Source organism: Ixodes scapularis, unplaced genomic scaffold (genome assembly GCF_016920785.2).
Source record: "Ixodes scapularis isolate PalLabHiFi unplaced genomic scaffold, ASM1692078v2 ptg000178l_1__unscaffolded, whole genome shotgun sequence".
In the NCBI taxonomy this organism is placed as follows: domain Eukaryota; kingdom Metazoa; phylum Arthropoda; class Arachnida; order Ixodida; family Ixodidae; genus Ixodes; species Ixodes scapularis.
In genome coordinates this window covers 631,706-703,794 of record NW_024609927.1, presented here as the reverse complement: position 1 = coordinate 703,794, position 72,089 = coordinate 631,706, and the positions used below count along the sequence as shown (strand labels likewise).

The window sequence follows — 72,089 nt, the reverse complement described above, 5'->3', positions numbered from 1 at the left end:
GGCCTACAACGTGTATGGTGTCTGGCAACCTGGGACGTCACCGAACAGCTATTCGGACGCATGGCTACTTAAGCTAGTCAGTCAGCGAGGCCAGTTGGGGCACGGCATCGCATTGGAAACAACGATGTCAATCCTCTCCTCCGTCGTTCAGGTGTTGCTGACAGCTGCATACGCAACAACGTCGCCCGGTCATCTTCAGGGACACTTCTTCGACTGGGATGGTATTTGAATCGTCCCAGCGAGTGACTCGACAACTATCCCGGTGGCACCAACGATCAAGTCACCACGCTTGGCCTACAACGTGTATGGTGCCCCGGCAACCTGGGACGTCACCGAACAGCTATTTGGACGCACGGCTACTTAAGCTAGTCAGTCAGCGAGGCCAGTTGGGGCAAGGCATCCGATTAGAAACAACGATGTCAATCCTCTTCTCCGTCGTTCAGGTGTTGCTGACAGCTGCATACGCAACAACGTCGCCCGGTCATCTTCGGGGACACTTCTTCGACTGGGATGGTATTTGAATCGTCCCAGCGAGTGACTGGACAACTATCCCGGTGGCACCAACGGTCAAGTCACCACGCTTGGCCTACAACGTGTATGGTGTCTGGCAACCTGGGACGTCACCGAACAGCTATTCGGACGCATGGCTACTTAAGCTAGTCAGTCAGCGAAACCAGTTGGGGCACGGCATCGCATTGGAAACCACGATGTCAATCCTCTTCTCCGTCGTTCAGGTGTTGCTGACAGCTGCATACGCAACAACGTCGCCCGGTCATCTTCAGGGACACTTCTTCGACTGGGATGGTATTTGAATCGTCCCAGCGAGTGACTCGACAACTATCCCGGTGGCACCAACGATCAAGTCACCACGCTTGGCCTACAACGTGTATGGTGTCTGGCAACCTGGGACGTCACCGAACAGCTATTCGGACGCATGGCTACTTAAGCTAGTCAGTCAGCAAGGGCAGTTGGGGCGCGGAATCGCATTGGAAACAACGATGTCAATCCTCTTCTCCGTCGTTCAGGTGTTGCTGACAGCTGCATACGCAACAACGTCGCCCGGTCATCTTCGCGGACACTTCTTCGACTGCGATGGCCTTCGGATCGTCCCAGCGAGAGACTCGACAACTATCCCGGTGGCACCAACGATCAAGTCACCACACTTGGCCTACAACGTGTATGGTGTCCAGAAACCTGGGACGTCACCGAACAGCTATTCGGAAGCATGGCTACTTAAGCTAGTCAGTCAGCGAGGCCAGTTGGGGCACGGCATCGCATTGGAAACAACGATGTCAATCCTCTTCTCCGTCGTTCAGGTGTTGCTGACAGCTGCATACGCAACAACGTCGCAAGGTCATCTTCACGGACACTTCTTCGACTGCGATGGTATTTGAATCGGACCAGCGAGTGATTCGACAACTATCCCGGTGGCACCAACGATCAAGTCACCACGCTTGGCCTACAACGTGTATGGTGTCCGGCAACCTGGGACGTCACCGAACAGCTATTCGGACGCATGGCTACTTAAGCTAGTCAGACAGCGAGGCCAGTTGGGGCACGGCATCGCATTGGAAACAACGATGTCAATCCTCTTCTCCGTCGTTCAGGTGTTGCTGACAGCTGCATACGCAACAACGTCGCCCGGTCTTCTTCAGGGACACTTCTTCGACTGCGATGGTATTTGAATCGTCCCAGCGAGTGACTCGACAACTATCCCGGTGGCACCAACGATCAAGTCACCACGCTTGGCCTACAACGTGTATGGTGTCTGGCAACCTGGGACGTCACCGAACAGCTATTCGGACGCATGGCTACTTAAGCTAGTCAGTCAGCGAGGCCAGTTGGGGCACGGCATCGCATTGGAAACAACGATGTTAATCCTCTTCTCCGTCGTTCAGGTGTTGCTGACAGCTGCATACGCAACAACGTCGACCGGTCATCTTCACGGACACTTCTTCGACTGCGATGGTATTTGAATCGTCCCAGCGAGTGACTCGACAACTATCCCGGTGGCACCAACGATCAAGTCACCACGCTTGGCCTACAACGTGTATGGTGTCCGGCAACCTGGGACGTCACCGAACAGCTATTCGGACGCATGGCTACTTAAGCTAGTCAGTCAGGGAGGCCAGTTGGGGCACGGCATCGCATTGGAAACAACGATGTCAATCCTCTTCTCCGTCGTTCAGGTGTTGCTGACAGCTGCATACGCAACAACGTCGCCCGGTCATCTTCACGGACACCTCTTCGACTGCGATGGTATTTGAATCGTCCCAGCGAGTGACTCGACAACTATCCCGGTGGGACCAACGATCAAGTCACCACGCTTGGCCTACAACGTGCATGGTGTCCGGCAACCTGGGACGTCGCCGAACAGCTATTCGGACGCATGGCTACTTAAGCTAGTCAGTCAGCGAGGCCAGTTGGGGCACGGCATCGCATTGGAAACAACGATGTCAATCCTTTTCTGCGTCGTTCAGGTGTTGCTGACAGCTGCATACGCAACAACGTCGCCCGGTCATCTTCACGGACACTTCTTCGACTGCGATGGTATTTGAATCGTCCCAGCGAGTGACTCGACAACTATCCCGGTGGCACCAACGATCAAGTCACCACGCTTGGCCTACAACGTGTATTGTGTCCGGCAACCTGGGACGTCACCGAACAGCTATTCGGACGCATGGCTACTTAAGCTAGTCAGTCAGCGAGGCCAGTTAGGGCACGGCATCGCATTGGAAACAACGATGTCAATCCTCTTCTCCGTCGTTCAGGTGTTGCTGACAGCTGCATACGCAACAACGTCGCCCGGTCATCTTCACGGACACTTCTTCGACTGCGATGGTATTTGAATCGGACCAGCGAGTGATTCGACAACTATCCCGGTGGCACCAACGATCAAGTCACCACGCTTGGCCTACAACGTGTATGGTGTCCGGCAACCTGGGACGTCACCGAACAGCTATTCGGACGCATGGCTACTTAAGCTAGTCACTCAGCGAGGCCAGTTGGGGCACGGCATCGCATTGGAAACAACGATGTCAATCCTCTTCTCCGTCGTTCAGGTGTTGCTGACAGCTGCATACGCAACAACGTCGCCCGGTCATCTTCAGGGACACTTCTTCGACTGCGATGGTATTTGAATCGTCCCAGCGAGTGACTCGACAACTATCCCGGTGGCACCAACGATCAAGTCACCACGCTTGGCCTACAACGTGTATGGTGTCTGGCAACCTGGGACGTCACCGAACAGCTATTCGGACGCATGGCTACTTAAGCTAGTCAGTCAGCGAGGCCAGTTGGGGCACGGCATCGCATTGGAAACAACGATGTTAATCCTCTTCTCCGTCGTTCAGGTGTTGCTGACAGCTGCATACGCAACAACGTCGACCGGTCATCTTCACGGACACTTCTTCGACTGCGATGGTATTTGAATCGTCCCAGCGAGTGACTCGACAACTATCCCGGTGGCACCAACGATCAAGTCACCACGCTTGGCCTACAACGTGTATTGTGTCCGGCAACCTGGGACGTCACCGAACAGCTATTCGGACGCATGGCTACTTAAGCTAGTCAGTCAGGGAGGCCAGTTGGGGCACGGCATCGCATTGGAAACAACGATGTCAATCCTCTTCTCCGTCGTTCAGGTGTTGCTGACAGCTGCATACGCAACAACGTCGCCCGGTCATCTTCACGGACACCTCTTCGACTGCGATGGTATTTGAATCGTCCCAGCGAGTGACTCGACAACTATCCCGGTGGCACCAACGATCAAGTCACCACGCTTGGCCTACAACGTGTATGGTGTCCGGCAACCTGGGACGTCGAAGAACAGCTATTCGGACGCATGGCTACTTAAGCTAGTCAGTCAGCGAGGCCAGTTGGGGCACGGCATCGCATTGGAAACAACGATGTCAATCCTTTTCTGCGTCGTTCAGGTGTTGCTGACAGCTGCATACGCAACAACGTCGCCCGGTCATCTTCACGGACACTTCTTCGACTGCGATGGTATTTGAATCGTCCCAGCGAGTGACTCGACAACTATCCCGGTGGCACCAACGATCAAGTCACCACGCTTGGCCTACAACGTGTATTGTGTCCGGCAACCTGGGACGTCACCGAACAGCTATTCGGACGCATGGCTACTTAAGCTAGTCAGTCAGCGAGGCCAGTTAGGGCACGGCATCGCATTGGAAACAACGATGTCAATCGTCTTCTCCGTCGTTCAGGTGTTGCTGACAGCTGCATACGCAACAACGTCGCCCGGTCATCTTCACGGACACTTCTTCGACTGCGATGGTATTTGAATCGGACCAGCGAGTGATTCGACAACTATCCCGGTGGCACCAACGATCAAGTCACCACGCTTGGCCTACAACGTGTATGGTGTCCGGCAACCTGGGACGTCACCGAACAGCTATTCGGACGCATGGCTACTTAAGCTAGTCACTCAGCGAGGCCAGTTGGGGCACGGCATCGCATTGGAAACAACGATGTCAATCCTCTTCTCCGTCGTTCAGGTGTTGCTGACAGCTGCATACGCAACAACGTCGCCCGGTCATCTTCAGGGACACTTCTTCGACTGCGATGGTATTTGAATCGTCCCAGCGAGTGACTCGACAACTATCCCGGTGGCACCAACGATCAAGTCACCACGCTTGGCCTACAACGTGTATGGTGTCTGGCAACCTGGGACGTCACCGAACAGCTATTCGGACGCATGGCTACTTAAGCTAGTCAGTCAGCGAGGCCAGTTGGGGCACGGCATCGCATTGGAAACAACGATGTTAATCCTCTTCTCCGTCGTTCAGGTGTTGCTGACAGCTGCATACGCAACAACGTCGACCGGTCATCTTCACGGACACTTCTTCGACTGCGATGGTATTTGAATCGTCCCAGCGAGTGACTCGACAACTATCCCGGTGGCACCAACGATCAAGTCACCACGCTTGGCCTACAACGTGTATGGTGTCCGGCAACCTGGGACGTCACCGAACAGCTATTCGGACGCATGGCTACTTAAGCTAGTCAGTCAGGGAGGCCAGTTGGGGCACGGCATCGCATTGGAAACAACGATGTCAATCCTCTTCTCCGTCGTTCAGGTGTTGCTGACAGCTGCATACGCAACAACGTCGCCCGGTCATCTTCACGGACACCTCTTCGACTGCGATGGTATTTGAATCGTCCCAGCGAGTGACTCGACAACTATCCCGGTGGCACCAACGATCAAGTCACCACGCTTGGCCTACAACGTGTATGGTGTCCGGCAACCTGGGACGTCGAAGAACAGCTATTCGGACGCATGGCTACTTAAGCTAGTCAGTCAGCGAGGCCAGTTGGGGCACGGCATCGCATTGGAAACAACGATGTCAATCCTTTTCTGCGTCGTTCAGGTGTTGCTGACAGCTGCATACGCAACAACGTCGCCCGGTCATCTTCACGGACACTTCTTCGACTGCGATGGTATTTGAATCGTCCCAGCGAGTGACTCGACAACTAACCCGGTGGCACCAACGATCAAGTCACCACGCTTGGCCTACAACGTGTATGGTGTCTGGCAACCTGGGACGTCACCGAACAGCTATTCGGACGCATGGCTACTTAAGCTAGTCAGTCAGCGAGGCCAGTTGGGGCACGGCATCGCATTGGAAACAACGATGTCAATCCTTTTCTCCGTCGTTCAGGTGTTGCTGACAGCTGCATACGCAACAACGTCGCCCGGTCATCTTCACGGACACTTCTTCGACTGCGATGGCATTTGAATCGTCCCAGCGAGTGACTTGACAGCTAACCCGGTGGCACCAACGATGAAGTCACCCCGCTTGGCCTACAACGTATATGGTGTCTGGCAACCTGGGACGTCACCGAACAGCTATTCGGACGCATGGCTACTTAAGCTAGTCAGTCAGCGAGGCCAGTTGGGGCACGGCATCGCATTGGAAACAACAATGTCAATCCTTTTCTGCGCCGTTCTGGTGTTGCTGGCAGCTGCATACGCAACAACGTCGCCCGGTCATCTTCAGGGACACTTCGACTGCGATGGTATTTGAATCGTCCCAGCGAGTGACTCGACAACTATCCCGGTGGCACCAACGATCAAGTCACCACGCTTGGCCTACAACGTGTATGGTGTCTGGCAACCTGGGACGTCACCGAACAGCTATTCGGACGCATGGCTACTTAAGCTAGTCAGTCAGCAAGGCCAATTGGGGCACGGCATCGCATTGGAAACAACGATGTCAATCCTCTTCTCCGTCGTTCAGGTGTTGCTGACAGCTGTATACGCAACAACGTCGCCCGGTCATCTTCAGGGACACTTCTTCGACTGGGATGGTATTTGAATCGTCCCAGCGAGTGACTCGACAACTATCCCGGTGGCACCAACGATCAAGTCACCACGCTTGGCCTACAACGTGTATGGTGTCTGGCAACCTGGGACGTCACCGAACAGCTATTCGGACGCATGGCTACTTAAGCTAGTCAGTCAGCAAGGGCAGTTGGGGCGCGGAATCGCATTGGAAACAACGATGTCAATCCTCTTCTCCGTCGTTCAGGTGTTGCTGACAGCTGCATACGCAACAACGTCGCCCGGTCATCTTCGCGGACACTTCTTCGACTGCGATGGCCTTCGGATCGTCCCAGCGAGTGACTCGACAACTATCCCGGTGGCACCAACGATCAAGTCACCAAGCTTGGCCTACAACGTGTATGGTGTCTGGCAACCTGGGACGTCACCGGACAGCTATTTGGACGCATGGCTACTTAAGCTAGTCAATCAGCGAGGCCAGTTGGGGCACGGCATCGCATTGGAAACAACGATGTCAATCCTTTTCTGCGTCGTTCATGTGTTGCTGACAGCTGCATACGCAACAACGTCGCCCGGTCATCTTCACGGACACTTCTTCGACTGCGATGGTATTTGAATCGTCCCAGCGAGTGACTCGACAACTAACCCGGTGGCACCAACGATCAAGTCACCACGCTTGGCCTACAACGTGTATGGTGTCTGCTAACCTGGGACGTCACCGAACAGCTATTTGGACGCATGGCTACTTAAGCTAGTCAGTCAGCAAGGACAGTTGGGGCACGGAATCGCATTGGAAACAACGATGCAAATCCTCTTCTCCGTCGTTCAGGTGTTACTGTCAGCTGCATACGCAACAACGTCACCCGGTCATCTTCACGAACACTTCTTCGACTGCGATGGCCTTCGGATCGTCCCAGCGAGTGACTCGACAACTATCCCGGTGGCACCAACGATCAAGTCACCAAGCTTGGCCTACAACGTGTATGGTGTCTGGCAACCTGGGACGTCACCGAACAGCTATTTGGACGCATGGCTACTTAAGGTAGTCAGTCAGCAAGGACAGTTGGGGCGCGGAATCGCATTGGAAACAACGATGTCAATCCTCTTCTCCGTCGCTCAGGTGTTACTGACAGCTGCATACGCAACAACGTCGCCGGTCATCTTTACGGACACTTCTTCGACTGGGATGGCCTTCGGATCGTCCCAGCGAGTGACTCGACACCTAACCCGGTGGCACCAACGATCAAGTCACCACGGTTGGCCTACAACGTGTATGGTGTCTGGCAACCTGGGACGTCACCGAACAGCTATTTGGACGCATGGCTACTAAAGCTAGTCAGTCAGCAAGGACAGTTGGGGCGCGGAATCGCATTGGAAACAACGATGTCAATCCTCTTCTCCGTCGCTCAGGTGTTACTGACAGCTGCATACGCAACAACGTCACCGGTCATCTTCGCGGACACTTCTTCGACTGCGATGGCCTTCGGATCGTCCCAGCGAGAGACTCGACAACTATCCCGGTGGCACCAACGATCAAGTCACCACACTTGGCCTACAACGTGTATGGTGTCCAGAAACCTGGGACGTCACCGAACAGCTATTCGGAAGCATGGCTACTTAAGCTAGTCAGTCAGCGAGGCCAGTTGGGGCACGGCATCGCATTGGAAACAACGATGTCAATCCTCTTCTCCGTCGTTCAGGTGTTGCTGACAGCTGCATACGCAACAACGTCGCCCTGTCATCTTCACGGACACTTCTTCGACTGCGACGGCCTTCGGATCGTCCCAGCGAGTGACTCGACAACTATCCCGGTGGCACCAACGATCAAGTCACCAAGCTTGGCCTACAACGTGTATGGTGTCTGGCAACCTGGGACGTCACCGGACAGCTATTTGGACGCATGGCTACTTAAGCTAGTCAATCAGCGAGGCCAGTTGGGGCACGGCATCGCATTGGAAACAACGATGTCAATCCTTTTCTGCGTCGTTCATGTGTTGCTGACAGCTGCATACGCAACAACGTCGCCCGGTCATCTTCACGGACACTTCTTCGACTGCGATGGTATTTGAATCGTCCCAGCGAGTGACTCGACAACTAACCCGGTGGCACCAACGATCAAGTCACCACGCTTGGCCTACAACGTGTATGGTGTCTGCTAACCTGGGACGTCACCGAACAGCTATTTGGACGCATGGCTACTTAAGCTAGTCAGTCAGCAAGGACAGTTGGGGCACGGAATCGCATTGGAAACAACGATGCAAATCCTCTTCTCCGTCGTTCAGGTGTTACTGTCAGCTCCATACGCAACAACGTCACCCGGTCATCTTCACGAACACTTCTTCGACTGCGATGGCCTTCGGATCGTCCCAGCGAGTGACTCGACAACTATCCCGGTGGCACCAACGATCAAGTCACCAAGCTTGGCCTACAACGTGTATGGCGTCTGGCAACCTGGGACGTCACCGAACAGCTATTTGGACGCATGGCTACTTAAGGTAGTCAGTCAGCAAGGACAGTTGGGGCGCGGAATCGCATTGGAAACAACGATGTCAATCCTCTTCTCCGTCGCTCAGGTGTTACTGACAGCTGCATACGCAACAACGTCGCCGGTCATCTTTACGGACACTACTTCGACTGGGATGGCCTTCGGATCGTCCCAGCGAGTGACTCGACAACTAACCCGGTGGCACCAACGATCAAGTCACCACGCTTGGCCTACAACGTGTATGGTGTCTGGCAACCTGGGACGTCACCGAACAGCTATTTGGACGCATGGCTACTAAAGCTAGTCAGTCAGCAAGGACAGTTGGGGCGCGGAATCGCATTGGAAACAACGATGTCAATCCTCTTCTCCGTCGCTCAGGTGTTACTGACAGCTGCATACGCAACAACGTCACCGGTCATCTTCACGGACACTTCTTCGACTTGGATGGCCTTCGGATCGTCCCAGCGAGTGACTCGACAACTAACCCGGTGGCACGAACGATCAAGTCACCAAGCTTGGCCTACAACGTGTATGGTGTCTGGCAACCTGGGACATCACCGAACAGCTATCTGGACGCATGGCTAGTTAAGCTAGTCAGTCAGCAAGTACAGTTGGGGCGCGGAATCGCATTGGAAACAACGATGTCAATCCTCTTCTCCGTCGCTCAGGTGTTGCTGACAGCTGCATCCGCAACAACGTCACCCGGTCATCTTCACGGACACTTCTTCGACTGGGATGGCCTTCGGATCGTCCCAGCGAGTGACTCGACAACTATCCCTGTGGCACCAACGATCAAGTCACCACGCTTGGCCTACAACGTGTATGGTGTCTGGCAACCTGGGACGTCCCCGAACAGCTATTTGGACGCATGGCTACTTAAGCTAGTCAGTCAGCAAGGACAGTTGGGGCGCGGAATCGCATTGGAAACAACGATGTCAATCCTCTTCTCCGTCGCTCAGGTGTTACTGACAGCTGCATACGCAACAACGTCGCCCAGTCATCTTCACGGACACTTCTTCGACTGGGATGGCCTTCGGATCGTCCCAGCGAGTGACTCGACAACTAACCCGGTGGCACCAACGATCAAGTCACCACGCTTGGCCTACAACGTGTATGGTGTCTGGCAACCTGGGACGTCACCGAACAGCTATTTGGACGCATGGCTGCTTAAGCTAGTCAGGTAGCAAGGACAGTTGGGGCGCGGAATCGCATTGGAAACAACGATGTCAATCCTCTTCTCCGTCGCTCAGGTGTTGCTGACAGCTGCATACGCAACAACGTCGCCGGTCATCTTCACGGACACTTCTTCGACTGGGATGGCCTTCGGATCGTCCCAACGAGTGACTCGACAACTATCCTGGTGGCACCAATGATCAAGTCACCACGCTTGGCCTACAACGTGTATGGTGTCTGGCAACCTGGGACGTCACCGAACAGCTATTTGGACGCATGGCTACTTAAGCTAGTCAGTCAGCAAGGACAGCTGGGGCGCGGAATCGCATTGGAAACAACGATGTCAATCCTCTTCTCCGTCGCTCAGGTGTTACTGACAGCTGCATACGCAACAACGTCGCCGGTCATCTTAACGGACACTTCTTCGACTGGGATGGCCTTCGGATCGTCCCAGCGAGTGACTCGACAAATAACCCGGTGGCACCAACGATCAAGTCACCACGCTTGGCCTACAACGTGTATGGTGTCTGGCAACCTGGGACATCACCGAATAGCTATTTGGACGCATGGCTACTTAAGCTAGTCAGTCAGCAAGGACAGCTGGGGCGCGGAATCGCATTGGAAACAACGATGTCAATCCTCTTCTCCGTCGCTCAGGTGTTACTGACAGCTGCATACGCAACAACGTCGCCGGTCATCTTAACGGACACTTCTTCGACTGGGATGGCCTTCGGATCGTCCCAGCGAGTGACTCGACAACTAACCCGGTGGAACCAACGATCAAGTCACCACGCTTGGCCTACAACGTGTATGGTGTCTGGCAACCTGGGACGTCACCGAACAGCTATTTGGACGCATGGCTACTTAAGCTAGTCAGTCAGCAAGGACAGTTGGGGCACGGAATCGCATTGGAAACAACGATGTAAATCCACTTCTCCGTCGCTCAGGTGTTACTGACAGCAGCATACGCAACAACGTCGCCGGTCATCTTCACGGACACTTCTTCGACTGGGATGGCCTTCGGATCGTACCAGCGAGTGACTCGACAACTAACCCGGTGGCACCAACGATCAAGTCACCACGCTTGGCCTACAACGTGTATGGTGTCTGGCAACCTGGGACGTCACCGAACAGCTATTTGGACGCATGGCTACTTAAGCTATTCAGTCAGCAAGGACAGTTGGGGCGCGGAATCGCATTGGAAACAGCGATGTCAATCCTCTTCTCCGTCGCTCAGGTGTTACTGACAGCTGCATACGCAACAACGTCGCCGGTCATCTTCACGGACACTTCTTTGACTGGGAAGGCCTTCGGATCGTCCCAGCGAGTGACTCGACAACTATCCCGGTGGCACCAACGATCAAGTCACCACGCTTGGCCTACAACGTGTATGGTGTCTGGCAACCTGGGACGTCACCGAACAGCTATTCGGACGCATGGCTACTTAAGCTAGTCAGTCAGCAAGGCCAGTTGGGGCACGGCATCGCATTGGAAACAACGATGTCAATCCTTTTCTCCGTCGTTCAGGTGTTGCTCACAGCTGCATACGCAACAACGTCGCCCGGTCATCTTCACGGACACTTCTTCGACTGCGATGGTATTTGAATCGTCCCAGCGAGTGACTTGACAGCAAACCCGGTGGCACCAACGATGAAGTCACCCCGCTTGGCCTACAACGTATATGGTGTCTGGCAACCTGGGACGTCACCGAACAGCTATTCGGACGCATGGCTACTTAAGCTAGTCAGTCAGCGAGGCCAGTTGGGGCACGGCATCGCATTGGAAACAACAATGTCAATCCTTTTCTGCGCCGTTCTGGTGTTGCTGGCAGCTGCATACGCAACAACGTCGCCCGGTCATCTTCAGGGACACTTCGACTGCGATGGTATTTGAATCGTCCCAGCGAGTGACTCGACAACTATCCCGGTGGCACCAACGATCAAGTCACCACGCTTGGCCTACAACGTGTATGGTGTCTGGCAACCTGGGACATCACCGAACAGCTATTCGGACGCATGGCTACTTAAGCTAGTCAGTCAGCAAGGCCAATTGGGGCACGGCATCGCATTGGAAACAACGATGTCAATCCTCTTCTCCGTCGTTCAGGTGTTGCTGACAGCTGTATACGCAACAACGTCGCCCGGTCATCTTCAGGGACACTTCTTCGACTGGGATGGTATTTGAATCGTCCCAGCGAGTGACTCGACAACTATCCCGGTGGCACCAACGATCAAGTCACCACGCTTGGCCTACAACGTGTATGGTGTCTGGCAACCTGGGACGTCACCGAACAGCTATTCGGACGCATGGCTACTTAAGCTAGTCAGTCAGCAAGGGCAGTTGGGGCGCGGAATCGCATTGGAAACAACGATGTCAATCCTCTTCTCCGTCGTTCAGGTGTTGCTGACAGCTGCATACGCAACAACGTCGCCCGGTCATCTTCGCGGACACTTCTTCGACTGCGATGGCCTTCGGATCGTCCCAGCGAGAGACTCGACAACTATCCCGGTGGCACCAACGATCAAGTCACCACACTTGGCCTACAACGTGTATGGTGTCCAGAAACCTGGGACGTCACCGAACAGCTATTCGGAAGCATGGCTACTTAAGCTAGTCAGTCAGCGAGGCCAGTTGGGGCACGGCATCGCATTGGAAACAACGATGTCAATCCTCTTCTCCGTCGTTCAGGTGTTGCTGACAGCTGCATACGCAACAACGTCGCCCTGTCATCTTCACGGACACTTCTTCGACTGCGACGGCCTTCGGATCGTCCCAGCGAGTGACTCGACAACTATCCCGGTGGCACCAACGATCAAGTCACCAAGCTTGGCCTACAACGTGTATGGTGTCTGGCAACCTGGGACGTCACCGGACAGCTATTTGGACGCATGGCTACTTAAGCTAGTCAATCAGCGAGGCCAGTTGGGGCACGGCATCGCATTGGAAACAACGATGTCAATCCTTTTCTGCGTCGTTCATGTGTTGCTGACAGCTGCATACGCAACAACGTCGCCCGGTCATCTTCACGGACACTTCTTCGACTGCGATGGTATTTGAATCGTCCCAGCGAGTGACTCGACAACTAACCCGGTGGCACCAACGATCAAGTCACCACGCTTGGCCTACAACGTGTATGGTGTCTGCTAACCTGGGACGTCACCGAACAGCTATTTGGACGCATGGCTACTTAAGCTAGTCAGTCAGCAAGGACAGTTGGGGCACGGAATCGCATTGGAAACAACGATGCAAATCCTCTTCTCCGTCGTTCAGGTGTTACTGTCAGCTCCATACGCAACAACGTCACCCGGTCATCTTCACGAACACTTCTTCGACTGCGATGGCCTTCGGATCGTCCCAGCGAGTGACTCGACAACTATCCCGGTGGCACCAACGATCAAGTCACCAAGCTTGGCCTACAACGTGTATGGCGTCTGGCAACCTGGGACGTCACCGAACAGCTATTTGGACGCATGGCTACTTAAGGTAGTCAGTCAGCAAGGACAGTTGGGGCGCGGAATCGCATTGGAAACAACGATGTCAATCCTCTTCTCCGTCGCTCAGGTGTTACTGACAGCTGCATACGCAACAACGTCGCCGGTCATCTTTACGGACACTACTTCGACTGGGATGGCCTTCGGATCGTCCCAGCGAGTGACTCGACAACTAACCCGGTGGCACCAACGATCAAGTCACCACGCTTGGCCTACAACGTGTATGGTGTCTGGCAACCTGGGACGTCACCGAACAGCTATTTGGACGCATGGCTACTAAAGCTAGTCAGTCAGCAAGGACAGTTGGGGCGCGGAATCGCATTGGAAACAACGATGTCAATCCTCTTCTCCGTCGCTCAGGTGTTACTGACAGCTGCATACGCAACAACGTCACCGGTCATCTTCACGGACACTTCTTCGACTTGGATGGCCTTCGGATCGTCCCAGCGAGTGACTCGACAACTAACCCGGTGGCACGAACGATCAAGTCACCAAGCTTGGCCTACAACGTGTATGGTGTCTGGCAACGTGGGACATCACCGAACAGCTATCTGGACGCATGGCTAGTTAAGCTAGTCAGTCAGCAAGTACAGTTGGGGCGCGGAATCGCATTGGAAACAACGATGTCAATCCTCTTCTCCGTCGCTCAGGTGTTGCTGACAGCTGCATCCGCAACAACGTCACCCGGTCATCTTCACGGACACTTCTTCGACTGGGATGGCCTTCGGATCGTCCCAGCGAGTGACTCGACAACTATCCCTGTGGCACCAACGATCAAGTCACCACGCTTGGCCTACAACGTGTATGGTGTCTGGCAACCTGGGACGTCCCCGAACAGCTATTTGGACGCATGGCTACTTAAGCTAGTCAGTCAGCAAGGACAGTTGGGGCGCGGAATCGCATTGGAAACAACGATGTCAATCCTCTTCTCCGTCGCTCAGGTGTTACTGACAGCTGCATACGCAACAACGTCGCCCAGTCATCTTCACGGACACTTCTTCGACTGGGATGGCCTTCGGATCGTCCCAGCGAGTGACTCGACAACTAACCCGGTGGCACCAACGATCAAGTCACCACGCTTGGCCTACAACGTGTATGGTGTCTGGCAACCTGGGACGTCACCGAACAGCTATTTGGACGCATGGCTGCTTAAGCTAGTCAGGTAGCAAGGACAGTTGGGGCGCGGAATCGCATTGGAAACAACGATGTCAATCCTCTTCTCCGTCGCTCAGGTGTTGCTGACAGCTGCATACGCAACAACGTCGCCGGTCATCTTCACGGACACTTCTTCGACTGGGATGGCCTTCGGATCGTCCCAACGAGTGACTCGACAACTATCCTGGTGGCACCAATGATCAAGTCACCACGCTTGGCCTACAACGTGTATGGTGTCTGGCAACCTGGGACGTCACCGAACAGCTATTTGGACGCATGGCTACTTAAGCTAGTCAGTCAGCAAGGACAGCTGGGGCGCGGAATCGCATTGGAAACAACGATGTCAATCCTCTTCTCCGTCGCTCAGGTGTTACTGACAGCTGCATACGCAACAACGTCGCCGGTCATCTTAACGGACACTTCTTCGACTGAGATGGCCTTCGGATCGTCCCAGCGAGTGACTCGACAACTAACCCGGTGGCACCAACGATCAAGTCACCACGCTTGGCCTACAACGTGTATGGTGTCTGGCAACCTGGGACATCACCGAATAGCTATTTGGACGCATGGCTACTTAAGCTAGTCAGTCAGCAAGGACAGTTCGGGCACGGAATCGCATTGGAAACAACGATGTCAATCCTCTTCTCCGTCGCTCAGGTGTTGCTGACAGCTGCATACGCAACAACGTCGCCCGGTCATCTTCACGGACACTTCTTCGACTGGAATGGCCTTCGGATCGTCCCAGCGAGTGACTCGACAACTAACCCGGTGGAACCAACGATCAAGTCACCACGCTTGGCCTACAACGTGTATGGTGTCTGGCAACCTGGGACGTCACCGAACAGCTATTTGGACGCATGGCTACTTAAGCTAGTCAGTCAGCAAGGACAGTTGGGGCACGGAATCGCATTGGAAACAACGATGTAAATCCTCTTCTCCGTCGCTCAGGTGTTACTGACAGCAGCATACGCAACAACGTCGCCGGTCATCTTCACGGACACTTCTTCGACTGGGATGGCCTTCGGATCGTACCAGCGAGTGACTCGACAACTAACCCGGTGGCACCAACGATCAAGTCACCACGCTTGGCCTACAACGTGTATGGTGTCTGGCAACCTGGGACGTCACCGAACAGCTATTTGGACGCATGGCTACTTAAGCTATTCAGTCAGCAAGGACAGTTGGGGCGCGGAATCGCATTGGAAACAGCGATGTCAATCCTCTTCTCCGTCGCTCAGGTGTTACTGACAGCTGCATACGCAACAACGTCGCCGGTCATCTTCACGGACACTTCTTTGACTGGGAAGGCCTTCGGATCGTCCCAGCGAGTGACTCGACAACTATCCCGGTGGCACCAACGATCAAGTCACCACGCTTGGCCTACAACGTGTATGGTGTCTGGCAACCTGGGACGTCACCGAACAGCTATTTGGACGCATGGCTACTTAAGCTAGTCAGTCAGCAAGGACAGTTGGGGCACGGAATCGCATTGGAAACAACGATGTCAATCCTCTTCTCCGTCGCTCAGGTGTTGCTGACAGCTGCATACGCAACAACGTCGCCGGCCATCTTCACGGACACTTCTTCGACTGGGATGGTATTTGAATCGTCCCAGCGAGTGACTCGACGACTATCCCGGTGGCACCAACGATCAAGTCACCACGCTTGGCCTACAACGTGTATGGTGTCTGGCAACCTGGGACGTCACCGAACAGCTATTCGGACGCATGGCTATTTAAGCTAGTCAGTCAGCGAGGCCAGTTGGGGCACGGCATCGCGTTGGAAACAACGATGTCAATCCTTTTCTGCGTCGTTCAGGTGTTGCTGACAGCTGCATACGCAACAACGCCGCCCGGTCATCTTCAGGGACACTTCTTCGACTGCGATGGTATTTGAATCGTCCCAGCGAGTGACTCGACAACTATCCCGGTGGCACCAACGATCAAGTCACCACGCTTGGCCTACAACGTGTATGGTGTCTGGCAACCTGGGACGTCACCGAACAGCTATTCGGACGCATGGCTACTTAAGCTAGTCAGTCAGCGAGGCCAGTTGGGGCACGGCATCGCATTGGAAACAACGATGTCAATCCTTTCCCTCGTCGTTCTGGTGTTGCTGGCAGCTGCATGCGCAACAACGTCGCCCGGTCATCTTCAGGGACACTTCTTCGACTGCGATGGTATTTGAATCGTCCCAGCGAGTGACTCGACAACTATCCCGGTGGCACCAACGATCAAGTCACCACGCTTGGCCTACAACGTGTATGGTGTCTGGCAACCTTGGGACGTCACCGAACAGCTATTTGGACGCATGGCTACTTAAGCCAGTCAGTCAGCAAGGACAGTTGGGGCGCGGAATCGCATTGGAAACAACGATGTCAATCCTCTTCTCCGTCGCTCAGGTGTTGCTGACAGCTGCATACGCAACAACGTCGCCGGTCATCTTCACGGACACTCCTTCGACTGCGATGGCCTTCGGATCGTCCCAGCGAGTGACTCAACAACTATCCCGGTGGCACCAACGATCAAGTCACCAAGCTTGGCCTACAACGTGTATGGTGTCTGGTAACCTGGGACGTCACCGAACAGCTATTTGGACGCATGGCTACTTAAGCTAGTCAGTCAGCGAGGCCAGTTGGGGCACGGCATCGCATTGGAAACAACGATGTCAATCCTTTCCTGCGTCGTTCTGGTGTTGCTGGCAGCTGCATACGCAACAACGTCGCCCGGTCATCTTCAGGGACACTTCTTCGACTGCGATGGTATTTGAATCGTCCCAGCGAGTGACTCGACAACTATCCCGGTGGCACCAACGATCGAGTCACCACGCTTGGCCTACAACGTGTATGGTGTCTGGCAACCTGGGACGTCACCGAACAGCTATTTGGACGCATGGCTACTTAAGCTAGTCAGTCAGCAAGGACAGTTGGGGCGCGGAATCGCATTGGAAACAACGATGTCAATCCTCTTCTCCGTCGCTCAGGTGTTGCTAACTGCTCCATACGCAACAACGTCGCCGATCATCTTCACGGACACTTCTTCGACTGCGATGGCCTTTGGATCGTCCCAGCGAGTGACTCGACAACTATCCCGGTGGCACCAACGATCAAGTCACCAAGCTTGGCCTACAACATGTATGGTGTCTGGTAACCTGGGACGTCACGGAACAGCTATTTGGACGCATGGCTACTTAAGCTAGTCAGTCAGCAAGGACAGTTGGGGCACGGAATCGCATTGGAAACAACGATGTCAATCCTCTTCTCGGTCTTTCAGGTGTTGCTGACTGCTGCATACGCAACAACGTCGCCCGGTCATTTTCACGGACACTTCTTCGACTGCGATGGTATTTGAATCGTCCCAGCGAGTGACTCGACAACTAACCCGGTGGCACCAACGATCAAGTCACCACGCTTGGCCTACAACGTGTATGGTGTCTGGTAACCTGGGACGTCACCGAACAGCTATTTGGACGCATGGCTACTTAAGCTAGTCAGTCAGCAAGGACAGTTGGCGCACGGAATCGCATTGGAAACAACGATGTCAATCCTCTTCTCCGTCGTTCAGGTGTTGCTGGCAGCTGCATACGCAACAACGTCGCCCGGTCATCTTCACGGACACTTCTTCGACTGCGATGGTATTTGAATCGTCCCAGCGAGTGACTTGACAACTATCCCGGTGGCACCAACGATCAAGTCACCACGCTTGGCCTACAACGTGTATGGTGTCTGGCAACCTGGGACATCGCCGAACAGCTATCTGGACGCATGGCTACTTAAGCTAGTCAGTCAGCGAGGCCAGTTGGGGCACGGAATCGCATTGGAAACAACGATGTCAATCCTCTTCTCCGTCGTTCAGGTGTTGCTGACAGCTGCATACGCAACAACGTCGCCCGGTCATCTTCACGGACACTTCTTCGACTGCGATGGCCTTTGGATCGACCCAGCGAGTGACTCGACAACTATCTTGGTGGCACCAACGATCAAGTCACCACGGTTGGCCTACAACGTGTATGGTGTCTGGCAACCTGGGACATCACCGAACAGCTATTTGGACGCATAGCTACTTAAGCTAGTCAGTCAGCGAGGCCAGTTGGGGCACGGAATCGCATTGGAAACAACGATGTCAATCCTCTTCTCCGTCGTTCAGGTGTTGCTGACAGCTGCATACGCAACAACGTCGCCCGGTCATCTTCACGGACACTTCTTCGACTGCGATGGCCTTTGGATCGACCCAGCGAGTGACTCGACAACTAACCCGGTGGCACCAACGATCAAGTCACCACGCTTGGCCTACAACGTGTATGGTGTCTGGCAACCTGGGACATCACCGAACAGCTATTTGGACGCATGGCTACTTAAGCTAGTCAGTCAGCAAGGACAGTTGGGGCACGGAATCGCATTGGAAACAACGATGTCAATCCTCTTCTCCGTCGTTCAGGTGTTGCTGACAGCTGCATACGCAACAACGTCGCCCGGTCATCTTCACGGACACTTCTTCGACTGCGATGGCCTTTGGATCGTCCCAGCGAGTGACTCGACAACTAACCCGGTGGCACCAACGATCAAGTCACCACGCTTGGCCTACAACGTGTATGCTGTCTGGCAACCTGGGACATCACCGAACAGCTATCTGGACGCATGGCTACTTAAGCTAGTCAGTCAGCGAGGCCAGTTGGGGAACGGAATCGCATTGGAAACAACGATGTCAATCCTCTTCTCCGTCGTTCAGGTGTTGCTGGCAGCTTCTTACGCAACAACGTCGCCCGGTCATCTTCACGGACACTTCTTCGACTGCGATGGTATTTGAATCGTCCCAGCGAGTGACTCGACAACTATCCCGGTAGCACCAACGATCAAGTCACCACGCTTGGCCTACAACGTGTATGGTGTCTGGCAACCTGGGACATCGCCGAACAGCTATCTGGACGCATGCTACTTAAGCTAGTCAGTCAGCGAGGCCAGTTGGGGCACGGAATCGCATTGGAAACAACGATGTCAATCCTCTTCTCCGTCGTTCAGGTGTTGCTGACAGCTGCATACGCAACAACGTCGCCCGGTCATCTTCACGGACACTTCTTCGACTGCGATGGCCTTTGGATCGACCCAGCGAGTGACTCGACAACTATCCCGGTGGCACCAACGATCAAGTCACCACGGTTGGCCTACAACGTGTAGGGTGTCTGGCAACCTGGGACATCACCGAACAGCTATTTGGACGCATAGCTACTTAAGCTAGTCAGTCAGCGATCCAGTTGGGGCACGGAATCGCATTAGAAACAACGATGTCAATCCTCTTCTCCGTCGTTCAGGTGTTGCTGACAGCTGCATACGGAACGACGTCGCCCGGTCATCTTCACGGACACTTCTTCGACTGCGATGGCCTTTGGAGCGACCCAGCGAGTGACTCGACAACTATCCCGGTGGCACCAACGACCAAGTCACCACGCTTGGCCTACAACGTGTATGGTGTCTGGCAACCTGGGACATCACCGAACAGCTATTTGGACGCATGGCTACTTAAGCTAGTCAGTCAGCAAGGACAGTTGGGGCACGGAATCGCATTGGAAACAACGATGTCAATCCTCTTCTCCGTCGTCCAGGTGTTGCTGACAGCTGCATACGCAACAACGTCGCCCGGTCATCTTCACGGACACTTCTTCGACTGCGATGGCCTTTAGATCGACCCAGCGAGTGACTCGACAACAATCCCGGTGGCACCAACGATCAAGTCACCACGCTTGGCCTACAACGTGCATGGTGTCTGGCAACCTGGGACATCACCGAACAGCTATTTGGACGCATGGCTATTTAAGCTAGTCAGTCAGCAAGGACAGTTGGGGCACGGAATCGCGTTGGAAACAACGATGTCAATCCTCTTCTCCGTCGTTCAGGTGTTGCTGACAGCTGCATACGCAACAACGTCGCCCGGTCATCTTCACGGACACTTCTTCGACTGCGATAAAGTGGCATTGTGCGGCAGACGTCTGCAAAAGTTTCCGAAAGATCAGTGAGATCGGGACCAATGGCTGGCTGCATTTCCTGTAGAGCATTTCTATCTATTTCTAGGTTCACCTTTGCCATGGTGTCTTGGTGGAAAAGGACAAACTGTTCTACGTGAGGGGAGCCCGGAGAGACTCCGTGTTCGTTAAAGAGGCCACGAAGTTGATCTTCGGCAGGGAGGACCTGCATGGGCGGAGTGTGACTGGGGTGCCATGCCGGCGCTTCAAGGGCGCCGTCGTCAAGTGCGCCCTGACTCCAGTCAAGTTGGCAGCAGTAAGTGCCCACTTCTAACAGGTGTCTCATACTTAGTGAGTCACTCAAACCTTATTGCTTCTGAAGTTGCAACCTGCTACGTCAAAATTTATGTGATAAAATATTCCAAGGCTTTCAGAACTTTCAGTGTTATAGGCTGTTGAAGGGTCACAGTTCGACTAGTTCGAGCTTTAGGAATGTGAAGCTCCGAGGGCAAAACCGAAATGAAGAAGCCCTATCTCTCTCTCTTTGTTTTTAATATATGAAGATAACTAAAGTGACCTTGTCACGGTCATCTAGGTCCCTTGGTGCTTTCTGATGTATTCACACTGAGGAGGTTTTACAGTAACATGCTCCGCATCGCAAATATCTGCTAATCCCTGCAAGTTTTGGGGGAGGTCCATGATATCAGTGGCCTGCTCGCAGGACCTTCTGCTGAGGCACTCATTTTTTCTTTTGAATGAAAAGCTGGCACTAGCAAAGTTGTGAAAGTGAGTCTGTTTGTTCACTAGAGCTGCTGCAACCGAACTATGTTTGGCTCTGTCCTTTGAGTACTGCCCATTTTTTCTGAACCGCCTTCTCATCGTGGGTGTTGCTCCTTTCCAGTGCTCAGTTTTCTTACCAGGGAACTATCTCGTATGAATAGGCCATTGAAGGGTCGTAACACAGATATTAAATTAGTTAAATGATTCTTGATGTCGAATCTGTGTTGTCAATTTATATACATGCCCAGAACAACAATTGCGGGTCAAAATCTTTATTTCGCACTAAAACTGCCGGTCGAGAATTGTGTGTTCAGTGTTCCTTTCACTTGTTCCCATGGTGACATTGTTGGGCATGAAATAAGTTAGAGGTTGTAGGCAATCAGAGGCCCATGTTCATAATTGAAAATACGTATTTAGTTTTATAGAACATCCTTTTATTTTAGTTAACAGGCAGGCGAGCTGGTTAAGGATAGACGTGGTAACCCGGGAACGTGGGGAAAAAAAGGGACAGTCAGACACGAAGCTTTGGAGCTTCGTGTCTTCCCGTTCCTTTTTGTCCCCTGTTCCAAGGTCTATAATTTCATAAACACTGAAATGCAAGGAACACACTGTTGCAAGCAAACTTTAAGTGCATAGTTGTGAAAAGTCACACTAGGTCTTTTCGATTTGCTTGAACTGGCCGATGTAGTTCAAATAGTGTAAGAACTGACTCATTAGATTCAACCGGAAGTTGCATGGACGCTGAACTGGCCTGTTCGATTTATTCCAGTGCTGCACGAGCTCAGCCTCAGTTCCACAGAATCTTGCGCTGGCCGAAGTCAGTTCAGCGTTCATGCAGTAACAGATGGCAACTCTTCGGTCTTTCGGAAACCAATTACAGGGTCGTTTGTAACGCTGCAGCTTAAGTTCACGCAGCCGCAGCCCGACTTGCGCACTGCTTCTGCACTCCTCTGAACTCGGTCTGAACTGGTTCAAAACTTTCGGGCCGAATCATGCATGCCTACTGTTGGGTCTACATCTTCAAAACTTTTGGGCCGAATCATGCATGCCTGCTCTTGGGGTCTACATGGTATCACAAGATATTAACAAAGCATAAATTGTAGTGGAAATTGCTTGCTAATAATTGCAGGAAGTAAAATATTCAATTTTTCAGGAAACTGTAGATTATACATGACTTATTGTTGTATTCTTTTCCCCTGCAGATGCATTCAACGAGTACCTATGGAGGAATCCTCGAGAGGCCTCTCCAAGGAAGAGGACAGCTCGGGTGAATCTACTGCAGTATGCAAATTTGTTAATATCCTACTGCAGGATGTTAACTAGACGTTTGACTTCTAAGCTTGCTTAGAGGTTAAGCTTCTTGTTGGTGTTCTGCAGATGCCAATTTGCGTTCACTAAATACATATATAACCTGAAATGACCTGGCTCATGCTCATTCTTTGCATGAAAAATGCATGCGAATCGTTAAACCTGCAAAAATAACATCCATCCGTTTGCAAACGTTGGACACCATGTTGATTCCTCTTACTGCATCAGAACGGATAAACCTTTAAAGATATAGGTTTCTCTATCTGAACAGATGAACATGCATAAATATTGGTTCCTATATCTAAATAGGTCAGCCTATAAGGTACGGGTTCCTATATCTAAACGGGTCAACCCGTACAGCCACGGTTTCCGTTACCTAAACGGGTCAACCCGTACCGGTACGGGCCCCGTATCCGAACGGGTTCCTGTATCTGAATGGGTCAACCTGTACAGGTACGGGTTCCCAGTAGCATACGGGAGACCCGTATCCCATAACACCGTATGAGATATACGGGTCAACCAGTATGAATTTTAATACGGGTTTTTTCAGTAGGGTGGAGAATATCAGACCTCTAAAATTTTGCGTTATTGTTTTATTAGACAGGTTAAACAATTGATGTTGTATCATAATATATGTTCATGTTGGTATTTGAGATTCCACAACCAATAACCATTTAAATATCTTCTTAGACATATCTCACCGATAGGGCTGTTTTCATACAATTCCCCGGCAGATCTGCATATTTACTTCACTATGGATTTGCTTCTTAGTAACACATATAAAAAAATTATGACTATTTTGTTTTCATGCCACAGAAACAGACATTTGTTTGCTGTTACGGTATTTTCCCTTTAATATAGACATCTCCAGTTTCCTAAACGATTTTTCATAATGGTAGTCGTCCATAATCATGAATCAATGCCATGATCACAAAGAATAAACAATGAGGTTGGTATGTTGTTTATTTTAGTCATCTGCAACTGGGAAAGGGAAAGAACTGCGAGTGATTCAGGCTGGAAACCTCTGAAAATGGTAACCATTGAGTCACCATTGTCATATCTGACAAGGGTGAATCTCTGGGCAAATTCTGTAATTGAAGAGCTTTACTATTCTTTTTCGTCTCACTAGTATATCCCCCCCCCCCCGCCCTTTTTGCGTTTGTCGCTAAAGAGACCAGAATAAAAAGATAAAAATATGTATTTATCCATTTCGTTCCCAAGCTTCGATACTTACGTCGGATTTCTTTATTTAACGTTACGAATTAGAATTGTATGCAGACACATATCAGTCCGCGAAAATATGAAGTATATAGCGGCGTGACCGAAACGATTGACCATGTTAGCGAGACATGACTGTATTGTGTTTTTCAAACGCGAAGACAGATATTCTCGCACCATAGCTGCATCTGAAGCTTACGAAACTTTAACCAGTCACTTTGCGAACTATAGCAGTAATAATCGGTGCCCGCCGATAACCTTTCAAAGTAAAAAAGCACCTTGTCGTTTTCGCGCTAACGTGATCGCACATTGTATCTTCGCTGTAGCACCTCTTGCCAATGTAGATACTGCGCGTATTATTAATTTTTCAGGCATACCAACGCTTGTTTAAATTGACAGTGTAAATTGTTTTTCCTTGTCACGCAAATGCCTGAATAAATGCGTCAACGAGTGCGAAAAATGCTGCATCTGTTTCGATTCCCTGGAAGAAGCCGACGACAAGTAACGTACTGTCAACTGCTGGACACAAGGTAAGCAACCAGAACTTACAATTCTTTGCCATAACAAGTGGCATGGCACACGCGAACCGTAAATTTCCAAACAAAACGTACCGCGGTACCGGCGGTACCGCGGTAGGGAGCAGCGGCAGGGCACGGCGGAGGGGCTGCGCCCTGTTGGATTTTGAGCGGCATCGTCTTCGCAAACTACTAGGAAGTCGTTCAAGCTAGCTCGAGGGCGTCAAAAGTAATAATTAAAACGTTAGCCCTTCATTTTATGAACATGATTCTCACTGCTTATTTTAGTTTCCAAATCTATCGATAGAGCAATGAGTCGCCGATTCGTTGCAGTAATGAGCGCCTCCGACCAAAGAAGCGCTGCTGAGCGCCCAGTTTGCCCAGAAATCGACTCCATTGGGTCTACGGCAGTAACCGGTCACTGACCAAGCCCTGTGCACTTCAACACCGCTTCGTCTAGGGTGGCTACATGTTTCCGCTCCGCTTTAGAGTGGCGTCAACTTCTTGTTACCCTTTCCTAAATCCTCTCCCACCGGCACTTTTTCTCACTTCGTATTTCGCTAAACGTAAACAACGTTGAGTTTCTGTAGTCTCGACGCACCGGCAACACTCTGAGGCCATTTCCATTTCCGTTCATAAGAGGAGTTAACGGCTCAGCGGGATGGCGGTCGTCGTGGCTGTCGCTCTCTTTATTCGGGTGTTTCATATTTTGAAGTTGCGAGTAGGACGTTCGCGTTGCGTCTATCGAGACGCGAGTTCCCGCGACAAAATGGAACGCAACAGACCGGCTTTGAACGCCGAAATCTTGCCGTCGGAATGAGAGCGGTGGGCCCTTCCTAGCCCTAACGAGGAATAGCGGCGTAGTCCGAGCGCACGACCGGCGAGTGTGCCAAAATAGTCGACGAACACAGCGGAGGTTGCTATGGTAACGAGGTAGGCAACACTGGTTTGTCGGCAATAGGTATCACAAACGTTGTCGCCACCCTAAACAGAGGAGCGGCGGAAGCATGTAGGCACCCTAGCCTCGTCTTTTCCTTGGCATACGGCACACCGCGGACCCATTTCCTCACACCCTGTCCTCTATGTCCTTGTCCTCATTACTCCTGTTCTAGCCTCAAATAACATCATGCTCCCCCATGAATTATCATACCAATGTTCCTTCGTTATTTTCTGTTTTAGTCCCCTATACATAGTTAAAGCTGATTTTCCCTGCAATCTTTTCTCCCATATATTAATCTCGGCTTATTTTCTTTCCTTTTTTCAGGGTTGGTCTTCTGTATCCCCAATTCACGGTTGGTATTTTTAATTTTAGTTTTCAGTTCGGCTTGTTCATTTAATGTTCAAACTTTTTATGTACAGATGCCTATATACCTTTCTCGTCCATCGTGTATCATTAATTGTTTCCAGTGTTTGTTCAAATTATAACTTACTGGCCCCCTCTCTTGCCACGAAAGATGCCCAGCCCATGTCTCCCTGTACTCCTTCATTTGGAGTATATCCAAGCGCCCCCAGAGCCAGTTTGCCCACGCTCCTCTTCTCGGTCCGTAAGCTCGAATGGACCTCAGATTTCCTACATAATACCGCATTGCTCAAAGACAACCCCGGTACCATGACGCCTTTCTTCAGAGTTTGTCGTCTCTGAACGTTTCAAGATCCACCGCGGCGGCGGTTTTACTGCTTTGAAGGGGCGCGCATGCCGGTTCCGTTACGCCATATTAAGTTACCGCCAGGAAAAAGGCTGAGATATAGACGTGTTAAGCGCAGCATCCTTCTTATACGCGGCGTATACAGAGACCCTACGCACCGGCTACTAAAAACAGCCCCTGCGAAGCATGGAACATGAAAGTGTGTCTTGATCGCTCCTGACTGCCCGCATTTTGTGCGATTCTTATACAAAAACACACTAAGAATTCTCACGTTACAAGCACCCTAGACCAGTTTTACACTTTGTAAAAGTAATGAATTTGTGATCTATGAATATCTACACTTCCCCTTCGCGGTACTGCGGTAGCCTCAATTTCGCCATATTTCTCGCTGTTTAACTTGAAATACACACAAACAAATTGCAACATGTTTTTTTTTAATTTATTTTGCAAATTCTATTACTTTATATTATTTGCCTTAATGTGGGAGAGGTTTGAAAACAAGAAAGGATGGCATTTCGTTTTAAGTGACTTTCAAAATAACTACTAATTATTAAAATGGCTACATTTGAGCATTTCTCATAAATTGGTTCCGCATCCCAGGACAACTATATTTAGCGCCAGTATTAACGAGCCACGGGACAACACGCCAGCAAATTAAAAAAGTTCAGTTGTTTGTGGATGAAAATGAAAAAAAAAAAAATTTTTTGCGCAATGGGATTAGTTTTTGATCTTTCTCTAGAAATTAACATCGTCGATACTTACTGATAAATATTTTGAGTCAATCTTCTTTACAGGTATTTTGTGAGTAAATGTTTGTAAACCCGTAGCTGTGAAAGTTTTCTTTCTTTTTTTCGGTAGGGAAAAGTGCCCCAAACGTCTACTTCCCGCAACTTGAGAAAAGCGCTTCCCACTGAGAGTGTGTTTCTAACAGTTTTCCGCAAATACAACCTTTTTTTTTTTTTTTGCAAAACAGATTTTGATTTTGTTCTTATGGGCATTCAGTCTACAATGTATGTTTGTTTCGTCAAGAAATAAAAATGGTAACTGTGCATGCTCGGCCAAATTCATCTGAAATCGCCGTGCTGCATCAGCTAATAAGAACCCCCAAAAACGAGTCACAAAGCAAGACGCGTGTTTATAATAGGCAAATACATTCGTTAATCTGTGAGTGACTATACTCTGTTTTACACCCGAGTAAGCTCGTCAAGCAGAGCCAAAAGTACATAGTCAAGGCGCTCGTCGGCTCTGCGTGTGTTTTAGCACCGAATAAGCAATTTACGTTTAGAAAAGAGCGCCGGATCAAAGCGTATTCTCTGTGCGTGTTTGCACTAGCCGATGATAGCAGGCGCTCGAAGACTAGGAGGGGCATGGCGATATATATTAAGCGTTCGTCGCGGTCGTACTTGATGTGAAACGAAGTTTATTGTCAGATATATGACAACCTGGAAGGACTAAAATAAAACGTAAGGCGACTAAACTTTTCAGTATTTTGGGAATGTGACTTTTCATAGACAGTAAGTTTTAGAATTTGTTTGCATTAGTAATGTGTAAAATTAATGATAGGGTGATTCCAAGTCAGTTCAAGCAATGAGGGTCCGGTTCATAATTTCTATATTTTTGTTAAAAATAAACATAAAAGCCATGTTTTTGGGAGGAACATTCAACTCTATATGAATGCCCCAACAATTTGTTTCGCTGAGATATAAAATAGAGAAGCTCGAGGCGTGGAAATTAAGAAGATTTCACAATGCTATTTTCCACAGTCGTCATTTCCTCATCGAAGCTTTTACGTCAGCATAATTTTTTTAATAAGTTCTGAAAAAAGATATACAACATATACCCAAAAAATTAAAAATATCAACAAAATATTTCAATGTAAACAAAAAATCAGACTTGCCATAAAAGCGCGTTTTAGAGACATTCACAATTGTTTTCCAAGTAAACCATATTTCATAATACTTCACAAAACATATCAAATGCGCTTCCTGAAATATTCTTTGCGAATATATCAAGATAATATGCACACCTTTAATTGTATTTTTGTTATTAACGCGGAAATGCGGCTCATTTATCAAAAAAATGGCAAGATCGAACGTCGATAATTTAAAAAAAAAAAAAAAAACTTTATTTTTTTTTACTTTTTTTGGCACTGTGCAGTGATTTGAACAAACCTGTAATGGCAAAGGATTGAGTAACATATGACCTCCGAACGGGAAAAGCTACGACAAACCTTCACTTGGAGCAAACCGACGTCTTCGTTATAGCGGCTTCGCCGCAAAACGTAGCTTTCATGGAAGCTTCAAAAGCTGGAAAGTGAGACTCTCTCGTAGAGAGTGCAAAGTCCTGCTGTTCCGAGCAAAGCTTTATCGTTGTGTGAACACCCCCCCCCCCCCCCCCCCTGCCCTCTTCTTCCCATCCCTTATCTCGAACAAGAAACGCCTGAGAACCTCACTGCTGGCGGCAGTTACGAATCGTACCTTGAAACCCAAAGCTAAACAAGTGAAGAGTCAGTTACGGGAAATTAAGGTGGGAGTAGATGTAAGGGAAAATATGCAGGTGAGTTGGTCAGGAAAAATTGCACTGTAAACCATGAAACGAGGGGGAAAAAAAGCAGACAGTGCGAAACGAAATCTCAAACTCAGCTGAGCTTATTCACAAGAAGAACGCCAATAAATGCATGCCCAGATAGAAAGGAAAAATACGGAAGATAAAAACAGGCGACCGCAAAGTCTTGACCGAACCTAACCTAACTTAACCGGGCAAAGTAAATCAATCCAGGTTTAAGGACAGCAACGGGAATGGGCACCTCCCCCAAGGACCCAAACAGATGAGTTTCACCACGCTATGTGAACCGACCGGGACAGAACGCCTAACCCCATTCTCCAATTTTAACGCCGTTACCCTCCTTCCCCAACACACACGCACACACAAACTACACTCCAACACCGAAACCGTCAAAAAACATTGTAATAAAAAAAAATTTCACAAGGTGAATAAAAAAAAAAAAAATGCTGACTATCGCTATGCTTACGGGAGACTCGATGTTTTTGGTGTTCAATAAGTGGAACTGCAAACGAACAACACCAGCTTAACAGTGAGCGACGCACCGATTATATCTACAAGGGAAGACAGAAGTTGAAAACCACAAGGACATTTTCTTTCGGAATTCTGACCGGATATTCGGAGCCGGGAGAAAATAATTTAGAACCTCTCAAATAGGCGTTTGCGAGGACGTTTCAATTTTTGTCATTTACCAAGCGAGCAAAATCGTAATGTCAAATCGAACATCCAGGGCCCCACGATTCAGCACCTTGCGATTGGTCTGTGAGGACTATCTACGGAGGCACAATAAGAAAGTGTATCGCGATGAGCACCTTGTACCGGCACAGAGAGTCAACAAAGTGCGGTTGGAAAAGCTACTGGCTCAACGGACAGAGAACGAATCTGATATTCTATGCCAGTATTGCTACAAATACCTCCAGAATGAGATTGCTTCTCCTTAGAACGTGAGTACATCAAACTCTTCTTTCCGGGACTCTGATGAAATTCTGGCTGAAGTGAGTCAAGATTTGTATGTTGTTAGTCCGTTAATAACTTCATTGAAACCGCGTAAAACCAATAAATCAAATAAAAAAAGGCGCGAACGTATTTGAAGAAAAAACAAGCTCAGGTGAGTTCTTTGACTAGAAGAAAGCTGTCAAACGTTCATGGCGTGAAAATCGGCGAAGACAGTTGCGAGCACTGCGCGGAGTGGTCTGACACGTTCCGTGAAGCGCTAAAGGAATGCAGTTCCCACCAGGAACGCACGCGATTGTACACGCTTCTGCCACCAAGCATCTCCAAGAAAGAAATATTGCGTCTGGTACCTGAAGGGGCAGGCAATATATTTATCAAACAAGAAAAATGGAGCGTAAAGTGGTGTATGGGCAACCCCTGATCCCTACATCGGTAAAGAGACGAATGCTGAAGACGTGAGGTTGCAATTGAGGACTACACACGCGACGACCTCGAATGCTCTGTTCAAAACAAAAAGGACGTCGTCAACGCCATGATCAATGACAATATGCCCAAAGTCGTAAAAAAGTGTATGGCCCGCTCTATTAAGAAAGCTTACCAGCTTCTTAGGAAGGAGGATCCCTATCCAGAACTAGGCATCTCTAAATCTTATTCTTTACGACCAAAATAGGTAAAACGAATTCCCGAGCACGAAATGTGCGCATGCATATATTGCGTGAATTTTAAGTTACTTTTAACGGCAATAACAAATTCCCCAAAGAAGACGCTTACTGAAGACGACCTCCAGCGCATCTACCTGTGCAGCGCTTCACAGAACGATTGCTTCTTGCGCCGTTGCGAAAAGTGCCCAAAAGCGCAGAGCATCTCGCTGCAGTCGATCCATCTCGACTACGGTGAAGAAATCTGTTTAGCATTATGGGACGCCGTAAAACTCGTCAAAAAGGTTATGGACACTTCCGCATTCCTGCGGGAACTGGGAAGCGAGGAGTATATGAGGCATTCTTAGATCCGTGACTTTCAACGAAGCCTGATACATGACACAGGATCCGCCTTACCACCCAAGGTAGTGATGTTCAAACTCGATTAAGCGGAACATTGGACAGTAATCTCCCAACTGAAGAGCAGAGTTTTCATTGAAAAGAAGCTGAAGTGTCTCTCTTCACATGTTTGGTTACGCCCACGAAAGGCACGCAAAGCTTTGCCGTCGTCAGCGATGACACCACACATGACACAGCTCACGCGCTTCTAGCCATGGAGGCCACAAAAGAGTATGTTGGTGAACATCACTTAGTCTGCTTTGAAATAATTTTTGTTTCAGACGAAGCGGCGGCGCATTTCAAGAATCGCTTCCAATTGCACGAATTGTCTCGGAAGTCGTACTCCTCGACAAGATGGATATTTTCAGCCACTGGACACGTAAAAAGCGCCTCTGATGGAGTAGGTGGTGTTTTTAAACAGCTCGAAACGCTCGCCAAATTGAGATCTTCGCTCAATTCGACGATTGTCTCCGCTAAAGACTTTGAGGAAGTGCTACGTGAAAAAGTAAAAAATGTCTGCTCGTTCCACCTGTCTGCAGAACGGATTCGAGAGTTTCATGCGGTGAAGCAGGCAGAGTGGGCCACCGTAAAACCTGTGAGAGGGATTTAGGCATCTCATCTGTGAAGATTATCATATGCCGAAAGGCCGGATGTACACAGGGCCACTTGCGCAACCCAGGGTTTAAAGGGGTACGGAAACAAAAATTGAAATATTCAGATTTCGTTCGGGAATGAGTCAAGCATGACGTATAATAACCGTAAATGATAATCGCGCGTTTGTATTTTGAACGATTGGCCATATTTTTCGTTCCAAACGGTGCACTCGAGCAAGCGCTCGAAGAGAAGCGAACGGAGAGCGCGATGCGTCATGGGATATCCGGCGCAAACAAACACAGAAAGAAAAGATTTCCCGCGTTCGTGGAGTAGCAAGGCAGGCGTGGTTATGAGCTTTGTCCTTGGTGGCGTTGTCAGCGTTGTGATGGTGTCAATAGCGTCAGCGCGTTACAACCGAGCCGCTCGAAGTGCCCGTGGGGTGACGAGCCTGTGGCTGGCCCAAGGAGCACGTAGCTTCCACAACACTGTCAGCTTAGGGCTGAACGAGGTGGGGAAAGCAACTTTTGTTCGAGTTTTGAGCGACGTGGTAATCTTCTAGGGGGAGAATGGCTATGTCCGGTTGCACGAACGAGGGTCCGAGAAAGAGGGGAGTCCTTCCTTTCCGTCTTCTTGAACCGTTTGTTGCAATGCGTGACTTGTGAGTTGAGGAGGAAAACTAATAGCCGCGTCCCACTAGAGCGACAGACAGCAACAAACGACAGCGACACACGACAACGAGCGACAGACGACACCGACGGACAGCCTGTTTGTCGGAGTCCGCCGTCCCACCTGGCGGACACGACGCAGAACACGGGAAGAAGGAAACTTGTTTCCTGGTGGGACTGAAGTCGGCAACAAAACACGGCAAAATACACAGACAAACCGAGTCGGGCGACGCAGTCTTCCCGTTTTGCTAGATGGAGAATTACGCGCCGACAAACACGGCCAAAGAAGAGATAATTATTTATGTGTTGATGTTTAATATACAGTTCCGGCTAATATTTTTTGTCGTTGGTTGTTTACTTCCCGCGCTTCCCTCATGACCATCGACACCAAAATAAATCCGAAGCGTTCTTTGTGCGCGATCGATATAACCACGAGGATTGGAGATGGGAGCCCCAGCGTCAGCCACGCCAGAGTTCGACTCGGCGCTCGAAGCGACGTTGATTCAAATGGTAGAAGACCGGCCACTGATATGGGATGTGACCCACCCATCCTATCACAAAAAGACAACGAAAGAAAAGGCGTTCAGAGATATTGCCATCGCCCTGGGCTTCGACGGCAACGGTATGTACTCATTGGTTGTGTTTTCTGCGATTAAAACGTCCGGAGTTGAAACATCTACGCACCATTCAGCCTTTTTCACGCTCGAACTAAAGTACTGTATTCGAGATTGTTTGAAGTTGTTTACTGCGTTGGCGAGCGCTAGCAAGAAGGTAGCCGCATGCGCGATCTCATCGCGATCGCAGTGCGATTAAATCGCTAGTTTGACAACACTCGCGATTTGATCGCGATGCGGTAGCGGCTGCAGCTGCTCAGAATCACTGTAACTTCATGCGCATTTAATTACGCAATTTTGTGACCGAAAAGCTATCGCGCCACCACTGCGACTCGCCTGTACGCGCGCCTCCGGAGTGCACATAACTGAATATGACCACGAGTCCAATTTACACCAAACCACATTTATTCGTCCAGTTTGGTCGACAATTTACAATGTCAGCGAATGAAATATGGTGACACAATTGTAGCATTTGTATACATTTTGATACTTTGATAGTTCTAACAAGTAGTTTAAACATGGCTTGAAACACTCAACAGCGTAGAACGAGGTGGCAAGATATATGGAGTGTGAATATTTTGTTTTATTGCATTGCAGTGGAAAAAGTGAAGAACAAATGGGCAAATATGCGGTCCCAGTACCAGAGGGAAAACCGCAAGGTCAAGGATTCGAGCCGCTCTGGTGCTGGGGCCGATGACATTTTTGTTCCGAAGTGGGCGCACTACAAGAAAATGAGGTTCTTGTCGGCTGGGGCTTCTGAAGCCCAAAGCGAGTCGACACTCGAGACCTCCCAGGAGGAAGTGGTAAGTGCCTATTTTGGAGAGACCTTCTTTTAATCGGGAAGGAGCAACACAATTCAGAACACATATCTGTGCCACTTCATTCAAGGCATCGCCCAATAATTGACTCTAACAGGATGAGCACCTTTACCCTTAATAATTCCTTAGCACATAGTTGCATGGGCAACACAAGTGTTGGCTTCAGCAGATGTGCCAAATCTACAGGTCACGGCTCACACTCAAACAATGACAAAAAGTTCTTTAAAAAAAAGGCACTTTATAGAGATTATCACTGTTCCAGCCAACAAACTGGAATATGGAATGATTGCATCTGTGCTCCATACAAATTTCAGGGGATCCTTTCTCGCCAAATGAATTACCTCTGTATACCTTAGCTTTCGTAATTGATAATTTGCGATACATTCGTTACACACACACAATTGTTCTCACGAAAAGCTTTCTTTGTCAGGCTTCTGGTTTCAAATATGCATGTGTACTTTAGAGCTTGTGAATACGAGAATAAAAGAGAAAACACCAAATAATACAAGAAGTGGGATAAAAAATGATGTGCAGGATGATAGCCTCGAGCCGATTTATGAGCCGGCTGAAGAAGCTGTGCAGTCAGCGCCTCCACCCTCCAAGAAGAACTGCCGCCGCACGGAGGAGGCGGCACCGAACAGGGCGGTGCTGCTGCAGGCAGCTGTCGACAGCTTGAACGCTGCCAAGTAGCCGCCGCAGCCGGACGAATGCAGAAGCTTCGGCGTTATGATGGAGTGCTGCGCCCGCAGCATACCAAGGGGTGCGGACAGGCAGATGGCCATGCTGGCCGCCCACAGAATCATGGTGGAGAACTCAATCGCAGCCAGTTTGGTCGTGGTGCCTGAAGGAGAAAATTAAAAGTTTGTTCGAGCTTTATATGGTTTTTTTGTTCCACAATGCCCCACACTTTCTCACTGGTTGTGTGCGGTGCTGAAAAAAGGTACTCAGCAGAACATGCACATTTGTGATAAGCTCTGAGGTGGACCCACCCGTGCCGACACTAGGTACTTTTCTGTTTCAGTGCTTGTGCCTTCTGCACTGCTGCACAAACGTGCTCGGGCTAAACAGTCAAATGGGCTGAGGGAGAGGACACGGGCAGTCTACAGCAAAGCTGTAAACTGCCGGTGCAGAAAAGCACACAGTAAGACAATATATCAAATTCTACTGCAAGATAATGAGCTTTGCGCATGCTCAGCAAAGAACCTTTCTCCGTGCACAGGGACAACTCCCCTTCCAGATAGAGATAGTCCATTCACAGGCAAAAGCAAGGCAAATTGGACGTGTCAAGTGTTTACACAACATAAGGCGAGTCCACCTTTAAAATATGATGACACTGGTTCTGTGCTACAACTGCTAACCTGGGGGGTCTTTATCATGTATCGTGGAGTGACAACAGAACCGCATGCTCGTGCCATGCTCGTCCTTATTGTAACAAGCAGGAGTGGGAATTGAACCAAGCATCATTCTGTTCTTCAGTGCAAGCCTTCAGTCCCTGCAATCACTGGGCACAGTGTAGCAGATTTAGCTCGAATAAGTCTGGAGACTAAAACCGGACAACAAACTGCCACATTGTCAGGCTCCTTGCCCTTGTCAAATAGTTTTCTTTTTTTTCCTGTTATTTTGTGTTGAGGTGCACAGGCCAACTGTGTGCATGTTGCATGTTGCATTTTCACAGCTACAGTGTGAAAGGGATGCTGAACCGAAATTTTTGGGTGGAAATTCTTGGTCGCAATGGCATACATAGCCTGTCCTTTACTTCTAAATGACGTTGTTTTGAGCAAGAAGGCGTATAAAATTGAATAAACACGAAAAATACAATTTTACGCGACCCCTGGTCAGCGTCGTGGAAAGCTCGCTTCGTGACGTGCGCATTCTCATTCGCCTCAAAAGACAGACGGAGCCAAGCCAAGCCAGGCGCTAAGCCGGGTGGCATTTGTTATTGTTAGTACCGGTTGCTTAGAAAACAGCCGCCGAGCGAAGAATCAAGGGGAGCACCAACGAACGAGGAGAATGGGCGGAGGCACCAGGGGCGCAGATGGCACCGAGAATGCGCACGTCAGTTCTGTTACGCCTGCTCTCGGAAGGACTCGCTCGCGCCGGCGGCTTCCAGCCGAGGATTCACTCTTAGTTCAAAGAAATACAATAATTCGGGCCCCATCCGTCTGATTGAATATCGTTGTTAGGTACAGTACGATCTCGTAAAGCCCGCTCGGGCAATAATTATGAGATTTCAAATATCGGTTCAATCGTTTTTAGGTACAGTACCATCCCGTGAAGCCCGCTCGGGCAATAATTATGAGATTTCAAATATCGGTTCAGCATCCCTTTAAACTTGTTTCATATGCTGGGGTGTCATGTCTCTAGTTTTGGTTGGTGTTGCTCCTATCAACTCTGCTGCGGTCATACTAGCCACCCTGTTCAGTTGGTGTAGGATCCAACATTGCACACACTTCAAGGATCATAAATAATTTGTGGTTCTTCGTGTACAGTAGAAGTTCATTATTGTCAGAACTGCCTGATGGGGCCCGAAGAGTTAAAAACAGCACTAACAGATTTCTATGCAACTCTGTGGTTTCAAGTTGGGCTGGTATTGGGTGAGCTTTTACAAACTAGTAGTACCCTAAGTACAGTAGCACACTTGCTAGGCTGATGTATAAGCCAAGCAGGTGTGCTGCTATGGTACTTTGTGGCACTAAATTGGCCTCCTCTAGCTGCGATGCCTATATTCGCACACCATGTAGACAAACCAACAAAACACCGTAAAAACTTATTCTTCCATTCTGTTTTGTCTCTAACCGGCTAGCAAGTAGGATGAGAAAACTGTTGGATTATTTCGAAATGGTTTAAGATTATTAAGAGCGCAGGATCGCACATGAGTGAATTCAGACGGTGGGCTTGAGCGCATGCGCTTATCTTCGATGGAAATAAATAGAATGGTATGTCTTGCAGTTCGGGCAGCCTTTTCTTTTACTTTTCTGCTTTCGGAGAGCAACAAACTTCTTGAAAGCTACAACACCTAAATTTTTATACATTATACTCAACTGTTCGGCTATACAGATGGCCTGTTGGAGATGTTATATATCTTATTAGCAACCAAAATTAAGTGAAAACAATAGTAAGGACGCAGTCGAGCTTGGAATCAGCAGTCATACTTAGATATGCCTGACTATGTATCGACAAAAAAATCTTCATGAAAAGAGGGACACATGCAAAATGAAGTCGGTATAGGTGTCCTTTTTTTTCAGTGTTTACCTACAATGTCTTGGGTTGCAGATAATGACGGCTTCAGCGGACCTGAGTAATGTCGTAATACCCCAACAACTGTTTTAATGGATGCTACTTAGTTCCTGCATACAAACATGACATACCGTTACTCCAGCACCTTCCACTGCCAAGAAACCTGGCCTTCATTCATGAAGTAGTCTCTGAAGACCTCACGAACAGCCTTGGCGTCGTCTGGTTGTCTGCCACCAATGCGCTCCAGGGGAAGACTGCTTTGTCGTTCACACCCTTTCTTCAGCTGCCTTGACGTACAGTGACTGAAACAAGTGAAATGAAAATTAATATTTTTTTAACGCATTCACCACCAACTAGCAGTATTAGAGATTAACCGAGTCTTTACTACAAGTTGCAAAGACCCTCACAAAAGAACCACGAATGATATGAGGCTGTGGAGTAGAGTTTATCTGATGCCAAGCATTTGCAAGGCATGAGCGCTGCCAGGAAAAAGCGGCTGCACAAAATGTGAAGGAGAGCAAGGAGTCCATGGCAGGGCACCAATATAGCAAGGAATGTTCACATACAAGCCAACAAGTATTGTCCAGCTACAGCAGAACTAGAATGGCACAAGCAGCTTGCTTATAATGGTGTTGCTTTAGATGGGCTGTTAAGTTCAAATGTGGCATGACCAGCTATGTCCACATACGGCTCTGCACATCTTGCTTTCTTTGCATTTTTCTTGCACGCCATGCATTGCAGAATTCCTAAATAATAGCAAATTCGGGTAGTCAATCGCTGGCGAGACTGAGCCGGCGGAACCGGCAACCAGAAACGCGCTGGCGGCACACCACGTGACCCTCAGCGCCCGAACACGAAACGCCAGACAGTGGCGTTTACCTCGCCTCCTGTTCGCGCGACACTGCTAGCAAGAGGCTATAGCTGCCGTCACCCATGCTCCAACGGCTTGGATTGACTTGAGCAGTGGCTGCTGAAGTGACTTCAGATCAGTTTAATTCTTTCGTTAATTTTTTTCTCACTGACCTTCTCTCCCATTTCGGAAGTAACGACACTGGATACAGACTGGCGCCTGCTGGCCCGGCCGTTTGGAGCTCGGGCCGCAAAAGCGCCGGAAAGTTGCCGTTGCTTGCCGGAGAACCACCACCCGAACGGTGCACGCCGGCCGGAAACTGATTACGGGAACACTATTGCCGGTTTTCCGGCAAAATAAGTTGCCGGCGACTGACCACCCAAATTCGCCATAAGGAACTTATTCCATACGGCACTTATTGCTGTGCAAGAGGTCGGCACACTCTTTGGAGGGAAATTGTGTTGCAATGAAAAAAGCCACGAGCTGACTGTTGTTCTCTTGGCCATAGTCATTTCAATTCGAAGGAACGCATACGTCTTTCCACAACGGTATGTTTCATGGATGTGAAACCGGTTAAACAGTAACATTAGATCTTTCGATGTGTTGCAGTCTTGCATTAGTGCACCGAATAGTGCTGTTTACATTCAGAAATAGCTGCAAGCAATAATAATGAGTGGCATTGCCATGGCTGCTGACCAGAAGAATTGGGGGACCCTCGCTAGAGCACTACACATTTTGATTGTGAGCAACACCCTGGAGATGTGTCTAGTTGTACATTACGCAACTATTGAAAATTGAAAGCGACATATCTACACCAGTTGAACAGCTAATTTCGCATTTACCTGTGAGCACGTCTTCAACATCAAGGCTGTCGGGTGGTGTGTACCTTGCCCGCGTGCCGTTCTTCGTCTGAAGGTAGTTGTGTAAGGCAATAGTCGCCTTCACAACCTTCACCGCTCTGTCCGGCTTGTGACCAAGAGGAGCCCCATAGACTTGGAATCTGTTCCGGAGGATGCCGAAGCCGTTTTCAACAATTCGGCGTCCCCGGGAAAGCCTGTAAAATAGATTGTAATCTTGTTCAATCAATGAGGAAAAAAGGCAAATTAGCTAGAGTGTTGCACTACCCTAAAGCACACACATTGAAAGATGCCAGTGGTTCACTGATTGCTAGGATGACTGCGGAAGCTGTGGATGACACTCTGCTATTTGACTTTCAGCAATATTGCTGTGCGAAGGGCCGAGCAAGTAACACTAGGTCACAGACTTCTAAAAGATTTGTAGTTATTCTTGCTCGGGATGTAACTGTTATCATTTTGTCCAACTTCCTTGTTCTTGAAAATGCCTGTTCATCCTCACCCCGAACGCTCATACCTTTTGGGCCGAATTTTCAAGATGCTAATCACACACTATACTCCGTGTCACAATAACTTGGTGAACTGTGGAGGCTGCAGCCGCCGCGACCCAATAAGGGTATCGGAGCAAGGCATGTGACAGCACTCCAAGGCTGCGGAGGCCTCGTTACCACAACAGCAACAGCGGCCTACACAACAAAAAGTGGTTCCAGGCATCTTTTTTTTATTTTAACGGCAACTGAAGTTGCGTCATTACACTACGCTACACTACACGAAAGAAAGACGAAGATACGTTACTTTTAAAGAATACTTAGAGATGCTGACACCCCCAAAATTTATTTTTTGTTAGGCAATCCATTATGGTGTCAAAAAAGCTACCCAATCAATATTTTGCTACAGCATCACACATATTTTTTAATAAAGTTAAAAAATGCAACTGTTTGAAACTGAAACCAAAACTGGACTGGGGAGGAAGAAGAAATTAAGAGGAAAAGTGTGTGGAAGCCAGTGTGTTGGCAGAAGTCACGTGTCTGTGCAACTTTTATTTTTCATTCAACATATTTGAAGCTTTTTTAGAAGCCACAAAAAATGAGTATCATATTTTTATTTTATTTTTAATATTGAGTGTGCGCCTTCGATGACCCACGACTCTGATTACCTTTGGTGGTCCCTGTTGGAAAATTTCGATGATGGAAAGATGACGGAAAAGGCTCATACAAGCGTAACCGTAATATGGGACATCCTATACAAGCGAATCGGCGGATCCAGTATAGTAAATTAAGGCGGAACGATACAGGTAGGCGGAACCATACAAGCGTGTCGTATTATGGGACATCCTATACCAGCGTAGTGGAATACGGCGGAACCATGTGGAACCGTACATGCATAACGTAATATGGGACAACCTATACCAGCGAAAAGGCGATACCAGCACGGTGGAGCCATATGGCTCCAACGTGCTGGTTTCGCCTTTTCACTGTTGTACAGGGCGATTTAGTTTTAAGCTTTACATATATATTTAGAAAGGTCGTGAAAGCTAAATTAATGCGGTTTGTGCAGGCGAGTTATACGGCCAGGCGTACGTAGTATAGGGACCTAATCGTAACAATTAGTCAGATAATTAAATACAATTTGTTAATTAACTTTTTAATTAGAGAAAATGAAAATATGGTTTCAATTAGAAACTTGCTGAGTCATTGAAAACCACAAAATCAAACTCTTTTTAGAAGGATATAATGCAGGGGTAGCCTTTTACGCGTTCTGTAAAAATGCTTTATTTGGACGAGTTTCTAGGTTTCAGTTTCTTATCAGAGCTCATCTCTGCGCCCAAGGTCCTGTTCCCCCTTAGACACGCAACGCACGTGCGCCTTGCTTCCCTCCATCTTACGAGGGAGGCGAGGGGGCGGCTTCGCACTGCGGCCACCGGGCAGCAGGACCGCAGGTGCAAAGATGCGTTCTGATAAGAAACCAAAGTCTGGAAACGCGTCCAAATTGACCATTTTTTTAGAACGCCATAAAATGCTGCTCTTGTTTTATATCTTCACAAAGAAAGTTGATTTAGTGTGTTTCGATGATGCTTAGCAAGTTTCAAATTGGAACCATGGGTCTATTTTCACTGATCAAAAATTTCAGGAACATACTATACTTAGAGAGAGGCTGAAGCGGTTTTGTATTTGAGAAAACACTTTTAAATCTTCTTCATATGACCTCCAGAATCTCAAATATCAAAATTATTTGGTAATTTTATGAATCTAGGCTGCATAGAGTCATTTTTAAAGCGCTGTGAAAGCACTTCCCTGGAGAGCGACGTCACAAAAGTGGCTTTCGAAATCTTTGCTCATGCATCTTCAGTACCTATCAAAGCTATGCACGCACATGCTATTTTTTAAAAGGGCAGAAAAATGTGTCACGACTGGTGCCAATGCGGGAGAATATACCTAGAAAACTTGAAATTGGACGCGCGGCCCTTAAGCGACACGCTTGGCGGCCGAAAGGTCTTCTTACGATGTCACTATTGGTAGGATGTTTTTTTGTTTTCTCACGTTTAGTTATATCTTTGTGGAAAACGAACGGGATATTCAGATTTGCGAGATAAAACTATGCTAGAATGAACCTCCATCTAGTTTTCTGAAAGAAGACTGGCACATCTCTGTAATAGGCTGACTGATCATTACAAATTAGCCTTTTATACTATGCCGCCCTGGCCATATAACTCACGTGCACAGACCGCGTAAATGTAGCTTTTACGGCTTTTTAAAAAAAATCAGTAAAACATACAAAAAAACACCCTCTAGAAAGTCCCCCAATACGATACGATTGTATGGTTCCTTTCCCGCTTGCATTGTTCAAGAAAGACTTGTGGACATCCAGCGTTTCATTGGAATGCTGGATGTCAGCGAGTCTACATCAGTGAGTGGTTTCAAACAAGCATGATGTTTGCACACCAGTAAGCTCTTATCCGAGGCTCACCAGGAGCACTAAGAACAGAGGCAAAATGTCGTGACGTGGTAAATTTGGTTGCAGGTATTTATTTTTAGAAGAACTGCCAGCAGCAAAGCTTAACTTTGCTCAAAAGAAGATAATTAAAAATTAAATACTGAACAATGGTGTCCCTTGAGCTGTCAGACCAAACTCCCACTCTTGCCGCTCAGGAGTTCCTAACTTGTGCGTAGAGGATCAGCACAACCCAGATTTGTGCTGCAAGCGCACCTGCAATATAAAAGTTGAATAAACATGAGATGAAATATGAGACGTTTACAATTCTCTGTAATGTGAAATTAGAGCACAGATCTTGAAGAGGAGGATGGGAGGGTATGACCCCCCACCCCCTAACCCTCCTACTCTTCTGCTCCCTCCCATTTAGCGAAACATTTCCCTGAATTTAGCGGGAAAATTTGCCCACTAAATTTAGCGGGTTAAGTTTTCCACAAAATTTAGCGCGGAAATTGATGTCACATGACCTCAACACAAATGCAGTTTTCCCGCTAAAAGTAGCGGGGAAAATGACGTTGCATGACCGTGTCATGTCATCCATAAAAATTCAGTTTCTCAGCTAAACTTAGCGGAAATATTAACGTCACATGACCGCAACATTAATTCAATTTCCTGCCAAGTTTAGTTGGGCGGCTACGCCGAGGGCGACGCCGCGAAACGCGGAAACGGGGGCTAAGAGCTGCGCTAAAAAAACTAAATGCATCAGGTGAAATAAGGTGAAAATTAGAGATAAGAAAAAGAGAAGAGAATCTAAGATACCGTTCTCAGATCCTTCCTTTTGTCCGTTCTCAAATGTTTTGATTTCAAGAAATGTTTATATCTTTATTCATACCCAGAGAACCCCTCCCAGTTTCAGCATGAATGCAATAAATCAATGCAGACTAGACCAACTATAATGCACATGAAAATGAATGTTCGCCACATAGTCATGTATGAGTCAGTGGCTCAGATCTCTAAATACATTTGTATTGAGGAACATTCTTGAATAAAACTTCTGGGCTTTGAACTCGACAGTTTGTACTTCCATAAGGAACACTGTATGGCACTGATCTTTTTTGTGTCACATCAGAAACAGCAGTGTCATCCTTGCATACCTAACAAGAATTTGTATATTTTTTTTTTAGCATGGCATGTGCTATTTTAATGCTTATACAGCCTCCTTTAACAAAATTTCCTTTGTAGAGCTGTTTATTGGTTCTTATTTAACTTGCACGACAGATTCGGGACCTTGAATTCTCACTCGGCATCAACAGTTTTATATATTAATGTAATAGTGAAAGACAAGATTAATGGTCTTGAGTACGGCTCAACAAGCACAGATGTTGAGAAAAGTACTGAAGAAAACTCAAATGTCAAAATAAAAATAAGCTGGAATGTGGATACAATTAAGGACATGGTCATGAATACAGTAGCAGATTCAATATGAGGAATACGTGTTAGACGCACACTCAAAGAAACCTGTTGCATCTATATTCATGCAAATTACTTCGCAGAACCCAGTGCTGCAGTCTCGGGTGCGAGTTCGCTGAATGAGTCCACTGAAAATGAGTGCAGACGGAAAAAGCAGTTTGATCTGCGACAATGAGCATTACATAGGCAAGTGACATGTCATTGTTACTGTTACAGTGCCGAATGTTTCAAACTGCCAGTCGTATCATTCTGCGAGTTCCATCCGCATATTACAGGGTTTGGCTCTCTCGAATTCTTTGCGAGAAAAATTATGAACTGGAAATGTCTAACGTAGTTCTAGAAAAACTACTTCCAGAATCCTAACTCAGCATCGTAAAGAATATAAAACGTTTCTAGAGATAAGGTTAGTGCAAGAGTTGAATAAACTAAATACTTAGTTTTGTGAAACCATCTTGCCGTAGTAAACGTATAAAGTTCTCCTAGGTAGAGCTAGTCATTACGGATGATTGTGCCCATTGCATACCATAAAAATTTAATTTGCGACCTACAATATTTACAGACTCAACCAACTCTGAATAAGTGGAACACTTGGCACTAAAGATAGGTCTCACCATGACTGTCTGCAAACATCTACATAACTATTTCCATAAACCTATGCATTTCAAGAAAATATTTGGAGCGAGCTGTTTAAACTGCCATAACACTTTTTAACACTAATAGAAAGCCTGTAGTGGGCCACAACTTAAGCAGTTTTTACTTCATTATGAAGGGCAATAACAAATATGTGAAGCTTAAAACTAGGCCTGCACTGAATTGCTTTCTTAAGTTGAACGTGCTATGCTCGGTTCAATATATTATCTTTGCAGAGCTGACAATGTGCAAGTTCCCATTTTTTTTATATTTCACATCTCCCGACTGCTGGGTGGGGTAGGTACATAAGATTAATGACACCAACGTAACACAATGATTATTTTAAGAATTTGTTTGGGTATGGCACTAGCGAAGCCATCTGCGGGAAGTTATTTCTGTGACTCCGTCGAACCTACATCCGTGGGCTTTAAGTTCACATGTGAATCATGTCTGCAGATGCCTTTTTGTAATTGGAACTCCATCCAACCCGAGATTTGAATGTTTTTGGCATCTTAGGCTTAGTAGTGCTTTTGCTGTTTCACTTCAAGAATAGGTAAGAATGCTTATTTCGAGTAGCATACCTAACACAGAAGAACATTGAGTCCAAGCTTGTGGCCACTAGGATCTCCAGATCTTGAGGCAACCAAGTAGCTGGAAATAAAAACAAAGCACAATCAAGTACTTGGCAGAGCTACATTAGAATGGCTAGCATATTCTTTCATGATCAGCACATAGATCCTTTTGTTTTTAAACTTCGTACTTGTACCTATTAAAAAACTGCTCCTTCACAGCCACAGTCATAGACACACCCCAGGACAAGGTCACACAGGCCTTGCAATGATGGGTACGAATTAAGGCGAATGATCAAATGCACTCATTTAACCTTCTTTCACCCCAACCTGGGAGATTTCTGTCAAATATTCACATTTAACTCTAAAGACTATAAAAAAAAAACCTACTACTGCAATGCAGAGCCGTATAGTGGGAGAGTTTAGCCAGTGGGTGTGGTGACAAAGGTGCCGGAGAGGAGGAAAGGGAGGAGAGCGCCGAAGGAAAGAGAGAGAAGGCAGCAAAAAGGAGACGACCGCTATTTTGACGCAACGCTGTTGGCGCGGAGCACTGCTGAGGCTATGTGACGTCTGCTACTGGCTTAATTCATTTTCGCCTTTTTAAAAGTTTGCTTTTAAAGATGGAGAAACTTCTTTCTTTAGGTTTTTAAGCCACCGAGGAATAACACTATATTATTTTATTGCCAGAGCCTGCCAAATAAAAGCAAAGGGCAGGTGTCTGGATAGAAAGAGTTTAGTTGGCACACCAAGAGGCTAACCAATAAAAATGGGTACCACTCTCCGCAAAATGCCTAAAAAGCGTGCATCTCTACTTGACACTAACAGCGGCACACACTATCTATTTTACTGACTAAAGGGTACTAGATCATTATTTTCAGCTAACTAGTCAAAATAGATATTCTTGCCGACTTGCTTTTTAGGAAAATTTTTAAACTTACAAGAACTATTAAGACAACGGCTAAAAAAAAAGCAATGGCAAAACCAACAATCGAATTTGCCTGCTTTCCAGTAGCACGACATCTATAGAAGGCAGACCTGCAGAGTGAACAAGCAGTCTAAAGAAGAGTATGTCCCATGTATAATTTGTTTCCATGCTGCAAAGCAAGTGCTGGAAAGAGGTTTCACGACATTAACAAAATTGCTTGCAATCAGTTGAGAACAAGTTAGAGCAGTGAACTTGTCCTTGCCCTTGGCATAACGTTTTAGTGTTGCCCATGGAAACTCAAATAAATTTGTGAATAAAAACAAAAAAGACTAACCTTCATAAAAAAAAAATCGAACTTTCGCAAAGAAAAGTTATTTTGAACAAAATATGCGGGACACAGTTGTACAGCATCCATTTTTGTGCTGAACCAATTTTGAGGCAAATCTGCGACAATGAAAAGAAAACGCCTGAGTACATTAGGGAAAGACAGAAAGGATGCATACCTACAACAAAAAAATTTAGAACGACCACGGGCAGGAACCTCTGGTGAGGCTCTCGGAGTGACTCCCTGCAATGGGCCTGCGCAGACCAGAGAACAAGATCGGTCGGAGCTTGCAGCCATAAGGTGCTTCATACCATGAAGTTCCAGAAGTAGCTGCAATTGGAAGCAAAGTGCATTTCATTTCTCTGCAGAATGGAGAGTTTAATAGCTAGTATGCATTCATAAGGTGATACAGTCACGAATGCAGATTTTTCAATGCAGCACTATATCACCAAATTGTTAACCGTGCCGGGCAACACTAAAAACCGGGAGCATTATTCCAAACTATCTCAGTTTAAAGTTAACCACGGCAGAAGCTGCAAGCCATGTGACCTTCTAGATGGATGCCATGGTACGTCGAGCTTATAATCATGTCTCACACTGTTTTTGCTGCAATGGCTTGTAGTGTCAAAAGTGGTCCAACTTAAAGAGATGCAAAGTATAGACCTTTGTGAGTGGGGCCCTGACCTAGTCTTGAGCTACATTGCGAGGAATGACGTTTCAACCGGGATGTTTGCTGCATCCACACGACCAGCTTGTGCACAGCGATTGCTCGAGCCGAGTACATGTCCGGAGAGTGCCATTATTTGACAAGCAGTTTTATGAATGTTAAACATGACTGACTTGCAGAGAGACTGCATCTCAACGACTAATGACTTGGGATACCTAACTGAATACTGATATATTAACTGAATGCAAAACAAATTACCTGGCAGGCATTAAATTTATCAACAGGGTGGGTCGACTCCGCATTAAGTTGGAGTCGATGCGTCAGGCACGTAGCCAGGATTTTGTTTCAGGGGGGGCCCCCTCATAACAAAACGCTGTATGAGGGGGAGGGGGGAGAGGAAGACCCATGCAAAATGGAAGATATCGGGGGGGAGGGGGGGGCCGGGCCTCATAAGCCTCCCCCTGGCTACGTGCCTGCGATGCATAATAGGACAATACAAACAAAGATATGCCTTACAATTCCTTTTGCACCCCCAAAATGATGTGTTTTTGAAGGTAAGATACACAATGTTCTTGACTCAGAAAGTGCCTCAGCTGTACAAATGCATATGCAGTAAGGGCACTCGCCAAGCCTATTCTCCTCAGCTCTGTGCAGGTTAAGCTAAGTTAGAGTATAGAGGTACACGCTCACTGACAGCATGAGAAAGGCAGGGAGAAGTCTCCGTTGTTCCACCACCAGCCCGTCTGCTACCTTCGATGACGTTTCAGCGCCTCATGAGCCTGGAGCAAGCACATCTGTCCAAAGTGGGGTGAAAAGCACAAGCACGTGCTGGAGGACGCCCAGCCATTCTCTTTTTGTCATCGGCTATTCTACATATTTTAGTATGACATTTTTAAGTGAGAAAAAGTATTGCAAATATGCAGTCCAACTTTGACCATAATACAGAAGTCTGATAAAGATAACAGTTGCCATTCACCATTTTCCAAATAAGTGCTCCCACCTATCGGAACATCTACACATGTGGTGCGTGAGTGGGTTCAGGACTGAGACGCTAGAAAATGAAGCGCTCACAAGGCTTGTCTGGCCCTTCCAACCATGCGGGTACATTCATCGCAAATCCCAGATTTTTAAACAAAATGATTTAGAATAAGCAAATCTTGTCTACGCCCGAGGTAGAACATTGAATTGTGATTCCCCCATATTGTGCCAACCATCCTTCAACCTGCGGTACCACCTGCAAATGAACTATGTTGTGCTGCGGCACGCGTCCATGCTGCCTGCTTGAGAAGAAAACCACTGCTCGTGTTGCAGACGAAATCCTACAATGTACAGGCAACAATGTTTAACGAACTAAAACAAAATTGATAGCATTCAATGGACACAGATAGGCTTACAAAGTGTCGACATCATGATTGTTGTTGTTGGTTTTACTCCTGCATACAAACATAAGTGACTTCCTCTTTCCTCTGATGTACAGTAAAACCCCCTTATGTTCGTGGCCCCTATTTCTTCTCGAATCGGTCACAGAGGACATAATCGCAGCCACTGAATTCTGCAAAATTCAAGGCCGCGAAAATTAAAGGTTCGCCAACATTAAAGAGTTTACTGTTCTTCCGCGTGTCACATGATGTTAACATTTCAAGGAGGCTGAAGGTATTGGTTTAAGAAAAAATTGACCTATGAAAAAAAATGCCCTTCTCCAGGTTAGGCACGCGAGGTTCTTTTGCACTACCTATAAGGCGGCAAGTTTGTTTCGGCCGAGCTTTTGTTTAAACGGAGTCACAAAAGTAGCTATACTTGGAGTCAACTATTTTGTGCTGCATTATAAAGCTAGAGTAAATTCCACTGTGCTTCTGCACAGCACTGTTTGTTGCGAGAACATATATGTGGTTTAGTGTTGCATCCCATTTGCATGATCTAGAGAAACTAGCGCCGACAGAGTTGGAGCACTCAAAAAAAAAACAAAAAAAACCAGCCGACTGTGGAAACATTGAGAGATGCACACATGCGAACTGTGCATTTCTTAAAAGTGGATTCGAGCAAAGGTAAAGACAATATGTATACTTACGGCGGCCATACTTGCCTTTCCCAAGCATGACCACTTTTCCCTCGGTAGCACCATCCAGTAAGCACCAGCAACACGCCCATGAGACGCCGCCGACTCATGGATTGAATGACGGCCCGCCTGAGGTCTTGGAAGGAGATCCGGAACACTGCTTTAGGCCAGATGTTGTATCTGGTGGGGCAGGGACTAAAAGTAAAAATTAACAAATTAATCTGAAGTGCTATATTCCTATAGGATGGCAGTATTTTTTTTAGGAGAGTGATGCACTTTAACTAAACACAAATGGTTGGTTTATATGATGAACCAGCAGCCCCTATTTTGCTTAAGTGTAACGCAGTGTCTAACGTTACGTCCGACGGAACCCGCAATAAAAATTAAAGTTACGCCCAACGTAACTGTCAAGCATTCGAGTTGCGTCCGACGTAACCCAAAATAAAAATTAAAGTTACCGTATTTACTCGAAAATAGGTCGAACCCTATTTAATGAATCCACCAAGAACAAAAAAAAAAATCAAATATAGGTCGATATTTTTTATTTTTAAGAACAGGGGAAATTTTGGACAAAAGAAAGGAAAAAACCTTTTTTTTTTTTTGTGCGCGTTTGCGAGGATGGAGGGTAAAGTGCATGGCGCATCGCGTTCCTCGCCTTACCCGTTGCCCAGCAAGGGGAACGCTAGAGGCGCGATGTCGAAATCCGACGCCCGAGGGGTGCACGCGATATCGGCACCGGCCACCGCGGGCGGCGAGCCATTTCGGCAACCAAAAGCTTTTTGAAACAAGAAGCGGCGCGGCTCTACGGCAACGCCGGCTCGGTGACTCGATAGCTTCATGCCTCCGGTAGGGTCGCAAAATTTGGTCGCAAATGTAGGTGTCGAAATACTTTAATCACAATTTCCGAAAAAAAAAAAAGGTCGACTTATATTGGAATAAACACGGCAGTCAGCCGCGCGACGAGACACACATTATGAAAGCGATTGGTGCGAGCGACCAAGGCGATGAGCGACGTTTTCTAGAAGCCCAAGAACCGAGCGGCGCTAGCAGCGAGAGTGAGAAATCTTCGGCGCTCGGCGCCAGCTCTCGTAGCTTCTCGCCGTCGCTCGTCTCGTTGATCGCTATATTGCTAACATGCCGTTCAGAAAGGCGCTCTAAGTGCTTACCATCGCATTGGGACCAGCCTCGTATCCAACCGTAACCAGTCTTGACTTTTTTTTTTAGCCGCCCAGGTAGAAGTTAACATCGTACATACACCGTTTTCAAGCATGGCTCCTCGTTCATTGCTCGATTTACATTTTCGGCAAATGACCGCAATGAAGCACAATTATTCTAGTTCAAAATTGTCACGACCACTTGGCACGCATGCTTATACTGTAGGGCACCTAACGTAATTTAAAAGTAGAACGAAAACGGGACGAGATTCGCTTACCGCTTCACGGATCCTAGGCCTTCGGCTCCTAGGCCTAACGGCCGTACTTGGAAGTCGCCTGCGGTCCGGCGATCGCACGAGTCGAGCCGGCCTGACTCAGGCTGACCACGCCTGGTTGAACTATGAGAGGCGCCGTCCAGTTGAGAGCCAGAGACGCAGTAGAAACGGACCGCAAAACATCTGTCCCGTAACCGTAAACGAGCCAACGACCCCTACACCGCTCTATCTTCGCCATCTCCGCGACGACCGGAAGTGGAAGCCGCGAAGTTAGAAAAGCCGCGGCAGCGGAAGCCACTGGACGGAAGCTTTAAATTTCGGTTTCGCTTTTCTCCAACGCAGGCTACGGTCGCTACGGTTTCGGGCTGGTGGGTTTGTCGGGTTTGTGGCTGGTTGCGACGACGCGAGGGGCCACGGAAAGACGCCAAGTTGGCCGAGTACGAGTCACGGCCCACGATACGAGCAACGGGCCGTTTGCCGCTGTCGAACGGCGATGCGGTATCCGCGGCTTGGTGTCACGATCGGTTTGTTGCCGGGCGCGTTGACTCAAAGCTCGAAGTTATGCAGTTCCGTTCCGGCACCAGCCGCACCACGTTTTCCGGTGCATCGCACGTGGAGGCCCTTCGACGCATTCAGTGAACGTAAAGATCGTGCCCGCTGTCTTCGGTGCTGTGGAAGAAGTTGGGAGACGGAAGGCGTTTAGGACTCCAGGCCGGGCCGCCGGTTCACTCTGAACGAGAGGCGACGTGTGTGTGCACGCTTTGAGGAAGCCTCCGCGTTTCGCCGCGCTAGACCTCGCCGATCGCGACCGGACCAACCGGACCCCGAGTCCGAGAGGCTCTTGCGGAGTCAGGAACTGCACCGAGGTAGGAGCTGCTCGTTCTGCGCTACCATGCAGTGCTGTACAGTGCTCGGAGCTCTCGGGTGTCATTCGTGCTTGCACTGAAGCCTTTGTGACCCCTTCGGACGCGCAAGTCGTACTTCGCAAAGGTTTGGACGGGGCCGCCCTCACCGAGCAGCTCCGCTATGTTCCGCTTACTTATGATCGCAATAAAAGCTTGCGTTCTCGGGAAACAAATTGCGGGACCGCTCTCCGCGCCGCCGACGAGGTTGGCCGCCGCCATGTTCTCAGCTGTTCACTCGCTCCCGCAGCGAGCGCCTTCCGATAATCCTCCCCGTTCCAAAATGCGATGCGCTATGCGCATTATGCCGTTTACATGACCGCATATTGAATGCGGCAACTGGATTCAATGCGACTAAGTCGCATTCGTGTAAACGTGGCTTATGTTCTTTTTCGACATGTATGGTGTATGTAACGATAGCGGTGGTGAACGATGGACGTTTTTGTTGGAAGATGGCGGTCGTCTTTCTGCATGTATGATTTGGTTATACCGGTGGTCCTGTGGTATAAGCGTTTCGTTGGAAAGACGGCAGACACCTACGTCATCGGACGCAAAATCATACCAGCCACGCCGAATCATATCGGCAAGCAAAGTGGCTGCCAGTATAGACAGACCCGGAGCCATAACGGTGCCGGTATCTCCAGTTATGCAGAACGCCAAACCAAACTAGCTGCATCCATAACACAAAGAAATTATGGTGGTGTCATACCAGAACTGTACAAGCAGCAGGTTTGTTTCTTGAACGTTTTTCCAATAGGGGTTGCGTCTAAACCACAGGAAATAGCATGTGACCACGGAGAAGAGAATGAGCGCCACATGTTTGAACGATCACAGCCCTGTAGTCGATCACTGCCACTCAAAATGTCGCACCCGCCACAGATTCACGGATAAATTGACTGTATGTCTGTCTCATGAACTGTTCTCAAAGACCTCGCTACTCTAGCGGAACGCAATGTTGCGGCGGCAGACATTCATTCCGAGTTGGTTGGTATCGCAGCGGACGACTCTTTGCCAGCAGACGACAGCTGGTTCCTTCAGGCCTCGCATTTGGTGCAGTGACACGAATGCCACCGTGACGTGCTGTCATGTGCCTCACTCCAACGTCCTTAGTAGGTCACGGGGGCCGTAGCCTCCATGGTTCGCGAAGTTATCGTGAAACGAAGTAAAGGTAAGGAGCTGCACGGGAGCTTGACGAGTCAGACTCGCTTCAGTGCTCAACCCTTGTGTTACACCAACTTCGACGCTTGGGACGCTACTGTTCCTCTTTTGTTTACCCGGCACAAGTTCGCCACATTAAATGTTCAGTATCTTTTATTTATCACTTAATCAATTATCATTTGTGACAATATATTCACACCCTTACTGATTGCTTATCACCATGGCTGTGCTACTTAACTCTCTTCAGCTTGGCCCACACTGCACTCCCCAAACAAATTCAACAGGTCTGGGATTTTAAGAAAACAAATTTGCAGCAAAGGGGATATTAAAATGATGAAGATACCATTTCGGCTGATAACAATAAAAATAGCAAAGCACACCATCGTGCTTGCAGCGTGTAACTTCGCTCAAATAAGAAAAAGTTACTTTCAGCAATTTTGCTGGCGAGATTGACATACAGTCGTAGCATTCTGATGGGGCACATGTGTTGCCCATGTGAAACTAGTATTCTTTATTAACAGCAATTCCATCTTTTCGCCTGTCAGGTGTCCCTTAATTGTTTCAATCTAGAATTCAGTGAAGCGTGGTTCAAGCCTAACAGAGGTCTGTTATTTTAAATTTTACAGTGCAAAAAGAGAAGAAATTGCTCTCGCTTACCAAATGACAATTAGAACATGTGAACCACGCGTAGGGACACAATTGCACGTGGTGATTGCTGAGAGACAAAGACGTTTATTTGCGCGTTTTTGATTCCGACTACGGAGGGCTGGCGACGCTGCTTGTGCCGGTAATACATATGATGATGCCGCTGGCCACACAACACACTCTTTCAGCGCAGCTGCTTTTTCTTGTCAAGCTGCCAGCCCTCTGGGGAGGCCTCTCAACTCCATGTTTTTATGGAGCCTTTCATTTTTTTGGTTTAGCACAAAGAAAAGGACGCCCATGAAATGCATGGATGACAAATGTGGCAGACACTCCCATAGGCAGCCATGACGGTATGTATGGATGGCACCTTGTTGTTGGCCGTGGTATGCTATTGTTATCCTCGTAACTCGGAAATGCAAGTAAACTGGCAATATGCACTGACAGCAGCATAGTGATCACAGCATATTGTGAGCTCACCGATAGTTGAAGATCCTTTCGGCATCTTCCAGCTCTGACGCTGGAAACGGCCGCATCAGGTATGGCTTCATGCCGAACCCTTCGTCCCCCACGATGACGAAAGGTGCCGTCTTCGTTGAGTTTGGCAGCTGGGCTGCTTTCGGAAACTCAGCAATGCCCAGGTCAATACGTGCCCGTAGATCCGTGGCAGCCCATACACCACTGTCATTCATACGACCATTCCTACCCACATCAGCGTACAGGAACTTCAGATCAGAGTCCACAAGGGCCATCAACACAATGCTGAAGGTACCCTTGTAGTTTCGGTACATAGCTCCTGTACCCTGAGGTGGGCAGATCGTGACATGCTTCCCATCTAAGGCACCCAGGCAGTGAGGGAACTGCCAGATTTCTTCGAAGCCTCGGGCAACTTGCTCCCACTCGTCTGGTGTTGATGGCACCTTGAATGGAATAGGGAATTATGTTTGTCAAGTATGAGGCAACATAGAAATAACTCTTTACTTCTTCTACCAAAAGAACCGTGAAGTTCACTTGAGTGTTATCATGAAAACGTATATAGAAATATTATGCCTGTAGCTTCATCAAACAGCACCGATATGCCTCTTGGATCCAGTCAGTGGAATCCACTAAGTTGACACTTATTAAATGGCATAGCCAAAAAGTCGACAAGCACGTTCTGAACTAATGTGTTTGCATATTCCACTTGTATGTTCCATCAATGTGCATAGAAAGTGACAAAATTCGCAAGGTAACAGGGACAGATATTGTCACAAATAACTGGGGACAAGAAGAGCTGAATTAAATAATTCTTTAATGGGGGTGAACTTGTGCCCACAACAAAAGAAAATAACTGCGTCGCAGGCTTCGATTGTCGGCGTGACAGCAAGGTTGAGCGCTGGAGTTTGAATGATTCTGTACAACCACGTGGGGATCGTTTTATTGCCGCTTCGCTTTCTATAACATTCCTACTAGAACATTTGGCCCTAGGACATTCCTACTAGAACAAAAGACAACAGCCTTGAATTTTCTAGGACATGTTTTACAAGTTAATAAAAAAAAATTGCTGCCGGTTTCGGGATTCGAGTTCGGGACCTCTGCATGGCAGCCAAGTGTGGTTCCCACTCGGCCACTACACATGCATGCAGCAATGCAACAGAATGATCAATACATCGGCATCAATACTATAATGGTGTTAGTGTTGTCCATCGCACCTCTAGTTTCAGTTTTGGCATTTCTCAGTCTAATAAATTCGGAAGTTTGAACAGACCCACACTTTTTTAACTCCATGGTTCGATTATCGAAGCCTAGATGCAAGAAAAGCTTGTATTATCTCTAGTTTATTTCACTTAGTGTAGAAATATGTGGTAATGAATAACTGAAAAAAAAGACGGTGAGAGTGCAGGCGAGCTGGTGGTAGCTAATCATGTCGTATTACACCTGAGACTGCGGTGGAAGAAATCGGAAGAACTTTCAGTAGAAGGAACAGACACAGAGAACATCTCAAGAAATTGAAATTGAAATTGAGACGTTCTCTGTGTCTGTTCCTTCTACTGAAAGTTCTTCCGATTTCTTCCACCGCAGTCTCAGGTGTAATACGACATGATTCGAAAGCATCGTCGCCAGCTTATATTCGTAATATTTTGTTATTTGCATTACTCCGTACAGATGAAAGAGCAGTTCAGTGTATGTGTAGTATGATACATTAACTCTGTCTTGCTGGCTGAATTATGGAGGGGTTAATGAGTTAATGTGAAGCATGTAAGGATTGCTCTCATTATGCTGAGAACAAATCATGTAGAAAAAATCTGCTTTTATGTAGTCGGGGGCCAAGACTTCATAGATGGCGACGCAAACGTCCCGGACTATCTTGGAAATGGTATTATGCCCCCTTCTAAACTGGAAACCCATGGAGGCGAAGGTTTCCCCTGTAAGCAAGAAATGATAGCAGCGAGATCAGAAATGAACAGCACAGAAACAAGTATACCATCATGAAACACGAGAGTACAGCGTGTTTCACCTAATATTGCAATTGCTTTCTTTCGCAAACCTCAATCACGTGCTAAAATACTTAATCGTGACTTGGCTCCTATTAAAATTGAGAAATTGAAGACTTGTAATTCCCATGCAAACGTTACTCCACAAGAGTCGACCGTGCATGAATACCACGAGCGATAACTAGCACTGCCAGTATGATAAAGAATATCAAATCGATGCATCCGGAAGCCGCAATATTTTATTTCACGAACGCCGCCGCGTTCGTGTTTCAAAATAAAGTTTGGACTGTAAAATTGCTTGTGAAAATCAGGAACTCGACGCATTAGGTAGAAACTTACCCCGAATACGTCTTATACTTGCCGGATTCCAGCAAAAAATTTTAAAGTCTCCACTCACACTTCAAAAAAAAAAAAAAAAGCCCCAAATTGGTGTAATTTTTTTTCTTCTTCTGTATGTAGAAACTTGAAATTTGAACGCATACGTGGGAGTAGTAAAATATGTATTTGAGGTAAGTTCAACCTTATACGTACAGTTGCTGATTTTTTACGGGCCATTAATATTAGCTTGTAACTTTGTTTGTAGACAGTAAAAGAGGATTGACTCAATGTATCAAGTTGAAGGTTACCTCGAATATGTAATTTACTAGTCCCATTTACACATTAAAATTCTAAGCCTCTACTCCATGTGCAAAAAACTAAAAAATAAAACATATAAAATAGCGCAACAGAAACAAGGACAAGAAGTAAACAGGACAGGCGCTAAAAATAGCGCCTGTCCTGTTTACTTCTTGTCCTTGTTTCTGTTGCGCTATTTTATATGTTTTACTAAGATGAACCAACTAGCCCAACAACGTACCTTAATAAAAAATAAAAACTGTCTCATTTAGTAACATGGGACATTGTTGTTCTTTATTTTTATTTTAATATGTTTGTACTTCCAATCGAAGCTTAAATTTTTAATGCGTCAATCTGACCAACAAAATAAGTATTCGAAGCAAGTTTCTACTTGATGCGTCGAGTTCCTGATTTTTGCGGGTAATTTTAGAGTCAAAACTTTAATTAAAAAAAAAACTCTGACGATCTGATGTCTTTTCCTTTATGTTTCGATGTGCATGTCTGAATGCGACCAAGATTAATTTTTCAGATATACGTGAAATCGACAAAACAAATGTTCGAGGAAAAAAATAAATAAAAAAATAAAATCTACACTGGGTATCGAACCCGCGAACGCTACGTCTGACGCGGATATCTTACCCGCTAAGCTACGTTCCCGCTGCAAAGGATTCGCTTTGACAATTCGTTTTATGTGCAACTTTCGGACGGCACTTGAAGGCGTGAGTGGAATGTCGTCGGATGGCACTTGAACGCGCTCCAAGAGCGCCATCGGACGGTACTTTAGACACTAACACTATGATGTTCAAAAGCAAACTCTGTGCGTAAACAACATTCTTCGGTTCGCTCTTGCTACATGACTTACCAGTGGCGAGGTATCGCAGCGTGATCGCCAGCCTTTCGCCTGCAGGGATGGCTTCGCGGAATGACGTATCTTGTTTCTCGATGAGCGGTCTCACCTTCCTCAACAGTTCTTCAAATGTTCCGGTGTCCATGCGTATCCAAGAGCGGAACGCCTCGGCGTCTTCTAGCGCTAACTCACGCATCAAGTTAGCGTAGCAGCCCTGCTCCCGGTGTCGGCGCAGGTAAGGCTTAACCCACATCCTTCGTTTCGTTGGCAGCTCTTCATCCTCACTGGAGGATAGGGCCTCAAATAAAAGGAGAGCGGCCACAACGGCTCGTTTTTCCGGACAAAATGCCATACCAAATGAAGGCGCTCGATCGGCTCGATGCTCGATCGGCTCGATGTCGAAACGCGAGAGGGAGCGGACGCGAATGCAAGGGCAAGGCGGATAGTTCGTCGGACAGTGTTCGTAGGTGGGACTGCCGCTTCGCGTTCGTGGCGGTACGAGTCAGACGACAAACAAGAACTGTTCTGTCGTCGAGTGTTTCTCGGCGTTTGTCGGTCCCGTTTGTCGCTGAGGTGGGACGGTATCAGCGACACACAACTTTACCTTGTCGCCAGACAAAATTCGGTTTTTGTCGTTCTAGTAGGACGAGGCTATAAGAAGGAAAATGTTGAAATACCAAAGAGCGGCGCTGCTCCGAAGGAAACTGCTACGTCACGACTACGTAGCAGTTTCCACAACGTTGCTAGACTACTTCCCAAATAGGCTCCGCATGCATCCACCAGGTGCACATTGAAGATCGTTTACTTAGCTTTAAAATTAGATTTCTTGTGCTTTTCAACAGAAGACTGGTGTTTTTGAGGTTAGGGTGCAACATGCAACACATTAAAGCCAGAAAATGAGTGCTGAAATTTCGTTTCCCTACCCCTTTAAGGCTTATGTAGGCATATTTAGCGAATCTGCAGAGTGGGACCGTTTTGGTTTTGTGATTTCTAAGCTAATTTAATGATATTCCAGCTCAAAGTTTCTTTTCGCGTCAGTTATACTCACCCCTTAAAAAAAAAAAAAAAAAAAAAAAACTTTAAATATAAAAATTACATGCCATAACTAACGCTCAAAATGTTTGGTGCTGTGCGGCAAAGCCGCTATGACGAAGACGTCGGCTCGCCCCGGGTGAAGGTTTGTCGTAGATTTCCTCGTTTGGAAGTCATATGTTACTCAATGTTCTGCTATCGCAAGTTAGCTCAAGTCACTGCAAAGTGCCAAAGGGAGTTTAAAAAAAAATAAAAGATGGAGTTTTTTTTAAATATCGACATCCAATCTTGCCACATTTTGAGCGAATAGCTCCATTTCCGCGTATAATTAAGGCTGGGCATATGATATTTATATACTCATAAATAATATTTAAAGACACATATCTTGATATGATTTGGGAAGCATTATGAAATATTGTTTATTTGCAACACAAATTGTTAATATGTCTCTATAACGCGTTTATATGACATGTTTCATCTGTTCGTTAGCATAGATATATTTTATTGATATTTTTAATTTTTTTGTGTATGTGTTGTACGTCTTCTGTGAGGGGGAAAAAAAGCACACAGTGCGAAACGAAATCTCAAACTCAGCTGAGCTTATTCACACGAAGAACGCCAATAAATGCATGCCAAGATAGAAAGAAAAAATACGGAAGATAAAAACAGGCGACCGCAAAGTCTTGACCGAACCTAACCTAACTTAAGCGGGCAAAGTAAATACCTCCAGGTTTAAGGACAGCAACGGGAACGGGCACCTCCCCCAAGGACCCAAACAGATGAGTTTCACCACGCTACGTGAACCGACCGAGACAGAACGCCTAACCCAATTCTCCAATTTTACCGTCGTTACCCTCCTTCCCCAACACACACGCACACACAAACTACACTCCAACACCGAAACCGTCAAAAACATTGTAATAAAAAAAACTTTCACAAGGTGAATAAAAGAAAAAAAAATGCTGACTATCGTTATGCTTACGGGAAACTCGATGTTTTTGGTGCTCAATAAGTGGAACTGCAAACGAACAACACCAGCTTAACAGTGAGCGACGCACCGATTATATCTACAAGGGAAGACAGAAGTTGAAAACCACAAGGACATTTTCTTTCGGAATTCTGACCGGATATTCGGAGCCGGGAGAAAATAATTTAGAACCTCTCAAATAGGCGTTTGCGAGGACGTTTCAATTTTTGTCATTTACCAAGCGAGTGAAATCGTAATGTCAGATCGAACATCCAGGGCCCCACGATTCAGCACCTTGCGATTGGTCTGTGAGGACTATCTACGGAGGCACAATAAGAAAGTGTATCGCGATGAGCACCTCGTACCGGCACAGAGAGTCAACAAAGTGCGGTTGGAAAAGCTACTGGCTCCACGGACAGAGAAGGAATCTGATATTCTATGCCAGTATTGCTACAAATACCTCCAGAATGAGATTGCTTCTCCTTAGAACGTGAGTACATCAAACTCTTCTTCCCGGGACTCTGATGAAATTCTGGCTGAAGTGAGTCAAGATTTGTATGTTGTTAGTCCGTTGGTAACTTCATTGAAACCGCGTAAAACCAATAAATCAAATAAAAAAAGGCGCGAACGTATTTGAAGAAAAAACAAGCTCAGGTGAGTTCTTTGACTAGAAGAAAGCTGTCAAGCGTTCATGGCGTGAAAATCGGCGAAGACAGTTGTGAGCACTGCGCGGAGTGGTCTGACACGTTCCGTGAAGCGCTGAAGGAATGCAGTTCCCACCAGGAACGCAAGCGATTGTACACGCTTCTGCCACCAAGCATCTCCAAGAAAGAAATATTGCGTCTGGTACCTGAAGGGACAGCCAATATGATTTATCAAACAAGAAAAATGAAGCGTAAAGTGGTGTATGGGCAAGCCCTGATCCCTAGATCGGTAAAAAGACGAATGCTGAAGACGTGAGGTTGCAATTGAGGACTACACACGCGACGACCTCGAATGCTCTGTTCAGAACAAAAAGGACGTCGTCAAAGCCATGATCAATGACAATATGCCCAAAGTCGTAAAAAAGTGTATGGCCCGCTCTATTAAGAAAGCTTACCAGCTGCTTAGGAAGGAGGATCCCTATCCAGAACTAGGCATCTCTAAATCTTATTCTTTACGGCCAAAATAGGTAAAACGAATTCCCGAGCACGAAATGTGCGCATGCATATATTGCGTGAATTTTAAGTTACTTTTAACGGCAATAACAAATTTTCCAAAGAAGACGTTTACTGAAGACGACCTCCAGCGCATCTACCTCTGCAGCGCTTCACAGAACGATTGCTTCTTGCGCCGTTGCGAAAAGTGCCCAAAAGCGCAGAGCATCTCGCTGCAGTCGATCCATCTCGACTACGGTGAAGAGATCTGTTTAGCATTATGGGACGCCGTAAAACTCGTCAAAAAGGTTATGGACACTTCCGCATTCCTCCGGGAACTGGGAAGCGAGAAGTATATGAGGCATTCTTAGATCCGTGACTTTCAACGAAGCCTGATGCATGACACAGGATCCGCCTTACCACCCTAGGTAGTGATGTTCAAACTCGATTAAGCGGAACATTGGACAGTAATCTCCCAACTGAAGAGCAGAGTTTTCATTGAAAAGAAGCTGAAGTGTCTCTCTTCACATGTTTGGTTACGCCCACGCAAGGCACGCAAAGCTTTGCCGTCGTCAGCGATGACACCACACATGACAGCTCACGTGCTTCTAGCCATGGAGGCCACAGAAGAGTATGTTGGTGAACATCACTTAGTCTGCTTTGAAATAATTTTTGTTTCAGACGAAGCGGCGGCGCATTTCAAGAATCGCTTCCAAATGCACGAATTGTCTCGGAAGTCGTACTCCTCGACAAGATGGATATTTTCAGCCACTGGACACGTAAAAAGCGCCTCTGATGGAGTAGGTGGTGTTTTTAAACAGCTCGAAACGCTCGCCAAATTGAGATCTTCGCTCAATTCAACGATTGTCTCCGCTAAAGACTTTGAGGAAGTGCTACGTGAAAAAGTAAAAAATGTCTGCTCGTTCCACCTGTCTGCAGAACGGATTCGAGGGTTTCATGCGGTGAAGCAGGCAGAGTGGGCCACCGTAAAACCTGTGAGAGGGATTTAGGCATCTCATCTGTGAAGATTATCATATGCCGAAAGGCCGGATGTACACAGGGCCACTTGCGCAACCCAGGGTTTAAAGGGGTACGGAAACAAAAATTGAAATATTCAGATTTCGTTCGGGAATGAGTCAAGCATGACGTATAATAACCGTAAATGAAAATCGCGCGTTTGTATTTTGAACGATTGGCCATATTTTTCGTTCCAAACGGTGCACTCGAGCAAGCGCTCGAAGAGAAGCGAACGGAGAGCGCGACGCGTCATGGGATATCCAGCGCAAACAAACACAGAAAGAAAAGATTTCCCGCGTTCGTGGAGTAGCAAGGCAGGCGTGGTTATGAGCTTTGCCCTTGGTGGCGTTGTCAGCGTTGTGATGGTGTCAATAGGGAGTTTTCGTAGACCGCGCTGCCCCCTCCGCTAAGCGTTCCGCAACGAAGAAGTAGCTACTGCGCCTGCGCGCCGATAGCCTTGACTGTGGAGTTCCCGCTATCGTAGCGGGTTGCGGAGGGCCTTGCGCGACGGCGAAAACGATCTACGAAAACTCCCTAGTAGCGTCAGCGCGTTACAACCGAGCCGCTCGAAGTGCCCGTGGGGTGACGAGCGTGTGGCTGGCCCAAGGAGCACGTAGCTTCCACAACACTGTCAGCTTAGGGCTGAACGAGGTGGGGAAAGCAACTTTTGTTCGAGTTTTGAGCGACGTGCTAATCTTCTAGGGGGAGAATGGCTATGTCCGGTTGCACGAACGAGGGTCCGAGAAAGAGGGGAGTCCTTCCTTTCCGTCTTCTTGAACCGTTTGGTGCAATGCGCGACTTGTGAGTTGAGGAGGAAAACTAAGAAGGAAAATGTTGAAATACCAAAGAGCGGCGCTGCTCCGAAGGAAACTGCTACGTCACGACTACGTAGCAGTTTCCACAACGTTGCTAGACTACCTCCCAAATAGGCTCCGCATGCATCCACCAGGTGCACATTGAAGATCGTTTATTTAGCTTTAAAATTAGATTTCTTGTGCTTTTCAACAGAAGACTGGTGTTTCTGAGGTTAGGGTGCAACATGCAACACATTAAAGCCAGAAAATGAGTGCTGAAATTTCGTTTCCCTACCCCTTTAAAGGGATACTTCAACGAAATTTGAATTTTACCCGCCGTGTACAGAAATAGGTCGACTATGATCCACAATACTCGAAAATGACAACCGCACGTCCGTATTTTGAGCAGATGGCTGTATTTTTCGTTCTAAACGGCCCACTCCGGCAAGCAGTCGGAGAACAGCCAGCGGAGGCCACGTCACATCCGGCGCAGTCATGACGTAGGGCGTCTCAATCAACGATTGGAGGAAAGCTGCGGCGAGGCTGACGTGGTTATGAATTTCGTCACTTGGTGGCGTTCACGAGTAAAGTTATGTTACAACCTATACGTTTGACCTGCCTGCGGTCTGAACGGCCTCACAAGTCACAACCCGGCAAACACGGCCACCCTGTGATCCCAGTGTCCGTGAACTCACTAATCCCGTGCCAAACACGGTAGTCGGTTCGTGCTTTGTGTCGCAATGGCGTGTCGCGGAAACAGAAAAGTTAGCGACACCAGCGAGGACGAAGACATCGCTTCTGCAATGGTAAAAGATCGCCGATTCGGCTTACAGCCGTACATTTACGACCCATCTGCGTCGTCTTCATCTGAAGGCGACGGGGACGGGCCGGACACGCCACCACCAGCCCGTCGTGTGGGCTCCGCGAATTGGTAAGTTTTCTATTTCATTCGCGATCAAGAAATATTTCATTTTTATTTCGTACATATTTTCGCGATCGGCAGGCGCGGCATGTATTGAAACGGCGGGATGTTGCTATGATATCAGGATATGCCTCCATCTTCTTGGTGCCGATCAAGGCTATGCATGCGCACTCTACCTTTACGAATTAGCAGTTGCAAAACATAGATACGCTGTGGCGATTGCCGGCGTGCGGTCGCCTCAGCCCGACAGGCTCCAACGCGCGAGCGATAATAATGGCAGTTTTCGGCACCGAAAACTGCCATTATCAAATTTTTATGGATGAGGTAGATGTTGCAAACACCATAGAAAACATCGAGTAAAGTTTCGTAGTGCCCTTGTATTTCCGGCATTCATTCATTGAGCAAAATTTGTCCCAACAGGTGCTCTTGCAACGGCTGCAGAGCGATGCTGACGGACTACGAGTCCCTGTGCTGCCGAGAGGTTGACCGTGCAAGAGAGCTCTGCCAGGACCAGGGGGTGTCCTGTATCACCAAGCACCCCTGGTTCGAGCTCTACTGCCTAAACAGGCCAGTGCTGGACCTGGCGTATGTCACAATGCAATACTTCTGCCCTTTGGATGCGGGGACCGGACCCAAGAGGAGTATGTATATTCAACTGATCAGTGGTGTAGCCAGGAATTTTTTTTCGGGGTCGGGGCCAAGGTGGCCGGGATGTCCACGACTTGGGGTGCGGAGAGGGGGAAGGGGTTCAAAATGCATGTGTATATTATAGTGTAAGCTAAATATTTGGGGGGGGGGCTGTAGACCCCCCCCCCCCTTGTTGATTACACCCCTGCAGCTTATTGCAGTCATTCTAGTTGTTACGGCTGGCTTCCACTCCAAATATTCGTGTTTACAGCTACAAACACAGCGTTGGTGTCATGCTTTTTTCAGGCATTATGAAAAATCCTGTCTCTAAAATCAAAATCTTGATATGTGGTCATTTCACCACACTAGTAATATTGATAAATGTCATTATTCTCCTAAGAACAAGAAATTTATACGGTGCGCAAATATTTGAATATGAATCGAACATGAAGCTCTCAAATAATTCTATTTGCAAATCTGATTTGTCATATTAGGTATTGCGAAAGATGTGGTTGGTGCAGCACAAGCGAAATACTTTTTCCTTCCCTCCATTCTAGCAGGCTGTTGTATTGAACTTCCAAATATGCAAAATACATTTTAATTTTACCGGTCCACCCTGGTGTAGTGCGACAGGGTAAAGATAAATTAAAAGCAAGCTTTTGTGCCACTAACGGATACCAATTTTAGGGGGCACTGGAGCGTTTAAAATCAAAACATAGTTCGAAAGCACAATGTGTTACAAGAAAAAAAATCTGATAGGCAATTTTATTTCAGTGGCCACATAGTTATGGCCCAATTAGCATGACTGACCACCAATAATGTTCAGCAGCTGGTACTGCACAGGAACTTGTATTTGAGCTTGTTACATACACATGGTCTTCTATTCGATGATCGGTTCTTAATTCGATTTAGCTACTACGATTAGGTACTCGCACACCTTTCAAGAAAAAGAAAGAATAACAGCAGTGTGCTTATCTGGTAACTGCAACACTGTGCATGTAAATAAACAGAATCAGACATCATTTATCTGTTAACTACCACACTGTGCATGTAAATAAACAGGGTCAGACATCATTTATCTGTTAACTGCCACACTGTGCATGTAAATAAACAGGGTCAGACATCATTTCAGAATAATTAGAGAGAGTACCCATGCTTTCAGAATTCCACCAAAAAAAGTTTATTGCTCTTTCCTACAATGACAATCTCGTTGCCGTGAAACCGCACAATTGTCTATTGACCACAACATAAATATCTATACTGCAATGAAAAGCCCGAAAAACTAAATGCCAACAAACAGTGAAGATACACTTGTTCAAGCAGTATTAAATATAATTAAAATCCTTCTGCATACAAAATGTTGTTAGAAGTTCCCCATGCTACAGGACAGTAATGATGTAAACTGCGAGATGTCATTGGAGATTGTTGACACTATACAAACGCATAGTAGAAAAGGTCAGAAGCAAATCGTGATTAGCTTTTCCCTCTTTGCTCAGAGTTCAACGCTGGTTTCTGCCATCTCATCTCATTACAGGAAGTACCGCTACACGGCATACCACCAGTTAACCTGGTGGGTGCACAAGAGGCTGGGGCGGGGAAACCGAGTGGTGCTGCCCAGCTGCGTCGTCTGTCGGATTCGGCAAGAATTCCCGTCCACAGATGGGACATACAGGGGGTTCAAAAAATAAAAAAAGTATTGGCCACCTGAAGCACTCGTTTACGGCATGTTTTGTCCAGCCCTTCAAAGACACCTTCATCAGTAAAAGACAGCAAATGTCACCAAGCTCTAGGCTCGTAAGTTTAGCAATAGGTTGCAACCTATGAACCTAAGAATGGCTTGCGAGGTCGTTAATGACTAGTAGGTACGATAACGTGAACAGTTAAGTTTTCCTGATTATAATGCATTTTTCATTCAACAGAGCGGAACTTCACCTGTGCTTTTTCAGACTGTTCAGGCAGTGAAGAGGGAGAAGCTAAGTTTTATCATCTACCATAATATCTCAAGAGAAGACCCATCCCCAAAAGATAGCCCACCCTGATTTTCAGCATAACTTCTTATTATCCTAATGGCTTTAGTTGAACTCAATTTTGCACGCTGAAAGTTAGTCCACCCTGTATTTTCGCCTAATATGCTCTCAGTTTTACGTGGGCTGTCTCTTGGTATATTATGGTAAGTCGCTCCTATTTACTGCATAAGTGGTTTTAGTGATAAACATTTGATTTGCAAAAGTAGAAGTTAAAAACTAGCGATAGCTTATTCGCATTAACCGCACTGCACCGTGTGCATGGTGCAACACCGGCAACCAAGTCGAAGGTCTAGACAAATACATGTATGGTAATTCCAAATTCTCGTATATCTTCGTAGCAAGAACTTGAGCCTCCAGCAAAATTGGCGCATATATCCTGCATATGAGCTTCCATTCAAAGCAAAGCTGCATTTGTCCACAGAAAAGGCAGACTAACATAAAACAAAGTGTCACAGTAGCACCTGAAACTCGAGAATTCCGAGGCAGTCATTGGGTTCAAACGGTTGATTGACCAAAATGAAGTTGCAAGTGTTGCTCGCTGGAAGGACAAAACAAAGAGGTGGGAAAAGGCGGTGGTTCTTTGCCAATGAATGTAAGAAAATTTACATTTGTTATTAAACAGCTGATACGTAGTCACCTTGGAAATCACTGTCTAAACCAGATTTGTAACACTTGTGGTGATCAAGTCTTCAAGCAAGGCACAAAAATGCAGCTGGCAACTGTAGTTCATATGCTTGAGTAAGGTCCAGTGTAAAAAATACCAACCCACTTTGCAAATTAGTTAGTTTTTGTATCATCGTCATAGGATACACCACGGCTTTCACCATCTGCAGGATTATGACTGCTCACCACCAGATCACCAAGCAGCAGATGAGGATGAAAATCGTAATGACCAAGCGGAGAGCAAACTCCGTCTCCAATGGTCTCATTCCCAATGAATGGGCCCGTTCCCAGGTGGCTTGGGAGACAAGCAAGGGTACTACTGAGAAGAATCGCAGAGGATATGGCGTGCACACCCGAGAGAAGAGCAAAGTAGAGCTGAGAAGGACAACTACCAGTCTGCAAATTCCGTAAAAATTCCAGTAGTCCAATTGGTCTCGGATGCCTCCTTTGAGAATGCCATGGTCTTCAAACTACCAGCCAAGCACTGTAAAGAGCCACCTCTAGAAAGCCTCCTTACAAGCAACAACACTTCCTGCGTTCCATTCTTGATCATATTCATGAGGCAAGTTGGGATTTTTTTTTTTAACCCAACCTCCTTCCTATACCATCTGCCCTGTCCTCGCTAATATCAGCAGCCTCCGATAACCCCCTTTCTTGTCTTTTGGCTCCTGAAACATTTTTACTCTACTACTGCATGTGGCGATCAACTTTTTCCTCATGCAAAGATTGAAACTTTGAGCCTTTAAACAAAATCTTCGGATGCAAGTCGGCCAAGAACTGGCTTCTGTCATGTATCGGCTGGTGGCCAAGAGATAGCGTTGCCAGGCAAATGCACATACCAGCGCTCTTCAAAAGCACGGGCCTGGGGCACGGTACGTGTGCACGGGCATTGGGATTCGAGGCACCATTAAAAAGCAACGTTTGGACGCTCCTTGGTGTTGTGCTTGGGCTTTACCCAGGATACATTACATTTTAGCGACGAGGTCGGTCAACGTCCAAGAACTACAGCGGGATGACCACCCAAGGCAAGCTGGAAGAATTCGACCAGACAGCTTCTACTGCAAGGCGAACAGAATAACAGATCCTTAAAAGAAAAGGGCCCTACTGCTTACACGTTGTGGAGCACAGACGTACAAAGTCGTGCGAGCACTGGCTGCACCGAGAACACCCAGAAGTGTCAATTTCGGTGAACTCATGGTGATGCTGCTTTGACCCGCAGCCGTCGGAGCTCTTCGGCACAACGAAGTTCCAGCGAAGAGACCAGCAGCCTGGGAGTCAATTTCCAGCTACACGACAGCCCTAAAGAAGCTAGCTGCTGATTGTAACTTTGGGATTCTAGTGACACAGGCGGCTGCAACAACTTCCAGTACCGCAGGCATGGGTTTGGCTACAACTGGTACGACAGCTGGTTCCGTCAACTTGGGAGCAACTGGAACTTCAGTTCCGGTGAGTCAACCAGTTTTCAACCCAACCATGCTACCTCTCGACGTCAGGCTGAGATTGTTTTGTTCGTGGCATAAGAGACGAGCATCTACAACAGAGTCTGTTTGCAGGGACCAACTTAACGTTTCATAAAGCATACGACATGGCCGTGCGGACAGAAAGTGCTGCACAACATCAACGAGATTTGAAAACCCAAAAATCTTAGGTTTAAGCTGTCAAAAAAGCAATATTACTGCTGAAATTGTGGAAACGGAAAGACAAAACAAACTGTCAGAATCCCAGACGTGCTACCGATGCCAAGAACAGCATTCGGCGTTCTCGTGCAAGTTCCAAAATACACGATGTAACCTCTGCCCCAAGAAGGGGCATGTCAAAAAGGCTTGTTTCAAGAAGTTAAGGGCGCAGCACCAAGCGTGGATGACACACAACGTGGAACAGGAGAATGAGACCCTTGATTCTGATGATGATCTTTCGGACAAGTCATGGAGCCTGCATGAGCTGAATGCTGCCTAAGGTCATCCTGGAGATTGAAAACCGAGAGCTGGAATTTGAGATCAATTCGACAGATGCTTGCTCAATCATCAATGAAGCCACGTATTGTCCTCTGTAGCCCACGAAGCCCCAATCACTGAACCAGGAGGGAATAATCCTTCATACCTGGTCAGGAGAAATTTTACAAGTACTTGGAAAGGCGAATGTTTGCGTCAGGCATTGATTGAAACAATACATCTTGTCGTTGGTAGTGACGCGTGGAACCAGTTCCAGTCTTCAGGAAGAGACTGGTTCAAAGAGCTGAAGATTAGGGTCTGTGGAATTCACCTCCTCGGCACCAGAAACAACATTGTGAACATTTTGAAGGTACATGAGGATGTTTCTGATGCGAAGATCACGGGGCACAAGGGTCCGCCTGTAAACTTTGATTTAAAAGGGGACGCTACTGCCAATTCCCTCCAATCACAGCCCGTGCCGTTCGCACTGCGTACCGCAGTAGGGGTTGAATTGAAAACTCTCGAGAACCAAGGTATTTTCGAACCGACAAAGCACTTAGAGTGGGCTATACCGGTGGTAGTTGTCCGAAAGAAAGGCGGGACCATTTGGCTATGTGGAGACTACCGAAGTATGGTAAACAAGGAGGCGAAAGCCGCAGTGCACCCTATGCTGAGGATTCCAGAAATCCTAACCAATCTGCAAAACAGGTTGGTATTTTCTACACTGGACCTTGCTCAAGCGTATCAACAACTACAGTTAACAACAGAAACAGCCGACGTGTTAACCATTAACACTGCAAAAGGCCTCTACAGGGTAAAAAGGATGCCATTTGGGATCGCCGCCAACACCAGCGATTTTCTATCGATTCATGAAAGCAGTACTAGCTAAAATCCCGCGGATCGGGGTATACCTCGATGACGCTATCAGCGGTACGACCGCAGCAGAACATGACTCAACTGGATACAGTTTTGATGCGACTTGCTCAGGCTGGACTTCAACTCAAGAGGTGCAAGTTACGTTTTGCAGTGGAACAAGTTGTATACCTCGGATACATCATCGATACTGCCGGGATACTCCCGACAGAGGAGAAACTGAAAGCGACCAAAGAGATGCCCGAACCAACATGCCAAACAATGCTGCAGTCGTTTCTTCGTCTTCTAGCGTTTTTCAATCGGTTTCTGGCAAACAGGGCAACAATCACGAAAGACCTCTACATATTTCTAGAGAAAGACGTCCCCGGTGAATGGCAGGAAACAAATTGGCGAGCCTTTAGACAGTTAAAGTATGTTATTGCACAGCGTGCAGTTCTCGCACACTACGATAAAAACAAAAGCTTGAGCGTGTCATGTGACGCAACCCTCTACGGCATCGAGGCAGTATTAGCTCAGCTAGATTCAGATAGAAACAAAACACCGATCGTCTTTACATCAAGAATGCTCATTAAGGTCGAAAAGGATTTCTTCTAACTGGATTGTGAGGGGCTGGCTACTATCTTTGCCATACACCGTTTTCATCACTACGTCGCAAGGCGTCACGTGAAAAGAATTACTCCCAATTGGATCGTAAAAGGCTGGCTATTATATTCGCCATGGACCGTTTTCATCGCTACGTTGCGGCGCATCACGTGACCATAACGACTGACCACCAACCGCTGTTGGGCATCATAGGACAGGAGTCCCCAGTACCGACTGTGCTTTCACCAAGTAGGACATGCTGGTGTGTTAAGCTGGGAGCCTATGATTATAACCTAATCTCTAGACCAGGAAAGCGAAATTAAAACGCTGATGCTTTAGGCAGACTACCATTGCCCGAGACTGACAATGAGCAACATCCTTCAGGCAACGTACTGATGTTAGAAGCCCCGACGAAACCTCCCATGACTGAAAAGGAACTGGCCGACAACACAGCAGTGGATCCCATTCTTGCTGAGGTTTTCCGAACGGTCAAACACGGTGAAGTGAAAAAGCTGGAGCGTAGCGCAAGAAGCTGCATCAAGCAAGTGGAACCTTGGCCTACATCAGACTACCGAGTAAACCTAGAGCAGTGCTGTTGCACCAATGCCTGTTTATCTCCATGCTGATACGCACTAGAAAGAAATGGAGGTGCATCCTGGTTGCAGAGGGCAGCTGCAGCCTTGTAGGATGGCAGCGTTGAGCAGAGGTGCAGCACAACTGCCATGAGCTCCCCCACATACTCTGTAATGAGACATTCAAAGCAATTAAAAAATCTGCACCAGCCACGTACAAATATGAGCACGGCCATATACCATAGGTGCAGTCAGTCTTGCGCTTAGCAACAGTGGGTCCTTTCTTTGCTTTTGGATACTTGATGACCCACATCTTCTCTCCTTTCTTGGTCACCGCTTGGGGCCTTCCCGCATTTTCGTTGTAATGGAGGGCAGCGAGGTAGGTCCTGTACAAGATATGCATGACAAAAAAACACCTAAACAGGAAATAACCAAATTTCTTACACACCTGGCCTTCATGCTTCGGAAGCTGAAGTGGACCTGCTTCGGCGCAACCTGCAACAGAGTACTATGAAAGCACTCTGTTGCAAATGTCTGCGCCGATGTGGACAGTCGAGGAATGTCGCGAAGCAGGTGAGTGGAGAGCACGATCTCCTCCAGCTTCTGGTGCGCAGGGGACCCTACAACAAGAACGTGGGACATAGTGCAATGCAGAAAGCGTATTTCAAGCCTCACAAAAATAAAAATCTGTCCTTACCTTCTGCTAGCCACTTTTTCTCTAGCTCCTCATGCTCACACTCTGGGAAGAGAGGGTCAGCGTGGGTATGCACACCCACTACGTGTGCCACCAGAGACTTCCATTTTGGCAGGATGAGGTCCTGGTTGTCGACACTTGACCCAGCACACCAGTACAGATGGTTCACCACTGCCCTTGTCCAAGACCCGAGCTCCTCTAAATGCCGTGACTTGGCAGCTGCAGCCAGCTTTCTCTTGATGCCTGAAGTGAAATGTTGTAAACAAGGTAAACATGATGCATGCAGGGCACCTTTGGAAAGCCAACAGGCTCTTTTGAAACTCCAGTGCCAGCTGGAACCTGTCACGCATACTTCAATCTCTTTTTTACTAGCAGCAGCAACAAAGCGTGGCCAAAGCTGGCAGACCTTCTTTTTCTGGAAGCTGCCACAACGCCGTTCATATTTTTATGTCTAGATATACCAGGTCTTTCAGTGAAAGCTTTTAAAAATTACTGAAAATAGGTTATCTGAAAAGCAAAGAGGCAAAACAAAAACAAAGAATTTTGAAGGCTACCACCATGGTAGTAAGTAAAGTAAAAAGTAAAAAGAAGCAACCAGCTTCAAGATCACCAACAAACTCTGCGCCGTAATGGGTATGGTAGGACAGGTGCGTATAGTGATATCAAATTTCGAAAATCATACCCATTACAGTGCAAAGTCTGTCGGTGAATATCTCTAAGCCAGTTGCTTCTTTTTACTTTTTGTAAATTGCTTTAGATGACCATGGTGGCAGCCTTCAAAACCCTAATTGCAACATGGCCCTAAAAATTGCTAATTAGAAATTTAAATAGCCCATTTTAGTTAGTTAGATAGCTCAATTTTATATCTTTTGCAACTCTTAACACTTCCCACGGCTGGGGAAGTTTACATTTTCCCAAAGGCTGCCTTCAGGACCACTGCCCAAGCTGGTGATAGTCTCATTGGGATAGATGGAACCTTTTTAAATCTTACCCTTCCCCACATGCCAGCAATCAAAAAGGTGGCAGATATCTGGGTGTTCTCGTCCCAGCCAAGCATTGAGCTGGGGATGCCGGTCGGTTACCAGGATGGCCACAATCAACGAGTGGGCCTCAAAAATGCTGAGGGACCTCTTGAGGCCTTCCAGCTCCATATGATAGCTGCCCCCAGTTTCATTTGACTAAAAGAAACAAACGAGGACAACATGAAGCAGCACAAACGAAACAAAATATGCCAGTTTGTACACCTCAATGTCTGAACATTGAGGTGCGTGTCTTTCCATTGCTGTGTCCAAGTCACAGTAAAGGGAAATGGGTGTAACTCACATCTCTCGATTTTGTAATTCACATTTCCACACTTTGTAATGATGATAACGAATTATTAAAAAAATTACAAGCTACATGGCCGAAAAAATGCTCAGCAGATATTTACCTAGTTGCAAGTATAACATTATATGCTTATGGCAGCATAGAATCTGGAGCACCTATAGAATTTGTGTACATACCTGGACGGTTTCAACGTGAATGACCTTGTTGTCATCGGCATCAAGCATCGTGTAGGAGCCATACTTGGCCGAGTGGCCAGGTGAGTCTGCTCTCCCGTCAGCGGCGATGGTGAGGTGCCTGCCTGCAGCAGCTGCGAACAACTCGTTCTGATGCTTGTTCCAGACCTGGTTACGAAAAATACAGGATAGGCAACTGGGCTTGAAACAGAGACCGAGTTTAAATTAGGTCACATTTTCTTTACAGAATCTACTATTATGTCTTAATGAATGTGTTTTAATGGTTCGAGGACCAAATTTGGCCTACAAGACCAACACACGAGCAGAAAGAATTTCAGCCATGGGTTACTCCTTTCCAAACCAGGAACGAAACCACTCGTTTCTGTAGTAAACAGTTTCTAGGCCCACTTTATTGTGGTCACGAGGAGCAAAGAGCACAGGGAAAACATGGGGGGGGGGGGGGGCGTTTCTGTCAGTTTTTAACTTCAGAGTACCTTTTCGATTGAGGGCAGGAGAAATACTCCCCACCGGCTTCCGCTTGATGATGGGCTGGCTGCACCAGTTATTCACATGTCCACTCCGACAAATTGAGTAGACTTCCAGGCTGCAGCCAACGACACTCTTGTCCACGTGGATCAGGGGAGCAGCACATACTTGGCACTTCCCCAGGAGAAGGTCAAGGCAAGACTCGAATACAATGAATTTCCTCTCCTTTACCAAAGATGGTGTTTCCCTCTCAAGCCTGCGACACAAAAACCAACATCATCTCAACAAACTGTCTAAGCATGATAGATGATCTCATAAATTCTTACACGACTGCATACGGACCTAACAGAGCTGTCCTCTGGTGGACAATACGTAGGGTCATCTCTTTCCAGTGGCTGCTTCCCTGATACAC

At 47.5% G+C, this 72,089-nt stretch overlaps 2 protein-coding genes and 1 pseudogene across 2 annotated transcripts in view; all 3 read right to left on the bottom strand.

Moving 5' to 3' along the window:
* Positions 1–34,078: 34,078 nt before the first annotated feature.
* On the bottom strand, positions 34,079–53,631 carry LOC120842860 (annotated as a pseudogene).
* A 15,002-nt stretch (positions 53,632–68,633) lies between these two features.
* On the bottom strand, positions 68,634–70,843 carry LOC120842861. Its single transcript, XM_042287696.1, has 5 exons — positions 70,684–70,843; positions 69,696–69,935; positions 69,447–69,618; positions 69,239–69,384; positions 68,634–69,167 (listed from the first exon to the last, which is right to left on the bottom strand). Exons 1-5 carry the CDS (start codon positions 70,841–70,843, stop codon positions 68,995–68,997), a joined length of 891 nt encoding a protein of 296 aa, XP_042143630.1. The 3' UTR covers positions 68,634–68,994.
* A 914-nt stretch (positions 70,844–71,757) lies between these two features.
* The window catches only part of LOC120842862, a 1,155-nt gene continuing 823 nt past the window's right edge, over positions 71,758–72,089 (bottom strand). The window contains exons 4-6 of the mRNA XM_040214048.3: positions 72,020–72,089; positions 71,800–71,933; positions 71,758–71,768 (exon numbers count right to left, since the gene is read on the bottom strand). The exon at positions 72,020–72,089 is cut by the window's right edge and continues 20 nt beyond it. Coding sequence (XP_040069982.1) covers positions 71,758–71,768; positions 71,800–71,933; positions 72,020–72,089 — 215 coding nt within the window. The remainder of the gene's footprint in view (positions 71,769–71,799; positions 71,934–72,019) is intronic.

Excerpts from the sequence above, each read along its gene's own strand:
- LOC120842861 (XM_042287696.1), bottom strand. The coding sequence starts at position 70,843 with ATGGAGCTGGAAGGCCTCAAGAGGTCCCTCAGCATTTTTGAGGCCCAC. Across the intron at positions 69,619-69,695 it reads GAAAAAGTGGCTAGCAGAAG|GGTCCCCTGCGCACCAGAAG; the intron begins GTAAGGACAGAT and ends TTCTTGTTGTAG. Across the intron at positions 69,168-69,238 it reads CAAGACTGACTGCACCTATG|AGTATGTGGGGGAGCTCATG; the intron begins GTATATGGCCGT and ends GTCTCATTACAG.